This window comes from Calypte anna, chromosome 1 (genome assembly GCF_003957555.1).
Source record: "Calypte anna isolate BGI_N300 chromosome 1, bCalAnn1_v1.p, whole genome shotgun sequence".
NCBI lineage: Eukaryota > Metazoa > Chordata > Aves > Apodiformes > Trochilidae > Calypte > Calypte anna.
In genome coordinates this window covers 79,550,026-79,613,654 of record NC_044244.1, presented here as the reverse complement: position 1 = coordinate 79,613,654, position 63,629 = coordinate 79,550,026, and the positions used below count along the sequence as shown (strand labels likewise).

The following is a 63,629-nucleotide window of genomic DNA, read 5'->3' as shown; positions in this document are numbered from 1 at the left end:
ACCCCTAAAAATCAGACCAAGATATCTCTGAAGGGAGTAAGAGTTCCTAGAGCTGGGGCCTCATAACGCTATATAACACAAGAATCACCGAGAAGTTGTGTCATTTAGGGTCATAAGCTTAAGTGATTGCAGCCCCTGAGGCTACGCAGAAAAATCAATCATTCAAAATCCAGCACATGAGGCATCAAGTGTGCACACAAGGGGTGGGAAAGGAGCCCTTTACAAATGTAGGGCGGTCATGTGGGGAAAAGATCAAAGCAGAGAGCTCACACAGATCTGCTACTTACACACACCTTGTCCAAGTCTGACTATGCTAGTTTTCCTTTGTGAAAATAAGCAGTTTGGTTAGCGAAATCCTTTAAGAATTCTCCTCCCTTAAGACTGCTTCATTCTCCTCCCTTAAGTTTTATCCACCCTAAAAGCACAGCTGTGCAGCTTTTGCACCCTGAAGGCAGTCAATCCACCTTGTGAATCTTTTCCCTACCTGCTTCCTAGCCAGACACATCAGGAGTGCCCCCCCCCCCATGCCTATCCTACCCCATCACTCAGCACTTCTCAAACCCTGCCTCCTCAGTTGTCTCAAAAGCTTCTTGGACCCTTTATGTGGCTGCATTCTCATTGAGAAGGGGGTAGCTGCACCCAGGAGTGAAGAAGACAAGGAGAAGTGTCCATTGTACCAGTGCAGAAATGACTAAGCAACAGGAAAAAGCTAAGTTGGTGCCTGTGAGAAAACTGGCTACCATCTAACCAGCCTAAGTTAACCTCTACATTTCCTAGTATCAAACTTCGGCACTCTTCTATCAGAGGACTGGATTAATATGTTTACTAATTTAAACCCAGTTTAACTGATTTTTTTTTTCTGGAAAAACAAGACTAACTAATTATGAGGAGCAATGCCTGACCTGCTCTTACCAGGCAGCAAAACTCCTGACTTCCACATGGGCTGGGATTTGATTGATGAGGGATGGTTCAGTGGGGTGGAAAAAAAATCACATGAGGATTCAGGGGACATAGCCCCAGTGTCTTTCCAGGTTTGTCAGGTGCCTGTTGCATATCCTCAGACATCAAACTTAACAATGTGGGCAGTCTCATAGGTTTAGTGCTCTTGCAAATCACCCTACACTCCAGCCTTGCCACAGGCAGGCAGAGTAAGAGAGAGTTTTGCTCCATTAAGGAGCCAGCTCTTGGCAAAGGCTCAAGCAGCTGAAGCATGACACTTCAGAAGAGCACTGAAGGGAGAGTCATAGCCCAGCTGTTTCCCTCATTCTCTGGCAATATGAGGACTGATGTTTCCTCAGACTGCTTCTCTTTTCTTCAGCTGGGCTTCTGTATTTTTCAGCTAGAAAAAGGGCAGAGCAACATTATGTTCTTACAGATCAGCAACAGCTCCAGGAAACAGCAATCCTTGTGGATACATCCAGTGATTGGATGGAGGAATCCAGGGGTATGTCTACACACTTAACTGCAACGAAATCCCACAACTGTTTTTTGCCAAACATAACCTTCTTCACCAAAGTCAAGGGCAGAGAGTATGGAGCACATTGAGCTGTGGCCTGCCACTACCCTAACTCTGTCAGATACAAAGACAAATCAAGTAAAACCAAGAAAAAAAATGTATGTTCTCCCTAGGACTGCCGCACTGCTTTTCTCATCTGCCAAGGATTGGAAGCTCTCTTGACCTAATGAAAATAAGTGTGTTTTAATATAAGGACATGCTGCATTTGGCAAATACCATCCCGAATCGCCTTGGACTGTTCCTTGCATCCTGCTGTGCATCAGCTGGCAGGTAAACAGCAAAGATCAGTTCTCCCAGTACAGTGGCTGAATTAATGTCCTTCCTAAAGAGCACAGTGAGCATAATGGGAATCAACAGCCTGGTGGTCAGAGAAAACCCTTCTGCTCAGGATGGACCCAAATGATTCCCTTCTGATCCAAGCTGGTAGGAACAGGGAGCATTTTAATCCCCTTTAATATCTGGTCACCACAGCAGATGCTGTTATACCTGCATAACACAGTGACACAGCAAGTGACTTTAGCTGCTTCTTGCAGCAATTGCAAGAACAATCTGTGGCCAGGCTCCAGAAGGATGGAGCAGCCACAGGGAATAATAATCTTCAGATGCACCAGTCAGTCCACTCACCCTGGCTCCCCCTGCACCTTACCACCGGTTCCAAAAATAGCTTGCAGATTGTACAAAAAGGACATGGACGAGGAGATACTGTTCCTGGAACTCTGCATCTCTACTTGAGTTGCCCTTGAGCCTTACCCAAAATATTAGGTTTATGCCAACCATTTATTCTATGAGTGCAGCACATTTTAGCTGTTGGGATGCTAGAGCTATAAACAGATGTAGCCTATTTTCCCAACAGTGAGTGTCTATGCCTCTTCCTTGGCACTGATGGAATAGCACATCGTGGATAGAGGAGGCATGTTTGCAATATCCAAAGCATCAGATGCTGGCAGATGACCACTTCAGGACTCAGTTCTGTTATTTTGCCCACAAGAGCAGACGGGGGATCCTTAAACTTAATGGTCAAGATATTTGCCAAGACTTTACATGTTAGGTTGGTCAAGGACAGAAAGAGAAAAAGGAAACCACTCCCACCTGCTTTTTCTTCTGAAAGAATTATGATAAGTAATGCATTTCTCATGTCTCGGGGAAAAAACATCTTACTGAATCAAAGTTGAAAAGAAGGTTTTTTTTCCAGGACAATGCTTTTTTAATTTCCTTTTCCCTGAACATGGCTCTTAAAAAAAAAACAAAAACCAAAAAACCAAAAAAAAAAAAAAAAACAAACAGTGGGGATGGCGTTGGGTTAAGGAGCTCCAATAGATGCCAAGTCTTACATCATCTTTGCTGTCTCCCAGCTTGTTACTGGGTTATCTATCTTCAGATGGGAATTTATTGAAGGTGACATTGCTTACAAATTGATCAAAATCAGCTTCAGTGAAGTGTCCTTCCAAGATATAAAGACATGGATAAAATTTACTCAGTTGATCATTAATAACTTCAGCCTGTGGAATTGGTTATCTCCTTTTGACAGAGGAAATAGAGTTTGCAGATTGAACTGTTTTAATCCTATCTGAGAAGAAATATGACAGACCTTCAGAGATACACACAATTAACTACCTCCATACCTTTTCAATAAAATAGGAAAATAGAACCCCATATTTATTTTTCTGAGTAGCTGTGTATACAAAACAGATGTCACTAACCAGAGGAAGAAACAGAGATACTTCTGTCAACTCATCTATCCCAAGAGATTTTTTTTCTCCTGGCAACAGGATTGGTTACATGGGAATACAAACCTAAGTACTGAAGTTTTCAAAAGGCAGTGTGCTGGAATTAGCAGAAGCCCCAAGTCTGGGAGAGATAAGTATTGACCAGTTTACTCCTATCTGGCCTCTCTGACCAGAGTCAGGTACAGCCCAGTGCCGGCACAAGTCCAACGTGCTGCCAACATAAGCTTTTGGGCAAGCACTCCCATACTCTGGTCAGGATAACACCATTCCTGTCACGTGAAGGATCTCTGCCAGCATGTTGGCCATGTAGCAAGACCTCAGGAATATCTGAGCAAAACCAGCCCTGGAATAGCAGACAATTCCGCACTCCTTCCATGCCAGATGGCAGGAGCGGATGTGTCCATGGAAACCGGGCGGATTAGGCATACTTTCAAACTTCTCTGTGCTGAAGTAGGCCACCACGCTGTTTCTTTCTCCAAAGCCACTTTGTCCCACTCCTTGAGAGCACTTATGTCTCTGCCTGTCCCCACTTCATGACGAGGAAGCCATGCGGCCATGCTTTGCACTCAGGTTTCTTCCCCTAGACTTTTTTACCCTCACAGGCATAAGGGGTGGTCTGGTTTCTTCATTGCAGGCAACCAACTTCTTTTCAAACACTGCAAGGTGCTCCTTTCCTAAGTAGCACAGGAAATAAATGCATTTCTATGCACCCCAGCTCTCCAATTTCTGGCTGCCCTGGAGCACCACATTGTGCTTTTTGCTAATTCACAGCCTTGTCAAGCCTCTCCATCTTTTCTACATCATCTGAGTTTTCCCTGGCTGCTCCCACAGTAAAAACAAACCTCCTCATCTACAAAATCCTCTTCCCTCTCCTCCTGCCTGGAGACTCCCTGTGCTTCAGTGTACATCTATAATACCAAAGTATTTTATTCAATATTTTGAAATCCTTCACCTCTTTCTCACTCCACACCCCTCAACCCACTCCATGCAGACATTTTTGAAACAAATTGTTCCCCACGGCTTCAACTAAATCTTTTCCTTGGACATGCTGTTCTAACTGTGGTTAACAACCATCCATTGCAGCCTGTCAGACACACGTTGCCACCCCTGTTTGCAAACAGTGAAGTTGCTGCATCCACATAAAAGCATTTCACAATGCTTCCACATTTACATAACAACTTTCTAAATTGTACATCGACAGATTTCCCCAAATCATTACAGTAGGTGAATTAAATCTTCCTGTAAACACCAGCAAACAGTGGTAACAACAAGCTTTCTAAGTAGCACACCCCATAAAGCTTAGAAAATGGAAATCAATCACTCCTCCATATTTTTTCCAGAACTGCTGAAAGAATTTATTACTTGCAGCTCTGACAGAAAATAAATAGATGGCAAAATTGAGAAGAAATACACTAAAGTTAAGACCCATATGGACATATTCGCGCAGTTGGGATATAAAATGGGTCTTCAAGAATCTTGTTTGTTAGCAGCCTACCGTTGCTGTGGATGTGATGGTCTAAAAGATATGTGAGGTATAATAACTTTGACAGAGAAGCAGTAACTTTTACTAGACCAGCTGATGTAGCTGAAAAACACCAACAATTTTTTGGGTACATTGACCTGAAGAAGGGCTTTCATGCTTGAAAACTCATCTGCTTTTCCTTTATTACATCCACTGGTCTAATAAAAGATATTGCAGCTTTCTGCATTTCTTAACTGTTTGAGTTTATTGGCAACTAGTAACCACACAATGTTTTTCAGCCACTTGCTTTTTCCTGTGAAGACTAAAAATGAACCAGAGTTCAGGAAAACAAGCAGCTAAAATCCTCGTGCCAGTGGGCATAACAGCCTCCTTGCTTAATCTTGGTATCACTTATGGTTCCCATATCAATAAATTGCAAAAATAACTTTTAAGGGCCAGAGATATCCAGGTAATGCGAAAACCCTGGGGATATACAGGGAAGTCTCAAGAACACAGGGCAGACTTCATATTCATCAAACACCAACTTTGCCAACACAAGTAGAGCAACACACTATCTCAGTAGCATAATCATGGCTGCTCTCAGTTTAGGAGGGATACCTGGCTCAGGGATCACAGTTTTACACTACTCTGAGCAAAGTATTTCTGTTGGACTGAGAAAGGACAGAGAACAGATCTTTGGTATTCACAGTGCAATGTATCCATAGATGAGACAGGTTGCCCATGCAATGATAGGGATAGGAGTTACATATTGCATATTATTATTAAAGGTCAAATTAGGCATGGTTTCCCACCTATAAAGCATAATGTTACTTATTACAACCATACCAAAGTGTCTTAGATTTTGGAAAGAATGCACTTCACCCCTGTCTGTCAGTGCTTTCATGGGACTAGTGCTCAGCATCTTCTGGATCTGACTTGAACCTTCAACATAGGGAGCCAATGCATCCCAAGGATGACTCCTCCAAAATCTACAGAGCCATGTGGCAACAAAGCCTTCCGGTTAGAAGCAATGTAAGAATAAAGTAATACAAGAACAACAATATAAAAAACCCCAAAACTTGCCCTTTTATACAACCTGCTGGTTAACATTTCTAGTTGCCCATACTCCAATTCAGAGTCAACCTTTTCCATTTAGCAGCATTTGTTCTGGTGCTGGGAAGCTGCCCTGAGCCCATGCCAGCTGATCTTTCTTTCACCTGTTCTGGAAGGAGTCTGAACGATTCCATAATCACTGCTGAGAGGAATGCAAGTTTCCAAGCTATTATTGACTATTGCCTGCTGTTGCTTAGTGTGAGCTGTGAGCCACATGGTGCTTGTCAAAGTACATGGCACCTGAGGAGTTAATAGTGTCTTAGATGTGCATAAATTTAGCTCTGCTAAACATACTACTCTGGCACAATATGCCATGGCTTCCTGTGCAGGGCAGGGGGTGCAAAATTCACATTAACCCAGGCCAGAAGGGTTGGGTTTTTTTTTTTCAGCAGAGACAGAGCAGAACTGTCTTGTCTTAAGATACCTTACTGTGATTACTACATAACTGAGCAGTTGTCAGGAGAGTCCACCAGGACCAGAATTTAAGCCAAAGGAAGAAGTCATCAGGACTGACTAGAGGAAGTAGGAAAGGCTCAACTCTGCTCTCAAACTCCAAAGTCAGGAGGTCCTAAGAGCCTGAACCTACAGATGCTGTTGGGTAGCAGAGGAATAGTTCCATGTATCATAGAATCGGCTGGGTTGGAAGGGACCTCTGAGATCATCACTCCAACCCTTGATCCACTACCAATGCCTTGTATAAGACAAGGCAGGTTCACGTCTCCCAGTACAGTCACACAATGACAAAAGGTGAATCTTCAAAACATTCACCAGTGCTCTTTCAAATGCCCACTTAGGACTTGTAATTCCAGGGTCCATGTCAATGAACTAACATGGGGCAGAATACAGCCTCTCTCCATTTTGCACTAGGGCTTTTAAATAAGCTAGCAAGTAGGATTTGCAAGCATCATTTTGATGCTAACATAGACAACCCAGACATTGTAGGCTCAAAGACTAAATTCCGGAAGGTTCTGCTGCTGAACCTACTCCCAATGAATTTTTTCTTCCCTTTATGTAGATAGGAAGGCATTTTCTTCTCCCCTGTTGCACAAAATGATCACCATGGCTGGCAATTGCAGCACCAACGCTAATAACACAAGAGGCTTATAGAAGGTAATGTCCTCTAAGTCCAAACCATGTTTTCTTCAAGTGAACACAGGAATGCAAATGCAGTCCCTCTATTTGTCTTTAACCGTGAACACAGGACTTGAGTTTACAAAGTAGAGTTGTCAACTCTATACCTTCCCTCATCTCTGCCTTTATTTAGCAGTGCTTGGAAATGTATGCTTAGAAAGCAAAGATGAGCTAAGTGCAATGGAAAGCCTCTTAAATCACTTCACGCTTTTTCTTTATTCCCCTCCTACTTGACTTGAGTACTAATTAACATTTTCAAGTTAGTTTCCTGGATGTTTTCCTGCCTCCCTCCACCTCTTTTTTTTTTTTTCTTTCTTTCTTTCTGAATCTACCAAGACAACAGTCCCTTTGGGCCAGTAGGACTGAAGAGCACCATCTATAAAGCACTACATTGGGACTGCCAGTTCATTTCACCCTGATGGCACTGATTTATACCAACGTCTGCTCAAGGATTAAGTCTTCTATCAAATTTAACAGCTCCTTGTCCCTTTAACAGTCCAGTTTCAAGCAGGAACCCTTCTTAGGCCCTGGATGTCTCTATGGTAACACAACAAAATCGTTTTGTTCTAGCTTACAGGACTGTGTGCATATTGAAAAGCACAGTTAAGATATTTTGAAGTGGAGACTCTAGATCAGCCAATTCTAAAGCCTTGCAAGAAAAATAATTATGCAAATTAAACTCCTAAAGGTGAATGGCAATGAATGCCTTCAACAGCAATACGGTTACGGTACAAGAAATGAGAGCAGCAGTCTCAGCAAGGTGCCTCACTCAGCAGTACAAAACCCCCTACACCAGTTGCCTTTTTGCTTACCTTAGCAAAACTGCCTGGGATGATGTGGCTCACACCAAAAGCATTTGGGGGTTTTGTAGCTGTTGCTGCAACTCAACTAAGACTGAGTATAACCACTGCATGCAGAAGTTAAGCCTCCAGGAATTGTAACAGGGTCCCTCTCACATTAAGAGAAAGGAAATTAAGATGCAGCAAGTAGAGCCCTGAATTCAGGATTGGACTAGCAGAGGAAGAAATTTTAATGCCTGCTTGCCCCCCAGCCTTAGAAGAAAACTGCATCTCACATATTCCCTTAGTGCCACCAGACTTGCATTTGGCAGTAGTCTGTGGTATCCCTCACATGCTCAATTCTTCAGAAAACATCACAAGAGGAGTTTGGGTCTGCAGACTACTGTACACTGGAAGGGCAGAAGAATATCCTGTGTCAGAGGACACAAAACCGAGCCCAGTTTTCCAGCAAACAGAAGGGTTTTTTCCCCACACTCTGTGTCCAGAGAGGGGCAGCCAAGCTGGTAAAGTGTCTAGAGAAAACGTCCTATGAGGAGGGGCTGAGGGAACTGGGATTGTTTGGTGTGGGGGAGGCTGAACAGAAACCTTATTGCTCTCTACAACTACCTGAAAGGAGGTTGTACTGAGGTGGGTGTTGGCTTCTTCTTCCAAGTGAATAATGATAGGACTAGAGGAAATGGCCAGAAGCTGCATCAGGGGAGGTTTACACTAGATATTAGGAAGAATTTCTTTACCAAAAGAGTAGCCAGGCACCAGAACAGGTTGCCTAGGAATGTGGTGGAGTTACTGTCCCTGGAGGTATTTAAAAAAATGTACAGACATGGCACTTCAAGACAAGGTCTAGTGGGCATGGAATTTTTTCCTGGGTTGACAGTTGGACTGTGTGACCTTTGAGGTCGTTTCCAACCAAAATTATTCTAGGATTCTATGAAACACCCCATCTTTCTCTTTGCAGGGAAGAGCACAATGATGTCCTTTCCATCTAAGGTCCACACAGATCTGGGTTCATACATTTTCTAGCAGCATTTTACAGATCACGCCTCCTTCCTTGGTCTGCAAGTCCACATTGTATCCAGATTTACTATATAAGGAGAACTCTAAGGCATAGTGGATTTTTTTTTCTCTTTAGTACTGGTTTTTCCCAGCTCTCACGTCCACATTTGTTCACTTGATCATAATTGAGCTGTTCATAGGAAGGGTCTACGTAGATATCCTGCACCTCTTTTGTAATCACCCCACACCTCTTCTGTACACCCACATCCTCTGCTCCTTTTTTCAAGGCCTCTATCACAATGTGCCTGCATTTCTCTATGCTTTATCAGTATGAGGAGTAGAGGGAAGGAGTAGAGCCCTCCACTGAGGCTGTCCTTTTGAAAACAGAGGGCTTCCAAAAAGATATGAGGTTGTCAGCCAGAGAGAGCACCCAGAGGCTTCTGCTGGGGGAAAACAGTTCTTCAAACACAGCTGGAGAACTAGAGGATCAGACTTTTAGGAAACCAATGGTTTTTAGTTTGGTAGCACAGACTCAATTCAATTTAGCCCCTAATAATAAATTCACTTTTTTCTTCATCTGCGTGTTCTTCAAAGGCGTTCACTGGACCAGCCTATGGGAAGCTTCATTACCAGTGGGCCCTTGGGTGCAAGTGGAATATTAAAGAATTCTGAGAAGCCCTAGTTACTTTCCCCAGTGTTATTCACTCTGTCTAGACACATCTAAAACTAGGCATAGATGAGATCCAAGCTTTTCAACAGGATTCTTAAAAGAAGTGTTTTTCTTTTTTGCATCTTTTTGTCAAGATGTTCCGGTTGGAGCTTCTCAATTACAGAAAGGGTTTGAAAGTTTTTTCTTAAAGCTTCAAATTCAGTGCTGCCTATGAGGCCACTAAACTGAACAAAAAAAGCATTTTTTTAAGAAATATTTTTTACATAATTAAATTAATGGTTTCAGCACAGCCAACCTTGCTCTCATGTTGGTTCGGATGAGGTTGCTCTAGGCTTTGACCATTGAGTTCTTCAAAACCTCCAAGGACACAGACTCCACAACTTCTCTGAACTACCTATTCCAGTGATTTATTACCCTCAGCAAAAAGGGCTTACCTCCATCTTCTTGATGGCTTCCACATGTGTATTGGAAGACAGGTGGTTCCCCTGAGCCTGGTTTTCTCCAAGATGAAGCTCAGCTTCTCCTTTTCATTACCATATGGTAATGAATTAAAGCCTCTACATCAATGCAACAATACCTGATCTCAATCTGATTCAGCCAGTAGAGAATGACAGCAATCTTGTACTGATAACAGCAAGTTAACCAACTCAGCTTTTCTCAGAGTGGTATCTGCACTAAGATAGTTTAACAATTTAAAATGTATATAGGACATGAAAGGTCTAAGTGACTCCCTGAAGGTACCACCATTTAGTTCACAGCTCTAGTGAATTTGGAGTGGGTTTATATTGGTGTGCAAGGTTATGTTTGTTGTGCAAGAGAAAATATGACTTGGAGAAGACTGTATAGCAGCCTTGCAATACCCAAAGGGGCTACAAAAAAGCTGAGGGTGGAGAGAGCACAAACCTTTTACAAGGGCATGTACCAACAAGATGAGGGGTGATGACTTTAAGTTGAAAGAGATCAGGTTAGACATTTTGGAGAAACATTTAGACATTTGGAGGTAGTGAGATGCTGGCACAGGTTGCCCAGGAAAGTTGTGGCTGCCCCACCTCTGGAAGTGTTCAAAGCCAGGTTGGATGGGGCTTGGAGCAACCTGGTCTGGTGGGAGGTGTCCCTGCCCATGGCAGGGGGGTTGGAACTTAATGGTCTTTAGGGTCCCTTCCAACCCAAACCATTCTGTGATCCTATGTCACCTCATATGGACTGTGAACACACACCAGTGGCTCAGAGCAACTGTTTCTGATGTTGTTCTCCCCCACCCATTCAAGTCCCAACTTAATATGGCACAGATTTCTTCTGAGTAAAGAAATATCAGCTCCAGTTACCAAGGATACTATGTTCTATAATGGTTTCCTGGAGGTGTCATCTCCAAGGAAGAATCCTTTTCCTGCAAGAGGAGCAGCTGGTTTTCTCCAGGAAGGCAAAGGCAAGCAGCTACAAAACAGCCTTTCCAGAAACATTTCATAAAATGGATCTTCATGTTGTGAAAATACAGGAGTCAGTCCTGATTTTACCTGTATCAGAAGAAGCTCAGAGCCACAAAGCAACACTGTTGATTCTTTCCTCCTTGACCTCAATACTCACATGTTGCTAGTACAAAAATCAGAGGACTGAGCAATGATGCATTCATCCCATTGCATTGAAAAATTAAAACCTTCCCTATTAGATTAAGTAAATGCAGCAAGCAGCATGCAATCAAGGGCCAGAATACGCCTTGGCTTGCAGCCCAATAAATGAATCCTCAAGGAGCTGGCATCTCACTTCCCCACAAATATAGCTCTGCTCATTACCAATCCATTCGGAAATACTGGGGAAGGCTACAGGAAAACAGACACCTGGCAGAGATGCTAAGTTATTTTCCTGCATACTAATTTATGCAGTGATACTTCCTAAATTGTTAACAAAGGGAGCAGAAGCTGTGCAGTAAGAGTAACCCCAAGGTGTGACATGAAGTTGCACAGCAGAGCTTCTACAGCAGCCTCACAAGTCCTACAGGTAGAGGTATAACAGCAACATATTCACTGCAGCAACAGCAGCATGGGGTTTTGATTGACATCCACTTTACAATCATCTGGTAAGGGGTCCTTCACCACAAAACAAAGCTCAGTTCAAGCCTGCCTTCCCTAGACTGCTTGATGGTGAGAGGTGGGCCCACAGCAAGGGCAGCAAATGGTGGTACCAGGAGTCCCAGCCTGGCTGTCTTTCTTCATCACCTTGGTAATGCTTAACATGAGGCACAGTGACCTGTTCCTCCCTGAGACCAACTGCTTCCTTTACAGGCAAATCTTTCCTTTCTATCATTCTGTGCAACAGTTTAAGCCCACCAGAAGGTAGGAACCTACACATCCCTCACAAGCAGCACTTCAGCCTCTGGTAATCCTGGCACCCAAACCCCACATCATCTACAGCAACATCAGATATCCACCTTTTAAACACTTCTCCTGCCCTCTTAAGTAACCTTCCTTGCCTTATATCTCCTTGGAATCAAACTTGACCACCATGAGGCAATGGGTCCAAAGACAGAGTCTGGGACATTTATGGAAATAGTCCAGAATTCATTAATCATGGAAGCTTCAATAGTCTAATATTTCACCACTTAGCAGTTTTGCCTTTCAAAATAGTCCCAATATTTTCCACGTGCATGCTCTCTCTCTCATTGTAACTTTATTTCTGTTTGTACAGCACCAGGCACGCTACAGCTGACATTTGGGTATGGTATTCCTAGGCTCTACAGCTCTAGAATAAAGAATGGGATATGGCTAATTGGAGGTGTGATCCACACTATAAATTATACAGTCTTGTCAAAACTGAATTAATCATCTACCCTTCACCAGCTCTGCTTTATTCTTCACATTAATCCATCTTCAGAGATGTATTTGAGTGTTACAAAAAACCTCATCAGTTTCAAAGACATGTCTCCCCAAACTATCCACACTCAGGACAGACAAGATTCAGATTCAGCCTTGGGCAAGTGATGCTTTTCTAGGCATAAAAACCCTGCACAACAAAAAATCATCTCATCTTTAATGCCTGATGGTCATGAAGGGATAGAAATGGGAGCTTCATGCTATTAGGGAAGGGCAATTTCCAGCTACACAAAGGGGACATGTGTCCTGAAAAGACTTGAAATTCTAATGCTATGACTTTTTGTGCATAGAAATGTATTTCAGTCATTTTTAAATGGCTGCACAGCTAATTTGCTTTGAGATCTGCACAGCTGGATTCATTGAAATGGAAGCAACTTTGTTCACAGTAGTAGTATTGTTGTAGTTGTGAAGGCTTTAAGCTGCAGCTAAGACAAAGTTGGTAAGGAAAGGAATTATTTTTTATTAGATCAGCTAAGAAACAGAAAAAGTCAGAAAAACTTATGCACACAAAGCCTTCAAGAAAAAAAAAAAACCAAAAACCACACCAACCCAACTCTATGGATCCAAAGAATGAGGAGACAAGGAGGAGAAGTTTCTTCTAATAAGCATGTCAAGCTCACTAAATTATTCTAGTGAGGGTTTTTTTTTGTGGGGTTTATTTTGTGGTTTTGTTTTGGTTTTTTTTTTTTTTTTTTGGAATAGCAGTCAGCATATAACAGACAAGAATGTTATCAGGACTCCTTCAGGATTAGCCACATCAAAAAGTTGTACTTCAGGACACAAGGAATAACTCCATCCCCACCTCATTCCAGAGCAAGTTTCTCTGGCACACAACTTGTTCCCTTCCACATTTCACACCACAGCAAAGTCTTTCCCTCTCCAGCTGACAGCAAGCACCTGTAGGTCACTCTTAGCTGAGAAAACAAATGCTTATACCCACAGAAAACCAGTGCTGATGGACCTCAATGAGTTGGTTCTGTTGGATTTTTTTGTTGTTTGTCTTTTTCTGTTGTTTGGGTTTTGTTGTAGTTTGTGGGTTGCTGGTGTTTTTATTTTTTTCAAAAAGAAATGCAATGAGTAATGACATGAAGAGAAGTATTATGTACTGAAGAATTTAGAAAAGAATCCAAAATAGCAGAATGGCAGCAAGGCAAGATTGCCAGACCTAACTTTTACAGTCGTTGGAGAGTACATAACACACACAGTTTAGTGTTTCCCAAAGAGGGCAAGCTCAGCACTCCCTAACCACTTGTGAGAAGCAAAAATCAGCGGCTTCTTGGGGTCAGTAATGACAGGAAGGGCCACTCTTGTTATAGAAATAGTATGCCTTTAGGAGAAGTCAGGAGGAGTTAACTTGGAAAGCTCATGTCACAAACATCCTGAGTCAAAAGCTTTTGGCCTTTTCCAAATTTAAGATTTTGTCAGTCCCTACTAACTTCCAATCCCTTGAGCTTTTCAGGCCTCTTATACCACAAAGAGAGGAGAGAAATCTCTCCTTCAACACTACCTCTGAGATGAGTGAAACTCTAAGAAGCTCACTGGAGATGGACAAAAGCAGAGGAACAAAAAAATCTTCTCACTGCTCTAGACACCACAAAATATTTTCAGACTAATTGGGAAAGCATTGCCCCAGCTTGGTAACAGGGTGGTTCAGGTCAGTCACCAGCAAATACCAAACAGGTACAGTGAAAGAGGGCAGAGTTCTCACCAACTAATCCAGAGAGAAAGCACTTACCTTCCCTTTCCAGTGCCAGACTGTAGAGTGAAGCTTGGTTGGGATAGAACAACAAGAAGAACCCCACCCAGAGAACCAGGGCCAGCCTTTTCTTACTGCTATTTAAGCAGACACACTTGCACCAGGGAATGACCCAACCCACTTTCATGGCTGCCCCTGTTTATGTAATAACAACCATCATAAAAACAGCAAAGGAAGACTTTTCAGGCCCCCTCACTTGGCTCTATTAACAGCATTTCCTCATTTAGCTCTCAGAAGTTTCCTAGCAACATTGTTACATGTGCACTAACATATATATTAGATTTTGCACTGGCACCTGTAGAACAGCCAGGGCTGGAAACTTTTGCTTTCATGATGACTGAGGGGAAATCAATTTGCTTCAAGAAGCAAGCCCCCTCAAGGCAGCAAAGGCTACCAACGTGCTATGTCACATTCATGAAATTGTGGACCTCTTTGTGAAGGGCAACCCTGCTGCATTTGATTTCATTATTGGCATTTTCTATATAAGGAGGCAGTGGTTTATCCTCTCCCTGCAGCTTTGAAAGAAGGCAAATGTCAATACTCAGAATAATGCTCTGAATAATAATACATACGAAGTCCAAGTAGCCAGAAAGGCAGACACTGGACAAAGGGTCAAAAAGAGCAATAATTCAGCTCTACAGAATCCATGTAACCCCTCCATGTGTCTAGTATCTTCCTGTTCAGGCAGGTGAATGCTACCCTTATTTCTCATTGACTGAGACACTGTTTTTCTTGCTCAAGCCAGCTAGTGGATAAGTTCACCTTCCCCAGCACCATCTCAGGAAACCTGTTGTGGAGTCTGCTGGCTGTGTTCAAACTTCCTGCTTCATGCACCAACAGTGCCTGCACACCAGGGAGACAAGGATTCAACAAGACCCCAGAGCAAAATCTCAGTAACCAGGAGGAACGAGAAATTCCTCTTTGTTAAATCTCTTGCAGCAGTGACACAGGGATAAATAACACCTCTGGGTGGGGCAGGGCCAAAATAGTGCCAAGTTCCTCATACCACTAATGTATACCAGCACCTCCCAGGAGCAGCAGATCAGCAGCATTTACCTACCACATTTGCTGTGCGAATAACATCGATCTGCATAACTGGCTTGGATTGACATCACATGGAGGCTCCGAGTCAAAAAAAGGAGCATCTGGGGCATCCCTCGAGGTGATCAAAGCAGTCTTGAGGGCTTGGAAGTCACAATGCCCCTAGTCCCCCTCATCCTATGCTCCATTTCCCATCTCTGCAGGAATGATTTGAACTGCAATTTTTCAATTGTCTGGAAAATAATCTGGAGCCTGCCTTGAAGCCTGAGCATACCCCACAGCAGTAGAGGCATGTGTAGTGTGAGAAAATTGCCTTGGGCTGATGTGCGTGCTTCAGGGGGAGTGCCTTGCTTTTGAGGCAAAGACAGCCTTGTCTTGCCTCTTGCTTAAAAAGGGGGCAATGAGAAACACTGCGATTCAATGCAGCCTTTCAAAGAAGGTTTCCAGCCCTAAGAAAAGCTAATGCTGATGTGCAGAGATCCTCCAGACTTGGGGGGAAACTGGTGCCTTGCAGGGTGGTGGCCAGCAGCGGGGAGCTGGAGCAAAGCCACCGCCGGGAAGCGTGCAGCGCTGATTAATGCTCTGAGGCTGCCTGCTAACAAAAGAAGCAAGAGGATTTGTAATGCCTCGGCTTATCATCATCACACTGTGAGTAAATCCCTCTCCAAGAAACAGTGTAAATAAGTAAAGTTTTACAAGTTGGTGGACTCTCCTAATTGAGTAACCCTTGTAAATTAATAACACTGAAGCAAATGTGCAAAGACTCCGCTGACTTTCTGGGAGATGTCTAATACGGTCCAGGTTTACTAAAGTGCCCAGAGGAACTGGTCCCCCAACCTTACCATAATTTGTTGAGACACTAATGATAGCTAACTCCTGGTGATTTATTCAAGAGCGAGGGTGTAAGGACAAGAGAAACATCAATAGGTCTTTCCTCCCAACCCAGACAGGTGCTAGTCCTTCCATTCCTACTACCAGGCAGTCCCACAGTGAAGGGTTCAGGGCTCTCTCCTTCCTTGGAGGAGGTCCAGTAAAAGCCATCCCTGGAGCACCCTCAAAGTCAGTTATGAAAATCTCAGGGGTATTTCCATGTGTCACATGTTCCTGCCTGAGGGCTCTGCCTCTCACAGAGACCCCAGCTTCCTACTCAGAGAAAATGTTCAAGTTTAGTCCCAATAGGTGAAGCATGAAAAAATGCTTAGTTTCTATTGACATTTCTGTTGCACATTTTGCTTTGCCTTCCGCTTTTTCAGCCATTATAACAGGTTGGTTTCCCTGAGGAGAAGCTGTGTTTGGGTGAGTAATGCAGAGAGAATATACTTTTCTTTTTCTTTGAATAAACTTTTTCTTTCTTTGCTCATGAACACTGACAGCAGTTCCTGCAACTGCATTCACTGTGTGAATCTATTCGGCCATCCGCACTGTATTTATTTTGACTTTAATAGCTGTGAATATTCACACACCTTCAGTCACATTGCTCGGAGCTTGCCCACCCATAAAATTCTGCTGGAATTACATGCATTTAGCTGAAGTCCCCCACTTTTGCTTGCACTCTATAGGATTGGAAGCAGCTTATGATGATCCAAGTTAAGTCTGTAAGGAAATTATGAATTAAAAAGCAGATTAAGCCACTTTTATACTGACATGAGAGAGCTCGGGGAGGAGATCATGCTGCTTTAACTAGCTCAGGGCAAGGCCATGAGCAAGAAAGGCCTCAGGTGATGGGGAGAAGCTTTCTCTCAGGTTCAGCCATGCCAGTGGGAGAGCAGATGTACCTCAGCTTGCTGTCACTGTCCCTATGAGGGAGGAGGGGCTGAACAGTAATGCTGGGACAACAGCTCACAGGAACCATCCCAAATCCAAGACATGGAAAAAACAAACAGATTAATTGAAGCCATCAAAATGGTTGACTTGATCTAAGCTTGAGGATTTTGCACAACTTGGATGAGGGAATCAAAGTTGCACAGCTTTCCTGGAAGACTGTGACATTCTGGTGACTTCCAGCAGGGCAGAAATACCCGTGAGCTGGGGCTGCCATCTTCTCCACCAGTACAGCTATCTCCACTCACCTGTGGAGTTTACCTGGGGTAAAGGCAACTTGGCATCACTCCTCAGTCAAAACCCATTCAGGTGCCAATGTGGAAGTGGCCTGCTGTGCTTAACTCGGATCTGTGAAGGGAAGGAAAAAGGGCTTCCATCAGCTGCAGCCCCCCGCTCTTGAGCTGAATAGGCTTGGACCACGTGGTGCTGAGTGTGGAACAATGACCCCACTACCTGTTTCACCTAAGCCAAGTCATTGAGCCAGGCTGGCTACAGCTGTGGTCAAGCAGGACACGGACCTGCAGGACGTGGACTTGTAGACCTGAAGGGCATGAGAGCAGGAACACTTCAAAATGGCAGCCTCTCTTGAAAGTCCTGGCCTAGCCTCATTCCTTCATCCCCAAAGGAGCCAATGTTGCTGGCATAGCTGAGAAGACCTGAGATGGCTCCGAGTGCACAGAGAGGTCCCCAAGCTCCCAGGATTCCTGCATCTCACCTGCTCAGATGGCAGAGACTCCGGTACACAAGACAGAGTCCTGTCCAAGAGCATCATGAGGCTCTGTGTGTGCTTGTGCTTAAATGTCTTTAGCTGGAAGCTCTGGTCTAGCACAGCCCCTTTTTAAGTCATAGGCAGTTTGAGTTGGTGAAATACATGTGATTTATGCAATAAAACAGCAAAACAGGCACACTGTGAGGCAGCCCTGGTGTGTGCCCCTCTCCCAGGCTGAGCAGCAGAAGGCAGCCTCCAGTCAGGCAGTGGCCTAGTGGGTACAGAGAGACACAGGCAGAGGTACATTCCCACTCTGTCCTGGTTTGGGCCAGGATAAAGGTGATTTTCTGTCTTGTACTTTTGCTTTTAGCTAAGTTTCTCAGATAGTGTGTGCTTCTAGGATTGATAACACTTGATGTTTATAGTTACTGCTAGAGACTGGTAGGCAGAGCCAAGGACACTGCTCAGCTCTGAGGAAAACATTTTACCGTCCAGAAGGAGTAAAGAGGTCCCACCTGAACCCTCCTTTGGGGAGGAACAGACAAGATAGATACCAGAATTGACCAAACAGAGTATTCCATCCCATATACGTCACACTCAGTATAAATTTGAGGCATCACAAGGGCCGAGCCAGATCTTTTTCCTGCTTCCCTTCCTTCACCTGGCATCCTGGAAGGATCCTGTCTGTTCATCTGCCTGTGGTCCTGATCCGTGCCAGCCCATATCTGTGTGTTCCTGCCTCCAGTTCCCGACTGCTGCCGACTCCAGGAGTCCAGCCTGGACTTTCCCAGGGCTGCCCTACAGCCTCGGTGGTGACGTGAGAGTTATTGGGGGAGAGGAGGGAGGAATGTGGTATCCATTTTCCTGTATATTTGTATATATTTAGTAATTTTACCTATTTATCATTACTGTTTCATTAAAGTTGTGTAGTTTAGTTTCCAACCCATAAGTCTCTCTCCCTTATTCTCTCTCCTTTCTCTATCAAGGAGAGAGAGATTAATAGAGAGCGTCTGTTATTCGGTTTAATCGCCGGGCCAGTGTTAAACCGTGACACACTCACACAGCATGATTGGCCCCATACCAACTCACACACCCCGTCACACAGGGCTGCAAGGCTATTCCTCAGGCTCTCAGCTCCTGCTGCTCTCCCAGCAAGAAAACAGACATCAGGATCCATGGAGCAGTGGTACTTACCAGGTTTGGGTCACCTACTATAAATTCATTGGAAACTCATCACCCAGAGGATGGGCAGACCTGCCGTGACCACGGACAGATTTGTGCAGCCTAGTGGAGCAGCACCTCTGGAAGAGAGAAGAGTGAAGTGGGAAATGAATGACTCTGGAACTGGGGACTGGTATCTGAGCAGTGTTTCTCATAGACCCCATATCCCATTCTCTTCTCCCTCTTACACCTTAGATGTGTTCAGTGAGGTTCAAACCAAGCCCAAAGGGAGAGAGGAGGGGTTTTCCCCACAAACCAGGTTTTCTACAGCACAACAGAGCATGCCTCATTGCTCTGACCTCAGCAGAGGGCAAACAAGTGATGCTGTGATCTTCAGAGGAACATGGAGCGGCATGAGGATGAAGGCCACAAAGCACAAGACCATGAGAACTGCTCTCCAAGTGGAGAGCTGATCTTTGGCTGACATACAGAAACCAGGATGCATTGATTGCTGCAGATTAGAGGGGCTGTCACTGGTCAAAAATAGCCCAGCTTTTCTCTGCACACATAAGTATTGCAGGCAAGAAACCATTACTGCCTTCCTAACTCCTATAAACTCCTGTCCTGGGTAACCCTGTGCCTGGACTGACCCCTCAACAGCCCAGGGCCTGGAGCTCACTGGTGCAGTGCAGAAGCCTGAGAGTGCAGGGCACCCACTGCCACCACAGCTACCAAAGCCAGTGGGTGCCTCTGCTGCAGATAGCCCTCTGCACCCTGTGGAGTGGCATGGCACTCTCAAAACCATCCTTCTTTTTCTTCCTCTCCATGCTCCTCTCTGAGTCCCTGGACTCTCCTCCACTTCTTGGTGCAACAGAGCTCACAAACTGCACTGCTGAGGAGTCCCAGAGAAGCACTCCTGCACAGAGCCCAGCACAAACATCAGGAGAAAAACCTCCAGTGCTTGCAACAGGATGTGCAGTCTGTGTGTTCAGGAGAAATATATTGTACACTACTAGAAGCCAAACTTACTTCCGAGCTTGGCAAGCCAGAGATACCATGCCATGACAAGGTCTTTTTCTTAATATTTAAATGAGTAAAATCCCTTTGGCAAGTAAGTGCCTGTCTGTAGTAGAACAAAGAGACTTTTCTGCCAATTTTACTTGCTTGAATCCCCAAGACAACAACACAAAATAATGCACTTCTGAACTTTGGGCAATATTTAAGTGTCAAAGACAGTTCTCTGTAAGTGAAATTCTTTTCCAGACTTGTGGCATCTGCAGACTTAGAAGCTAGACATCCCATGGGAGAGATGTTCATATAGGGGGAAATATGTATTTACAATGCACCCACATTGTGCAGCTGTACTGTGTACTATTGCACTAGCTTCTCATTTTATTATATTAGACCACTACAGAAACAAAAGGGCTCAGATGCAGCCGTCTAATGGAACATCAAAATATGAAGGTTGTTTGTTTTAAGAAAAAAAAGCAAGAAACCTGCTGATAAATCCAACAGAATTGATTGCTGTATGAAATAATTCAAGTCAATAGATATAAAGGTGAAGAAAGTGGTGAGAAACAGCAGCTCAGAGTGCTCATAGATAGAATAAAGAAGATAAAGCAGCAGCTCAGCGGTGCTTCTCTCCTCCCAGAGGAGCTCAGCTAAGACTCAGAGCTCCTCACAACCTTATGCTTCAGGGAACTGGGACTCTAAGTCAAGCCAAATCCCAGGGCTGTTCTAGCTCTCACAAAAACCCAGCCACACCACTTGCAGTTGGCTGTATCTCCTTCTGGGTTTGTTTGGGGAATGGTTTCTTGCAGTCCCCTTGGTGGACCTCAGTGTGGGGGGACTGTACCAAAAGCGGGTGGCACAGGCAAGGCTTTTCTGCTCATAGCCATCCAGTCTCCCACCACCCCTGCTGGGAAAGCAAATCAAAGTTCTCCAGGAAAGTAAGACATCGTGCTGTCCTGGCTTCCCTAGTTTTCATGCTACCAGCTGGTCTAATTTCTCTTGACATTTCTTCCATAATAGCAACTGCAACGTGTCAGGATTAATTAAGCCAAACAGTGGGCGAGTCTCAAAGGAGAATACACATCTGCTGTGATCTGCCCCCACCTAAAAGCCAAGGAGCCTTTCCTGGCTTGGGGAGGGAAAAAGAGAGAAGGACACAGGAATAATGAGGCATCTTCCAGCGGAAGGAGCACAGTGAGCAGCCTCAAGCTGGCAGGGTTCGGATGAACACCAGCACTGTGTTGTTTAGCCCTTCAGATAGTCTCCAGTAGTTTTTGGAAGACATGCATAAGAGTTCTAGCAGGCAATTAAGGCCAGTTCTCCCCAAATCTAAACGAGGGAGAGAATTTCTGAGAAGATCCCCAGTGAGAGGGCCAGAGGTCAATGCATCCCTGTTCTCTGGAGACAGGGATGACTCTCCATGCACAGTCCAAACAGTAGCCTAGAGCTGAGGAGTACAGCTATGCTTCCCAGTCTCAGTCTAGGAAGGAAAGTGGATCCCCAATATAACTAAAAACCAACACAATACACATTGATGACAGTGAAGGTACCTAGTTGTTGGTTTTTGTGAAGTCAGCTCTTCCTTCCTGACTGTGGCCAGGAGATGGGTTTGCACACAAGAGTGTGCAGCAGTACAGGATGCTCATGCCTCCTGGTAGCTACAACAGCCAAGGGGTGGAACACTATCCAGCCCTTTCCCTGAGGCCCCTTTCTCAGCTAGATGGTGACATGTGGATCAGCCCTTCATCTTAGTGAGTCTTGGTGGCACTCAGTTTGGTCACTAACACCAGAAGATGACCTCTTGGGTTGCCTGTGATGTTCTCTCTTTCCCCTTGCTTTTAGTAACTTCTCTCAATTCCAGTCCTGCTGCCAAACCTTTCATCCTTCCAGCAGACTGCAGGCCACCTCCTCTGGGCTTCCAGCTCAGCATAGATTCACACAAGTTGAGTAGTATCACGTTCACCAAGGCAGCAGGTGGCTTAGTATTAAGAGAAATTCTCTCAATCATCCTAATGTTTCAAGGCAGGAAAGGTATATTTTAGTAATAAAAATGAGCTGTCTCAGTAACTGGTACTTCGTGTAGGAGGGGCATGTCATAACACCCTGTACAGATGTAATTACCTAAATACTAGTGTTGGTTGGTTATAAAAAATCCTGATCCATCAGTCAGCCTTCTGCTTGACTCACTCTGTGTGATGTCATTGAATGTCAGCATCTGGATAACCACGGAAATGCTAGGCTGAATGTCTTCTAATTTTAGCAAAGATTTACATTTGTCCAAAAGACTTCACCAACATTATATTTATTATCATGCTCTTAAAATTAATCCTCTCATCAGAGATCACAGAGAGAGATTGCTGCATTGTGAAGGAGGCCAACTCCTACAGATAGAAAGACAAAGAATTAACTGCAAAACTTGTAAGTTATAGTCAAAATTGTTTATTAATAACTTTTGAGAAAATCTACTGGGAGAAAACCAGGATTGAGACACAATTCATGTACAGAAAAAAGAGTGTTACATAAGCACTGAGCTATTGAGCCCACTTTACTAGGTAGTAATACTAGAACAACAATCTCTAAGCTGTCTTGTACAGATGTTACAATACAGGATGTTAAGGGGTTTGACCTTATTTGTCATACTTTGCATTCTTCAAGTGCCAAGAAAAGCTCTCAGATGGGATACTCAGACGTACTTCTGCTCCCATTCTACCAAAATAAGCATAGCTATGTGCCAGAAAGTACAACAATCGATCCAGGATGGGTATAGAAGAGGATGGAGAATGCTTATAGGTCTGTATTTTTTTCTATACTTGATGTTCTTGCAAACACTCAGAGCTGGCACAATCCTAATGTATACTGGTCCATGTATTCTGTGTACAGATATTCTAATGCTGTATACAACTAATTCCAGGAAATGTCTTCTGCTCAGACATCTCTAGGTATGCCTGGATCACAAAATTCAAGCCTGACTCCAAATCCAAGTCCTTTCTTACCCCACCACTGATGAACAGGTCTCTCTCTGTCAGGTTCCATGAAGATGATGAAGTCCTACATCTCCAGACATGGCATAAAATTCTCAAGGTCACTATATGTCCTTAGGCATATTCCATCTGCATCCACATTCCACAGCTTATTGCACTTTAAGCTTGTCTACATGGTAAGTGGTTTTCTAATACCAGCCATAATTTTGCACCCAGTTGGCATGTGGAAGGCTATATTAAGCCCAGACGATTAATGCTGTCTTTGCTGAGAAGCAAGAAAATAGTTTCTGTGCTATTATATTCTGTCAGCTTCCCCAAACACTTCAGGCAACTAATTCTGAGGACTTTTTGACTGAATTGACATAAAATGCATCCTTCCTCTCTTGTTGCTTTTTAAGTGTTTTAAGTTATTTTTAAACTGCAGTCTCAGAGGTCATTGGTAAGAGCATGTCCTGCTTCCCACCAGGCACTTGAAGAAATTTATGAAGACAGTCAGGTTGTATTTGTTCTGGTCGTCCTTGGTGGGTTTACATGTCAGTATAACATGAATGAGGATCAAATTATTGTTTGTCATCAGAAGCCCCCTGGGTCTGTCCCCAGGGAGGTGCTTTGGAACAAATACAGTGGTTACTGCTTTCAAAAGATACAGGAAGAAAGTGTGGTCATTGGTAGATTTGAAGCTGGAGAGAAGCCCCCTGGAAATTATTAAGGAACCCCTAGGAAATCTATCACAGCAAAATGAGAAGTTGCCATCTGTAAGACAGACAAGGTGGGTGAAAGGTTTGAGAGAAATACTTACTTATATATTCTTGACTTCTGGGACACAACATTTTGTGAACGCACCATTCAGAAGACATATCAGCTCAGGGCTCAGTTTCCAGGCACCTTCTACACCTTCATTGTGTGAAATGAAGTGGAAGGACTGCTCTTAAATACTAGGCTGATATTCACAGAAATTATGCTTTGGAAATCAGTCTTTACAGGAGTTTGCTATTGTTATCGACTGACAAGGTGAACACCAAGGTGAGGTTGGAAGCTCTGGATTAAGTTAAACTGTGTGCATGAACAGCCAGTGTTAGATGTAAGTGTGGAGACTGTAGGTAGCTATATGTGACCTAGGAGCCAAACACCTGCTTGCACACTATGAATTCTGGAAAGCCTGAATTCTGTGTGATTGCTTCAGCAAAAGCAGCACAGCTCTCCAAACTGCACCTCCTGCACTGTCTGCTTCTCTGCTGTCATTGCTTTCCACACACCCACATTTAGCAGTGGAGTTGGAGCTAAATCCTGCAGTCAGTAAGAAGTTTTGGAACTTCACTCACTGCCAGAGGCCAAGGAGAAATTCATTCCCTGTATGTCCAGTTGGCCTTACCTTAACATTGTGTCTTGGTTTTTTTGTAGCTTGCACTGACTAACAATAGGTATCTGCCTTCAAATCATCAAATGCAAACAGAGCATGTCCTGATTTCAAATATGTAGGTTATTCTTTTGCAGACTGAGGTTGCTTTATAACATCATAATCAGTGAGACTTTAATTTCTCTGACTCGAGTCAACCAGGTAACGGGGGCCTCAGAAAGTTTGCACAAATATCAGTCTGAGGGCAATCAATCAGACCATTGATTCGTATGCACAAAATGAGATGTTACCCAACAGCAACATTTTGACATCTGCTAAAGGAGAAATGAAGTAGTATGGAAGTGAAAAGTGGATGCTTAAACTCCCTACTGTAGATAAATTTTCTCTGCAACACTTCTTCTGTCCATGGAGTTGCCATCTCTGACTCAATAAGCACTTTACGTATGGACACTGGCTTTTGCTGGCTGTCTTCCCACAAGCTTTGTCACTAGGCAGTTCCAGTGGTACAAGCTCTTTGCTTGGAACAGAGAGGGTGCTGAAGAAAGCTGCTTTCAAGTCAGTACAATCCTTCTTGGATCAAATTATGCTTTGGAGACAGAAGACCTTCTGTTGCAGTAGTTAGAACAGTTACTTGTTTTACTGTGACTTATGATGTCAGCACTGTCATGTGCAGAACACATCCAACAAAAGGGCCTGTACATTGCTGTTGTGCACAGCATTTCAGCAGGAATTCTAGGATCTGGGTTAGTTCCTTGGTGCCTGACCTTCAAAAAGGCCAACAAATAAGGTGTTTAAATCCAATGCATCTGTGTCTGCTCTTAAGATTTTTTCCCTATGGAGTGAGCTAGTAGCATCCAAGGAGATATATTTTCCTGTCCTGGACAAGGAAGTTTCTGATAAAGCTAGGTTTCCCATGCAGAAAACAAGAAAAGAGTAGTTAAGATATTATTCTCTTGGTGCCCAAGATGTCCTAAGATTGGAGGCAATAATGTACTCAGTCTTTCTCACTCCTGACAAATTCTGAATCGGCAAAGAAGTCCAGGGCCCCATCCTCCACTCTTGCTGGATTGCAAGGCCACTATCTCAGCTCAAGAACTTACTGGTAGAAGCTCCTAGGCAATCAGGTATTTTATGTCTGAAGACTATTGCTTATAGCATTCTCGTAAATAACACAATAGAAACTCCAATATAATAGATTGCAAAATTTTTTCAGGCAGAAGATCACACCCAGTGTTATGATTTATACAAATTCAGAGTAGGCATTTGCCTTGTAAGACAGGCAAACATTATGAAGATCTTCTCTCACATGTTGTTGGAAAGCTGAAAGGCAGTCTATTACAAAATCGATATGAAGGCTTTGGCAAAGAGGGAGAAAATAATCTGTCTGGATCTGTCCTGTTCTCTTTGGTGGATAATACAATGAAAGACTGAAATCATTGCTCAGTTTAGGGGGTGCAGAGCCACTACCACTTGGATGCTTTGGGAACAGGTTATACAGCTGGCAGAAAGGACACCTGCCTTTTGGAGGGGGGTTGATTAGGATAAGTTTTCAAAATCTCCTATGGCCTACAGTTCAGTAAAAACTACAGGACCTGGTTAGGATCAAAGGCCCACAAGCAAGTAAAGTATTCAGTAAGCCAGGCCAGACTGGACTGTGAATGCATTAGTATGAGACCCATAGCCCACGCTGCACTGACTTGTGCATTCCAAAACATCTCATGTCACATCAGCCAGTTAGCTCAGTTGGTTAGAGCGTGGTGCTATTAATGTCAAGGTCATGGGTTCGATCCCCGTACAGGCCACTCTTTTACCTCCCAGACTGTAGGAAAGACAACTTCTACTGAACATTACTTTGTTTGTGTGCCCAGGTGGCCAAGAAGGCCAATGGCATCCTGGCCTGTATCAGGCACAGCGTGGCCAGCAGGTCCAGGGAAGGGATTCTGCCCCTGTACTCAGCGCTGGTGAGGCCACACCTCGAGTCCTGTGTCCAGTTCTGGGCCCCTCAGTTTAGGAAGGATATCGAGGTCCTGGAGCAGGTCCAAAGGAGGGCAACCAGTCTGGTGAAGGGACTCGAGCACAGACCCTATGAGGAGAGGCTGAGAGACCTGGGGCTGTTCAGCCTGGAGAAGAGGAGGCTCAGGGGAGACCTCATCACTCTCTACAACTACCTGAAAGGAGGGTGTAGCCAGGTGGGGGTTGGTCTCTTTTCCCAGACGACTTTCAACAAGACAAGAGGGCACGGTCTTAAGTTGTGTCAGGGGAAGTTTAGGTTAGATATTAGAAAGAATTTCTTTACCAAGAGGGTGATCAAGCATTGGAATGGACTGCCCACTGAAGTAGTGAATTCTCCATCCCTGGAGATATTTAAAAAGAGACTGGATGTGGCACATGGTCTAGCAACCGCAATGGTGGTTCAAGGGTTGGACTCGATGATCTCTGAGATCCCTTCCAACCCAGCCGATTCTATGATTCTATGATCTTCTGGAGACAGCAGGAGTTGGGATGTGCAGGAAAGCAGGACTGGTCCTTGATATTCAAATAATGAGAAGCTCCAAGAACTTGGGCTGAAAAGAGCTCTCTGCCTCATGCAAAGACATTGCAAACCCCTTCACTTGAGTTACTTGATGCAAAATATCTCTGCTCATTGGTGCTGGAGCTGCTAAATTAAGTGTGTTACTTTTTATAAATCCTTCCTGTTGTCAGTGAGTTACCTCTTACTTATGGCCATTGTCCCTTTTGTTGTTATCAAGGAAAGAAAGATAGCAGAGAGGTTTTGTTTAATGAGCCATCACATTTAAACATCATTTGTCTCAGTTGTTTTCCTTTTCTCATCTACCTTTGCTCATTAAACTCCACCCTGCTTGGATGTTAACAGCATAATCATGGAGAGCAACAGCATCACGAGGTACCTTTTACCAGTGTGATGATGCTACTCCCACTGCTTTCCCCCTATTCACCAGCTCTAATGGGTCTGTGCACGCCTAGCATGAAAGCCATGGTAGCAGCAGATTCAGAGACAGCTTACACTGAAAACTGAACAGCTGGAACTATGCTTCCCCATATGGAGCAGGGTTTCAGATGGATTTTCTTGGTGCTGCCTGTGACGTTCACCTTGTCCTTTTGCATGTCTGTTGCAGACAGGCACAGCCCTTTGCTGCTGCGGAGGGCATGAGGTGAGGGAAAGAGCTGTCAGTCTGTTCTGTACAGATAGCACATCAGCTGTGGCAACACTTCACAGGAACAGGGGACAAAACCACAAGTGAAGTAGAGGTCACAGTGCTTGTGACCCTCTGCAGTGATGCTGCAGGAGGTCCCCCAACATAAGGGTTCTCCTGTGCTTCCTTCCTCAGCTGGGAACTGCAGCAGTCCTGTCAGGCAACTGGGGGGAGCAGAACAGACTGACAGCCTCTTCCATAGTGCAGCACCACTCCTGTCTTACAGAGGAGTGGAAGGGCTGCAACTCTCCAATACGTAGTAGATGTTCCTGATTTTCCTCTCCCCTTTTCCATCCACCTAGATTGAAAACACTCTTCCTGCCTTGTTAGCCATTCTGTGTACCTTTCCTTCAAAAGGAAAGAAGGCACCTTCATAGCATCAAGTCTGACATCAGAACAGCAGAGCTGATTCCTCTTTTATGAAGGGCTTGGTGCAGAGCCAGGGAAGCCTCTCGTGGTCCCCTTTGATTCTTGTTGTACAGATCCAACTTATTCTTTTTAAGCTACTCTGTTTATTCAGCAATAAGCTCCAAATGTTGTCAGTGTGGGGAAATGTTACCGGTGTAAACCAAGTTATGACATTAAAAACTAAGGAGTTTTACTGGTGAATATACGGATAGAAATTCCTTTCCTATTTTGTTTTAGTGATGTCTTGGAAGAGGCTTAAATTAAACCAAAAAGTCATATATTTTAAAATAATGCCTGCAGGGGACATAAACCAATAGCATCTTAATTATGCTTGTACACTCATTTTCATTGCTTTAATGTTTCTAATTACAGTGGTAACACTTCTTCCATTTGACGAGTCAGAAAGAAAATTTGGCTCAACCAAGGAAGCTGGAGCATGGGTTATGGGAGATGTACATCACCTTCCAAAATGGCTTTCTCTTGCCAGCTTGGAAAGAAAAGATGCTCTCACTGGCATGCTGTTATTTTAGCCTGTTCCTTTTGTTCACGGATGGGGTGGTGTTCTCAATGACAGTGTAGTGCCAATGAAAATGCTGCTAGTGCCATTTCTGGCAAGAAAACTTTGCGGGCATAAGAGAAAACATAGACAATAATGTTGAAAGAAACAGCAAAGAATAATTTCTGCTTTCCTTCTGGGAGAAGACAAGATCATTTCAGTGTGTTCATCCAAACTTTTCTACAGGCATAAGGCCCTGAGCTATTAATTCCTGTGCTTTATTACTGCACCATTAGGAAAGTCTTCTTAATGTCTAACCAGATCTTCCTTCTGTTTAAGCCAATTCCATACTGTCCTATGCCCCAGGAGAGACAGCACCAATCATTACTCAAAGTATGTCAAGGCCAACACAAATTTGACAGTAAATATAGGACTGTGAGTGAGGTATCTAAAGGCTGATACTTATGTATAGTTGGACAGAAGCCACAACTTGGACAATTTTTAAGGGCTGTCCATAGACAGTATAAAGAGCTAAAAAACTTAATCCAATTTGCTTAGATGGAAGCAAAAAGAAGCACGGGAGCTTTTTCCTAATGCCTGCAAAGATGTTTCCCTTCCATCCAGAAGAGCGTTAATTCAGATCCTTTAATAACATATTCTGAACAACAATTTAATTAGTAAGAAACAGATTATATTTATATCTAAGTAATGTTAATCCTGACTCCATTTGAATGCTAGAAAGCTTTGAGTTCAGTGCTACCTAGCAGCCTCTAGAGATTCTGAGTAGCAGAATGACCTCTGTGGGTGCTCTTTTCCAGCATATTTTAAACTGTACCTCCAAACACAAGGCAAATGGTCAATGGGAAGAGGTTATGCCGAGAGCTAACAGCACACCAAGCTAAAATCTACTCCTAATTCAAGAGCTGAGCCAGGGCTAAAAAACTAGCGTGTACTACTCCAAGTCTCCAAGATTTAGGCCCATTCTCATGGCTGGGCAAAGGTTTTGTCACCATGCTAATCACTGCTGAGCCAAGACAGCTCCTCTAAAACAGCAACAAGGGCAAGGGAAGGGAAAAAAAACAGAAGTCAACATAGTAAGGTTTCAGGCAAGGGAATAACTTTTTCTAATTAGCTCAACCCCATTTTTACTCTTAGACCCAAACTCTGTGTGTGCTCAGATCCAAGCATACCAACCTCTTTATTTCCCTCTGAAAACACTGAACCCTGGTCTTTAAAGGTGAGTGGGCAAACTCCTCTGGAATCAGTGCTGTTTTCCTGGTTCATTCTGTAATTCTGTCTTTGACCACATTCCAAAAAACTTGCCAGTGTCCATTCCACCCCTTTCGACTCATCATCTTAGAAGATCACCCCTTCCTAGCCACTGGACCCCTTCCTTCCCTCCAGTCCCAGGAAAGCACATTGGGTCCTATTCTGCAGGCACTAGACCACTTCTGGTTCTGCAGAGAAGAGCAATTATTCAGAGTCAAGTGGAGAATGCATTTGTCCAAGTCCAACATTCATGAAAATTAAGGTAAATTAACCAAATATGAAAAATGAATGCACATGAATTAAAGCATATTAAACCCTTCATGGACATTCAGGGATAAAGTGACCTGGCTTTGTTTTTATTTGTCATCCTAGTGAGCTGAGGCCATTTTCCTTCTGTATCAGAGCACCCACACAAAGGTTTAATGCACTGCAACTTCTGCACATTAACTCACACCTCACACTAATTTGTCTTAACTCTCCATGTAAACAAGTTCTCAGAGGATTCTGGGGTTTTTTCACTCTCTCATGTGATAGTTCACTTTATCACAATGTGAAATGTGTTGGAGAAAACGATTTGCAGTGAATTTTCCCTCAGTTGCACCTGCGGTGACATCTTTGTTGTGAACTGCTGCAGAAATTCTTTCTCTGCCTAAGCTTGTCTGCTTTTTTCCCCTCATTAAAACACCTATATTGGAACAGTTTATAATTAATACAGCAGCATCCCTCTACCAGGCAGATAGGGAGCTTCTGGCCTCGTCTACAAGTGGGATATGGAGGTGATCCTGGGAGATTAGGTACTGGGCTCTAGGTCACACAGGATGTTGGCAGCTGAGCATAGGAATTTTCTAAACTCAGGACCTCTTTTGCTCCTGAAAATGTCTCTTCTCCTCTCCTCCCCTCAGTGGATTTTTCCACATTAGAAATAGCCAAGGAGTTTATTCAAGCCCTGTGATCACACCAGATGTGTGGGAAAGAAAAAAGAGAAAAATGACTGCCATCTGCATTACTCCTGTGCAGGGACAAATCCCTCCCTCTCCCCCTTTTCCTCTATCCACCCTTTTACTTAAGAGCAATAGGAGACCTTCACATTAAGATACTGAACCCATCACAGTTGGAACAGAGAAAGCCAGAGTGAGGAGGGAGGTGATGGAGGCAGAAGCAATGTATTTTTAGTCATTTGGATGAATTATGGAGACGTGAAGTTGATAATTTATTGAAGAAGGTAAACGGGGGACTCTATGTAAATGTTTTCAGATGAATAATTAATGTGGCTTTCTAGCATCAGGGGGTCTTTAATTAAAGCCTCTGTTAAACAAGGCAAGGCAGGCGGGCCTGGCTCCTTGCAGCAGCTAATTGCACCTTTCCCATGTATAAGTACAATTCAGAGATAAAGCATCATTTGCATCAATAAAAAGGACAGATCCTACCTAGCATGAGTGGTGGGAGGCTGTGGAGACCCCAGGGCTGAGGTGCTTTGCATCACATTTTAAATAAACTTGGCACACAGGCCAAATGAGGAGGTGTGGGGAAGGAAGGATGAAGGGGGCACTCAGGCCACAAGGCTCTGGGGTGCAGGAGGCCACTCACCACTGTTTGGGGATTACAGCCTCTTCACTTCAAGAGGGACCTACAGAGAGGGCTACCTGGTGTCTTACTGTCCCTGTCTACCTTCCAAAAGCCTGTCCCATACCATGCCTGCCACCCTGCCTCATGGCAAAAGCTGGGTTCACAACAGAGTGGAGCACATCAAATAAGGCACCATTCACACAGTGGATTGAAGAGGAAAAACCTTTGCCTCCCCACTACCCAGCTGCTATTCTCATCCCCAGCATCCTCCATAATCCCCACTCCCTCAGGTGAACATCTGGACTCTCTCTTCATTTAGGGATTTCACAGTTGACAGGGAGAGAATGGGGTGAAGGCTCACCGTGGACTTCAGTCAAAACAGTGCATCCCCTCCCTCCGATACCAAGTGATGGTGAGACCAAACTGAAGCCTTCTCCCTCAAAGATTTTAGCATTCCAGGTCTGTGAGCATTTCCCAAGGGAAACTATAAAACCATGATACCTTCAAGAATTATTATGGGACAGATAAGGAATGACAGAAACTGCCCCAGCTTATATCACTGAGGACCTTCTAGTATAAATCCAAATGTGGCTTTTTTAAACCCCCAAGGAAGAGCAGTAAGCTTCCAAGCAGGTGAAAAAGTCTTGTTTTCCTGTAGAACATTCTCTAAATTAGACACAGATGAATTAGTTTGACACCCTAGCAAAGCAGCAGCATCTTACATTTTTCACACTTTTTTCATCACCAGTAATATTCATATAACATTCTGAAGTGAGGAGGGAACAGTAAGGAAATATCTAAAACTATATTTTTAACAGAAAGGGTTAAACCTAAGGCAGTCTAAACAGGTTCCCAAAGCAAGTATTTCCAAGCACAGAAGCTATTATCATGTTTCTCTCCTTCATTGCCAAAGATGGGGCTGATGAAGACCTCAAGGGATTACCTAGTCCATGCCAGTCACCTATGAAAGAGGTTTGCTTCACCTTCTACAGGTGCCTCACCACTTTGTGAAGCTGTATTTGAGATGCTCCCACTTGGCACTGAGCACAAAGACAACATGGAGAGCGCTTCCCAATAGTTTCTCTGTTATCCTCAGTTTTCAGGAAAGCACCAAATCCTCGATATTGTGAGCACGCGTTTTCTGCTTGCCTGCACCCAATGCTCTCGACAGGTCTGACTTGCGCTTGCGAACCCAAGTAGAAGGTTTGCTGCTGGGTTTTGTGGAGGCAGGCACTGCAAGAAGGTCTTGGAGCATTCACTGCCCGAGCAAGCTGCTACGAGGCTCTGCTGCTCTCTGCCGGGAAATGCGGGCAGAGCACTAGCAAGAGCCCGCACCGGAGAGGAAAGCTGCAATCGTTAGCGTGCTCCAGCTTGATCCCGGCACACGGTCTCTCAGAGCTGCCTGTAGGAAAGCAGACAGCGTGGTCCAGTCTCCTCCTCAATGCCACTGCGGGAAGCTGGTCCGCATCCAAAGGCTGCCTATGCGGGAGCATCCTGACAGCGAGTCAGCATCCCTAGCTGCCTCTTCCCCTCCTGTGCCAGCCCTCTCAACCTCACAGAGGAGCCAGCTTCGTCCACACAGCTCTGCTGCACTGACACCTCCTCTCCTCACAGATTTTAAGGCGTTTGCTTTCTCACCAGCCCCCTGGGCGGAGGGCAGAGCAATTATCCCATCCTTCAGTTCGGGGCAAGCCACCCCGAGTCACAAGCCAGCCCCTGGATCTGCAGAGATGTCTCTCCAAGGATCACAGCCACTTACCCGCAGCCTGGCTTTTTTTAATCATTGCTCCTCACCACAAACCTGCTCTTTGCTCCCCAGACCGCCAGAAAGCTTTAACTACATCTGGCTGCAGCCAGAGAGTCTCAGAGCCACACCAATGCAAGATCATGGCCTCAGGTACCAGCTGGGCTGTGGCAACCCCATGAATTGTGTAGCAGCCTGGCTGGGAGAAAGCCCCAGCCCTGAGAGCAGCTCCGGCCCAAAGGAGGGGGATGGATTCCCCAGCCCGGTGCCCACCCAGGGCCCTCTGCCCCTCTAAGCAATGATGTTTAATTTTCCAATGTGTTTCATCTCATGTAACTTATTGATTTCCAAGTACCAGATGAAATGACAGGAGTTTCAGATGGGCATTTTCAGTATTTGGCTATTTTATATATGTGTATATATCCATATACATATTTTTTACAGCTCAATAAAAGAAGGAGAAATATTCAGATCACTGTAGAAAGTGATTTGTTCCGACTCTTCACTGCAGAATTGCAAGAAACCAATCAAAGAGGCTCAGGAGTGGTTTGAACATAATTTATTAACCCAAAAGGAGCTGCATTGTTAACCAACATTATTTATAGTGAACAGCTCAACCACTGCTACTGAACAACTGTGTGATACTGCAGGGACGAATGCAATGAGTTACTGCACAGACAGGACAAAACCAGCAGCAGATCTTCGTTACAGCTGTTAGAAAAAGTGTCCCCAGGAGACAGGCACTGAATCTCTAATGGCTATCTTATTTCTCTGACAATTTATTTAAGTTTTAACTTAACTGCAGGAATGATAGCCACAGTTACACAGTGACTCCCAATAAAGGAGCGTATTGCTGATCTGCAGCTGGTGTTTTCTTATTTATTTCAAGTCTTTAAGTTCCAGACCTAGCATATGGTGCCATATAAATAATGATATAATAATACGTTTTTGCTATCCGTGTGCCAGGATAGAAAAAAAGCCACGTGATTTATGTTACATGAGCATTGTATTTAAGGCATTATTTTGCTCAGAATTTTAAATGCATTTAAAATGCATCTTCTGCTCTTTGTAATCTGTTCTTTTGAAAGAATAAACAGAGCAGTGATGTTTATTTAATGGAGTCATTCATCTTACTTCCTTGCACAAAATTCTAACTTTCTAGCCCTAGCAGCCAGATCCCTGCAGCAGGCAGTGGGGTTGGAAACAGAGAGATCTGCAGTTTACCAATGAGGCACAGATGAAAGGAAGACATGGAGCTTGAGATTTACCCACAGCAGGATGCTATTTGAAGCCAGCAGGCAGCTGAGAACTGCTCAGTCCCATCCAGTAAAGTATGGAGAGGAGAAACCCATGAGAGAATTTCCAGAGTCATGCTGTGGAAAAAAAACCGTACTGGGATGGCTCAGGACAGCTACACACACACAGACAAGTGAAAGCAGGTGCCTACTTCACTAAAACTGTGCCTGCAGTTACCAGAGCAAACACTGCCCCCCCAAAGTATGGCAGGGATGTTAACAGTTTACAGCTTTCCTTTCAGACCCAAGATAAGCTAGTTCTGTGAGCATTATATCTGTGCAGAATCATACCTCAACTGATTCTGGACATTGCTGTCTTAGTTTCCAGATCAGCTGGCAGCAAGACCTCATCAAGCTAAAGCTTCATAGCTGCAAGGGTTGCAAATGTGAGTTTAAACATTCACAGATCACTGCAGAATAAACAGTATATCTAAAGGAGGCACAGGACAAAGTCTTCTCCATTGGTCCACAACTCCTGGAGAAAATATGTCAGGGTCCACAAATTGAAGTGAACAATCCTGAGCACCAGGCTGTATACTGTACCCTTTCCCATTCTGTGAGGATGGGATAATCCGTGGAGATCGAAGAAGTCAGATCCTGATATCTCCCCGAGAGTTCTCCCCACCAACTGCGTAAGACCCTTCAACAATTTAAACACATTTTACTCAGCATCTTTCAAGATCTGTCCAAGTGGACACAGATGGAAAAAGAAAAAAAAAAAAACACACTCAAGAAGCCATCAGTCTCATGCAGTCTGGGACCATCACAGTCACAAGGGAAAGTGGGAGAGGCAAGATAGGCTCAAAGTAGTCAAGTAATGACCTGGCATACAAGAAGTGCAGACAACAGTGCTCCAGTGCAAGACCATCTGAGCTGTCAGCATGGCTGAGGATACAGACAACACTGCCAAGAGGCTTAATGCGGGAGCAGTGAGGAAGCTGTTTCTCTTAAAAGGTCAGCAGCATAACCTGAAAAACACATACAAATTGATATGCTCTGAATGGAAATGACATCTGTTAGTTTAGCACAGTTTTGAAGTCCTGTATCTCCCCCCCTATCAACTCCCATGGCAGATTCAGCCACGCACGCTTCAGCCCTGACTCTCATCACAATAGGGCGTGAACCAGAGTATTTCAGAAGCTGGTTACTGTGGTAACCCAGCATAACTTTTATCCTTATGCTTTTTATCTCCTCTTTGGGGGAAACTGGCAATCTGTTCACTTGCTCTTTCTGACAGCATCCATCACGCAGCACACTGACTGACAGGATCTGTGTAAAACTGAGGAGAAAGTACCTCTCACAAGAACACACATGTAAACATTTCTCTCACTGCTCTACTCTTGCTTCCCTGCTTCTCTCTACAGGCTATTTCCCATGTCCTCTTCTATCTCATCCTCCGTGCACAGCTTCTTTCTCCCTTTCTCCTCCAGGCCTCCTCATCACCACAGGAGGATCATCACTAACAGGATCAACAAGGGCAAATGGCTACCCCGGGCTTTCCTGCACCCTTCCCAGGAGCGTGGCAAGGCTAAAAGGCCGAAGGGACACGGGAATTCCCAGCGGAGCAACCCAGCTCCCTCCAAAACCACCCGCACGCCCTTCCCTCTGCCAGGGCATCCCTCGCTCCCACCAGCCCGCAGACGCCCAGGCAGAGAGAACCCCCGCAGAACAACTCCTGTGACGAGGAGCCCGGCGGAACCGGAACCGGGCCGAAGGGTCGCCGCCACAGCCCCTCACCCGCCGCCCGGCGCTTCCGCCCTGACCCAAGATGGCAGCGCGGCACTCCCTGCCCGCGTGACCCGGGCGGAACCGCCCGGCGAGACCGGGGCGGCGGTTTCCCCGGCAACAGGCCCGGCGTCTCCCGTCCTCTCTCCCTCCCGCCCACGGCGAGGGACGAGCGGCAGAAGGGGCCGGCGCCGGTGGGAGGCGAAGCACAACCCTGCCCTGCCATGGTGACTCGGGGGTTGGGGAGGGGGGGCCCCGGCCACCTCTTCGCCTGCACACACCCACCCAGGGGAGGGGGTCGTCCCCGCACCCCCTCTGGCTGCACCGCAGGCTCTCTGACCCCCGCGGGCTGTTCTCCACGCCCAGCTCCCCACGCACAACACCTTCCCTCACCAATTACACGGGTGGGTGCAGGTCACCCCTGCTCTCAGGCCTCCGCCCAGCACCTCCCTTCAGGAAACACAGCTGCAACCCGACACCTGTGAGGAACCATCATGGCTCCTGCCTCCTCTGGCCCAGGCGCTGTGGGGATGAGGGGGAAAAACGGAGCAGGATCCCTCCTGAGCTCCGTCACAGGACTGCGGGGTGTGGATACAGCATAGCCCACAGTCAGCTGCTCAAGGGGGAGATAGGGTAAAGCCTATGCAAATTTAAGCTGCTTGCTGTCCCTGATAAAGACCAGGACAGTGCCAAGTAGGAACACGGAACACCAAGCAGGAGATGAGGGCAACCTCAGGGCAGTGCCTTTAACCATCAGGGCACAGGCCCACAGCACTTGGGCAGGGTGCTCATAAGAGGACTCACCAACAGTCCAATTATTCAGGTGAAGAGTTTGGTTTGCGATCCATCCAATGGTTTCCATCCAGAGACAGAAGTACCTACAATACACACTGAGAAAACCAGCCAATAACCAGGATCAGGCACGGGTTTTCCATAGCTTCCACCAGGTCTGAAAGCTTGACCCTGAGCTGAAATGGAGTTCCTGGGCTCACAGGTAGAAGGTATGGGTGGAACTAGTCACAGAAACTAAAGCTTCTTAGTGTGTTCTCTAAGAGGGGCTGCAGCGTATTTGCTGAAGGATGCAGTAGTGTGATGGATCTGGTCTATAGGGCTAAATGCTGAAAATATTCTTTTCCTTTTTTACAGGCTCATATACCTATAGTTGAATTCCCACCACCACTGAATGACTTATCTAGTGTTGAAACACCAGGATCTGCAGACCAGCCATCCACCAGCAATCCAGGGGGATTGCCAGTGTCTGCACACCAGATGGTTGTTAAGAACCCACCAGGTTCTGAGGACCAGTTACCTGTCACTGGATTTCCCTCATCCAGGGAAACCCCACAGAATAGCAGATCACCTGTGGGTCAGATGCCAGATTTCAAAGTCAGGATGTACGTGTCTAGCTCCACACAGGCTGGAGGCATAGCACTTGAGGCTGTGTCATCAGCACCTGCAGTCAGCCCAACAAATACTACATGTGGAGTACTGGAGCAGCCAGTGGTGTATGAAGACCCCTTTGAAGTCTGCATTAAGTATGTGGAGAAGCATAATATTCTGCAGATATTTCAGGTGAAATATCTCTTACCTTCTCCCTCCAGATGCTTGCTTGTGAAGTTGGGTCTAAAGCTGGTTTGGACCAAATTATTCCTTTCCTGTTATTATGTCTTGTCCTGTGCTTTCCTAAGTGTAAACTTAAGAAAAGTAGTAGCAATGGACCTTTGATCATCTTTGGGGACTGAAAGAGATGCTTGCTTTTTAAAATGCAGCTAGTGTTGGAGCAGAAAGTGCAGCCACCCATCTACCCAAGGATCAATACTTCTTTCCTTCTGTCCGTCTCTGTCTCAGGAGATCACGGAAAAACTGGTGTATGAGAAGCCCGATGACCCCTTGCAGTTCATGTTGCAGCAGGTATGGCATCTTCTTGGGGCACAGTGGGGACTGTTGGGCCCACAGCAGAAAGCTAGCTTTGCTGAGCACACTAGAAACAGGACAAGCCATGAGTGTTTCTCTCACTGTGTGTCTGCTCACTTGGGAAGAGGAGAAGGATGGGCTGTAGCAGCATGCCCTGGGTTACAGGTGTCCACATGTACTCTAAAAGGAGAGAGGGGAGAGCTATGGGAGGGTGGGTGTGTGGAAGAGACAGGTATGGAGAGAGAATGGGATGTGTGTGCCCCGAAGGAGTTATCTGAGAAGTGGGGGAAGCTTAGGGACAGAGATAAGGCCCCCATGTGTCCCTGCCCCACCCTCTGAGGGAACACTTTTCCTGCCCACACCACCCTGTCTAGGAGAGCTGTTGCTGATGATCCTTGAGGGTATTAAAGCACAGGAAATTCGAAGTCAGTGGAATGAAGCAGAGTGGGTAGCTCCTTGGGGAAAGTAGGAGGTTAGAAGGAAGAAAGGAGATAGAAAAAGAGAGTCTTCTCCTTCACTGCCCTCTAGTCAGTCTGGGGAAGAACCACCTTTGTGATTTGTTGCTGAGTTTATGCTGTATCGAATGCAGAATTTGCAGGGTCAGTTCTTGGCACCAGTGGTAAGGAAATAGGCTTCCAAACTACCCTTTCCTTTTTGCTCAGGTGCAGTCTATGATAAAGACCAGGCAAGACAAAATAGAGGGAATATTGGACGAGAATGCAGATCCGGACGTGTTTCTGGAAGACATCCTGTGCAAGTCTTTTGCCCCCTACTAACCATGTGGTATTGTATGGGGCCTTCACAGCATCATGCTTTTGTAGTCACTGGCATGAATTTGGAACAGGTCTGCTTGTATCTCCATTTCCTGATTTTTCTGTTCTGTATTATGCATCCCCTTGAGTTTAAATTCTGTACCCAAGTATTGGTTTGGATGCACAAACTCAAGTCAAAGTGTTCATGGACCTGCATGCACATATGGCACATCTTGGAGAGGCATCTCTGCTGAACTCCTATGCAGTCTCTGCATACAAATGCATAGGTCCCACATTTAGGCCATGCCTAGACTCTGTAACTCTGCTTTTCTATGCAGATCAGCCTCATAGCTCAGGTAATGCAAGCACAAAAACAAGTAGAATTCAAAAGCAGCTCTGGACGACCCCACAGTCCTCTCTTCTTTCATGCTACTTTGGTGGCTTACTGTCTCCAGGCGTGCAGCAGCACCAGTGCCTTGAGAGGCTGGATCTGTGGCATTCCCACTGCAACCAGAGCTCCTCTGATTCAAGGAGCTGCCTCTCTGCCTCTTCCACACATGGGAAGCAGCTATCCCACCTTTAATCATCGCTACTGGCTTCTGATCACTCTGCTTTTTGGGGGTTGCCCTGCTTGTATCATTGCAAGTACAGCATGTATTTTGATAAACAGAACAGTAAAGCAACAAGTTGCACGCACCCTCTGTGGCATGGGAAGATATTACCACTCAAGAATGTGGAAGGTAAATAAAACTAAACAAATCAAAATCAAGCATTGGTAGCCCAGGAAATTCTGACTCAAGGTGCACTTTGCAAACACGTAATTTGAACTGCTTTTTGTTTTTTTAAATACTCTTTTTCATACTATCCAAGTGCCTGTTTGCACCCTTTTAAGAAAGACTGTCTTTCTTTTTATTGTCTCTTGCCTGAAGATAGTTGAAAATACGCAACAGAGCATACTGTTATTTTGGCTTCGTTTCATGTATATGTGCAGTAGATGCCAGAAAGTTTTTTGTCTCTACAGACTTTTCTCTTTTTTTAGGCAAGCGGTCTAATTTCCTGATGGATGGTAGTGTATTCCCAAATGACTGTATGGTTATGAAAAAGCACCACAGAAACTTATCTTCCATCTATTTTCAGCTAAAAGTCTGATAATTATGTTGTGTGATACTCCTAAGCAGAGCTTAGGCCCAAAAAGTCTGGGAATAACAAAGGCAAGTGTTTGGCATACAAAATCTGTGTCTGAGAAAAGTTGCCCTTCTATTCAAGACTCTCAGAGAAGATCACAGGTTTCCAGGCTAAAGGCAGGTGAGCACCCCTGTCACTCGTGGAGCAGGAAAGTTTTCAAGGTATTGTGAGCCTAAAGACAGCTCAAGATTCAGATGAAGTCTTCATGGGTATTAAAAGAGGTCTGATTTATACTTTAGGCTTTTAGGTCCCACTGAAGCACTGAGATGCTTTTGAAAACCCTATTTATCTTCAGCAACTAGAAGAATTAGACTATTAAACAGAGCACAATTGTTTTTCAGCCTGATAAAATTTTGATCAATATTTTTTAAATGGCCCTGTACATACGCACCTTGTGAATGTAAGGGAAGTGCTGAATGCACCTCTATGAAAAAGGCAATAAGTGGAAGATGAAAATACTAGTTGAAGCCTCTTCATCTCACTGTGCAGCATGTTTTCTCAAGAGATGGGGATGAATGTTGTTGCATAACAGAATTAGAGTGCTTTTGGGTAAAGCTTTACTTTTGAATTTCCTAGATTTCTATGATGTCTATAATTTGCTGTTCTCTTGTAGTTATCAAGTAGGTATGTAGTTTTGAGGTGTTCTCAGGGTATAGGTGTATGGGCTCAACGTCATGTCAGCGTTAAGGGAGCTATGCAAGGAGTGCTCTTCACTTTCTCTTTCAGATAAGTTGAAGCGAGCTGAAATGTGTTATTTTTACAACTTACAAAAGTTTTGCAAGTGAGGCTCTACCTCGTGTTCCTCAGCAATATCAGAGCTAAAATTTACTTTGGTGGCCTGGCCACATTCTGTCATGCTACCAAAGTTGCTTTGTGATAGCAAGAAGTCCTCTTCAGTGCATGTGAGAGAGAGCAGCTGTCTTTCCTCTTTCTTAGGATCAAGGTTCCTCTCCTTTGAGGAGCATAGAAATGAATGCAGCTGCACTCAGGACAGCTGTGTGGATCTCCCATTGGCAAGTGCATTACCTGGAGTATTGCATCCAGTTTTGGTCCCTGCTGTGCAAAAAGGGTGCAGACAGATGGGAGAGGGTCCAGAGAAGAGCCACAAGGACGATCAGAGGACTAGAGCACCTGCCATATGAGGAGAGGCCGGGAAAACTGGATCTGCTCTGCTTTGAGAAGAGGAGACTTAAGGGAGACCTTATTACAACGTTCCAGTGCTTAAAGGGGGGCTACAAAGACGATGGAGGACGATCCCTGTTTACGATAAGTCACATGGACAAGACAAGGAGCAATGGGCACAAGTTGCTCACGGGGAGATTCTGTTTGAATACAAGAGGAAAATTTTTCACTATGAGGACAGTCAGACAATTGAATTTTCTCCCAGGCGAAGTGGTAGATTCCCCCACTTTGAAAAGTTTTAAGTCTCAGCTTGACAGGGTGCTGAGACATATCATATAAACAAAAATATTAGAAGGGTTGGATCAGATGATCCTTGAGGTCCCTCCCAACCTGACATTCTATGATTCTATGACTCTACTGTAGATAGTGAGAGACTGTGAGAGGTAGTAGGCCAGGCACAGCCCTTCAGCTTTCATGATCAAAGGGGGGAGTTGCTCTGAGCTTTGACCGGAATCTTGGGAAACCCATCATGAGCTGTCTGAGGAGTAATGTCCTTTACTTCTCCTCAAGCCTCTCATATGATTGAATTGTGTTTTGAACTGCATTTTTTCAGGGAAAAAAGTTGCAGGACTTAGTTTTGTGAAAACACAAAAGCATCCTTCAGAAGATGCGCAGATTATGTGTTTAAACTAGTGCAATGCCTCTGTTCTTTTTGCTTTGCTTCAGTGTTTTGCTGAAAAATACACCTTAGGTCTAGAAAAATTCTTCCTCTCATTAAGGGACTCATGCACCATCTCTGCTTGTGTGTGTGAAGGCTTTTTTGTGGGAAAGAAAAGGAGAAAAGTTAGATTTAAAATGGAAACATTTATTATAGTCCTGATTCCATAGTGGCTGTCCCTTTTCCATAATTTCTTTCCCAAACCATTGGAACCAAGTTTCTTCTTCATAAGTGGACATTTATCAACATGACATTAAACTGTCATTAAATTTCTTGCCTTGGGTGCACAGAAGGAATTGGCAGTTCATTGTGTGGAACTGAAACTATTCCATATAAGTCCTTATAGCACACTAAGTCATTGTATACTTGAACACCCTCCAGTAGTGTGCTAAGCAACGTGACTAACATCTGTTGTTTGTTCTTTCTCCTCTCCACAAGGGAGATGTCTGCGCACTGAAGTGTGTTCTTTTTTTTTAGAAGGGTGTTCTGTTTTTTTTTACTTACACCTGTGTATTGCTATGTGCTTCTAATGGGTTGGGATAGGCTATGGAGTGGAAGGTAGGGAGATAATTTGTAGATCCCAAAGGGTGTATCTTCAGTCATTTGGGCTGGGCACTGAGAAAGCACAGTATTTTCATGGGTAAGATTTGTTATTGATCCATGGACTGTCAGAGAAGCAGGACAGGCAGTTCAGCTGCCAAATAGCGTGGTCTTATGGTGTGCAGACCATTTTTGTTGTGGCCCTTGTAATCACCCAGAAGCAGGATGCAGAGGGGCCAACGGGAAAGAAACTCTCACCTTGAAATAGATGTATTCGATCAAAATATCAGATTCTTTTTCTGCCATCTTTGTATAGAACTTAAAATTACTTAGATGCCCCAAAAAATATTAAAGTTTCCTGTGTATTGCCTGTAACCAATTAAAAATAAAATTGTTGTGACTACTGATTAAAGATCCTTCAAAAAGTTCACACAGACTTTGCTCCAATTCTTAGTTAGGCAGAGGACACAAGCTGAATGCCTCTTCAATGGTCAGCTACTTACAGCATGAGACATTTCATTGTGACTCACTGGATATGAATCATTCCTACGTAACACCAACTTGAAGCTACTTTAATGCCATTGATTTCAAAGTTTCACAATAGTGTGAAACTCTAAGTAGGCAGCAACAACTATTTGGGGCTTGCCTTTCTGAAATGGAATAAATTAACCTCTGGGTAATGCCTGACAAAGAGCTTAGCTCAAGCTGAAGACTGGAGGATGTGGGAGTGCTTAGAAAGGGAATATACCAGGGAAAATTGATCAAACCCTGTCTGACATGCATTCAGGTTGTATTCAAGGGAAAGCTTCTCTTGACCATTCTTTCAGCCAGATGAAATGCAGAAGAAAAGGAAGAAACACTCCCTTAGTATCAGGCATCAATATCCATGGCTGCGTTCTTTTTTGGGACAGCCTTCATGGACAACTTTGATGAAGCAGCATGACCAAAAGTTTATGGCCATGCCTCGACATACGCAAATGAAAAGGGAAACTTTTAGATTTTGAGGTGAAACGAGTTGAGTGAACAGTCACTTGCCATCTTCTCCTGGGGAAACGAGGTGGGCTGGAATGTTATTGCAGAACAGCTGAAGTTAGGCAAAGCAATCCCAAGAGATTCCTAGACTACGTAGTTCAAGACTGGAAACTGCAGACACTGCAGTAGTTGGTCTGTATTAGAAATGCCTGGTCCTAATGAATGGAGTGACTCAAGGCTATTATCCCGGTTCCCCATGCAACTACTCTCCCAGGTAGGAAGAGCTCACCCTCCTTTGCTGGTGGTGTTACATAAGCTGCAGTGAAATAATTCCAAGGAGGGAACAAACTGTGAGATAGACTCTATTTGGTTTTACTTGCTTTGAGCCCCAAATTAACCTTTTGTTCATGGTCATTCATTAGAGTGGCAAGAAAGGGGGGGACATGGGGCTACACAGAGCCAGATACGATGGTGCACAGCTATCTAGCACAGTTCTAGAAAGTGAAAAGGTAGGCATTGTAGCTGAGAGAGTGCACCACACAGCTTACACTGACTATAAAAACTTCACCATAAACTAACAAGCCTTTAAGACAAATGTCTTACTTGGAATCACTTGGTACAACACTTGAAAATTCTTCTTACAAACTAGTAGCCAAGATCCATATTAGGATTAGGGAGTCTGTAAGGACAAGAGATGACCTCTGTCCTCCCTCCTTCCCATCATCTTCTTTTTTAAAACAGGAAACAGAGGTGAATAAAGATGTCAAATTGCACACTTGTTTGTTAATGGAAAAAAATGCATGTCATACCAACCACTGAAGAAAAATAGTTCCCACCTTGAGGAGCTGTTGGTATTAGGACAGATGAGTAGGCATTGGGAAGAAGGCTATATTAAAATGTAGGCAAATGGTCAGAGAGAGGAATATTTTTGCAGTGGCTCAGAGTTGCACAAACACTAAGAACATCACAGGAGACCATTTTGAAGAGCAGAACGATGCGTGCTCTATCCCACTATTGTGTAAGCATCCCCTTGGCAGAATATCCTGCCTGTCTGCAAGGAGACTGAGGGAAGGGCAGTGTTGCCAGGTTGCTGAAAACACAGTATTGAAAGTGAGTACCACCTCTTGGAGAACCCAGATTTTGGCCCTGTTGTTTGAGTCATAGAATCATAGAATGGCTTGAGTTGGAAGGGACCTTAAAGATCATTTAGTTCCAACTCCCCTGTCATGGGCAGGGACACCTCCCACTAGACCAGGCTGATCAAAGTCACATTCAACCTGGCCTTGAACACTACAAGGGATGGGGAATCCTTGGTAGCAAACCAGAGCTATCTTGAGAGACTCCTTGAACATGGCATGATGCCAGGATGCTAATATAAGTTTGACATGGCAGAGAGGAGTGCATATGGAAAAAGCTCAGACTGTAGGGAGTAGCAGCTCCCTACTTTTTGCCCAATGATATGTCTAATTGTTTCCAAATTAAGAGTAAAGCTCTTTAGAAAGGTAAGAGCTGCTCAGGGGCCAGCACAACTATGGATAGAATTACTTGTAACTACCTTTCATAGACCTTTCAGCAGCTGTTCGTAAACCTTCCTGGCTTTGGATAAATAGTGTGATGAAACCCGGAGTTTGAGTTAAAAAGAAGACATTGAAGAAAGCGGTGAAACTTAACCTTTCCTTCATGTGCCCATGAGAGGGCAGCACAGACCGGCTGAGCCTTTGATAAAGGCTATGAAGAGACAGGGAGACTCAAGAGTTACCTCCAGCTGTGGAGCAGCTACAGTTAGAGGAGAAAAGCTCCATATAAAAGGTCTTGATGGCCCAAAACATAGATGAAGTCCACCAAAGCCCACCTGAGACTGAAGCCCAGGTACATCTGGGTAGGGGGCTGATCAGGTCAAACCCCAGGCACACACAACACAGCCTGAGCCCCAAGAACTTTGTTTAGTTACTGAAACCTTAAAAGAGAGTTTCAGAGGAGGAATATTAGGCAGTGCCTACAGCTCTGTGGAAGCAATGAGTCGGCATGAGACATCAACCACACCCTTGCCAAGGCAGAAGCTGTCAGCCCAGGAGCACTAGGGGCTTGCCTAAGGCGTGCATGCTATTTAGTTCCATCCCAGTGCTCCTAAGCACTGCACCAGGCAACACCCCTCTGCTATTCATTCCCCTTCTCTGCTGCTGCAGAGACTCTTATGATGCAGCTTTAGCACGACTGTTCTCCTTCTGTCTCTGTTCCAGCCCCCTGGCAAGGTGGATGGTGGTGATGCTGAGGTTAAGTCAGATCTATGCTTGCAGCATTTGCCTTGCAGCAAATGTTGGAAACTGGATAGTGTCAGGCAACCATGTATAGATGGCAGTGCTCCACTGCCAGCCCATTACAGCCTCACAGATCAGAAGCAGCTAATGCAGAGGAGGCAAACAGGATTGATTTGGGAGGAACGAGGTATCCTCAAACACCCTTCAATAATGAGCTGGAACAATCAATGTGAACAAATTTCTTTGGCCCTTTGCAAACAAGCAGTAAAGGTCTTCAAGACCTTTCTACCATGTTGTGGCCCAGGAATGACAAACAGATTTTGGAGGAGAGGTCTTTAACCATCAGCAAGAGCAATCTCTGGGTCCAGGCATAACAGCTTGATCCCAGTTTGTTAGATGAAACTCAACAGGCACCACAGGACCATCACAGTGCCAAGGCCATTTGGGAGGTGGGACCACATTCTAATAGATAGTGGCACTGGCATCAGCAGTCATCCAGAGGCCCAAAAACCCTCAAGTTCACAACGAAGAGCAATACAGAGACACTTTCTAGCTACCTCCCCTGAATGTTGTCAGGTTTTTTACAGGAGCTATCTAAAAAAACCAAACAAACTCCCCCCCCAGAAAATTTCCATGTTCTCACAACTCTTTTCTTCTGCTGTACATTTTGCCAGATCACAGGCAAAAGCAATTATCTCTGCCCAGGCACAGTGAGATTACTGGCCTGTGAACCTTCCCTGTGGTCTGGCTCCTGTTTAGAGCTAGCTGGCCTGCCCCCTTCTGAAGATGAAATTCAAGAGGAAGCCACATCCCATTTGCTAACCCTTTTATGCCATCACTGGTGTTGGCTGGGGATCAATCCTCTTGCAGGGTTTGGTTGCCCTTTCTTGACAGGAGAAACAGGGGTGCTGCAGGCTTCTCCATGCTTGGCTTATCTGCTGGTCTCTGTGTGTATAAAAATATGACCTGCAGGTTGCTTAAGACAGACCAGCAGCTCTAAGACGCTGATATTTTGGTCTGGGTTCTTCTTTGCAGAAATGGATGGTAGGTCTCCTACAAGTTTCCCTAGTAAAACAGGCATCCTTAGGAGGAGATTTAGAACCCGAAGTCTCTCTCAATGTGTACAAGAAAGCACCCTAAGGGTCTTCTACCCTAACAGTAGAAGCAGCCAATAGAGATTAGCCTTAACAAACATCCACTATTTCTTTAAGCTTTCAGGGTGAGACCAATGTGGAAGGGAGCCACAGCAGCTGGCCTAATTGTTAGCAGTAGGGTACAGAGGTTTAATTTACTGCCTTTTCCCACATGTGCAAATTTCACTGTGAGCACTAGATCAGACCTCCCTGGGGAAAAGTTCACTATCTGAACCCAGTTCTTTACCAGACAGAGCAGCTTCTTCCAAGTTGTTTGTCCTTTCTGCTTGCCTGCTTGTCAGCAGGAGAAAAAACAGACTCTTCTGAAAGGCTCTGAAATACAGATCTTCACGCAATCACATGATTATGGTAGCTTGGGCTTTATGCAAACACCCAAGATTGCAAGCCTTAGCAGCACCAAAATACAGCTGTGGTTTAAGGTATTGATTAAAACTATCATACAAAATTAGAAAAATAAGGCATATTCTCCTCCTTCTCCAAAATATTAATAAACCCTAGTCCTTGAGGGTGTGCTTTATACTTCTCTTCTTAGGGATGAAGAGTGCACTGCCATATTCCTGGATGGATTCTGCATTACTAAATACAAAATACCAGGATTACTGGTGTCATAAAGATGCCTGTATCTGGGTTTTCTGTAACTCTCTTCACCAAGGTATCTGAGGCTTTAGAAAGAAGTTACTTACTGAATTCCACATTATACTAAATATATACATACAGTTCTGCTTTTCAGCCTATATGTTTGTAGGCTTAGGTGGAGTGGCTAGCCCCAAGCCCCAGTGGTTTATCCTAACCCACTATAATTAGCCCACGATCGTTGCTAATGGTATGTCATTTGTCTCCCCTCACTCAGCACTGTTTGGTAAACATTTTCAGGGACAGAACTGCTCTCCCCTGATCTCCCTAGGTGGTGTTCACTTATTTATTCTCCACGCCCTGCAGTTATTCCTCTCTCCTGACTGTGAGTGGTGGAGAAGCTGCAAAAAGAGGGAAAAAAAAAAAAAAAAAAGTTGCAGAAAGAAAGGGGCAGCTGCAGCATAAGCCATGAGCATAAGCCATGATCTGGCTGGGGAGCCAGGAGGCAAGGCTGGAGTGGGGCCAGGCCAGCTGCAAACCCGAGGGGTGCAAAGGACATCTGTCCCCTGTGGCCCACATCCTCACCCCTTGTGCGGATGTGCCGAGACGGGAGAGGAGGGGGCAGTGAGGAATCCCCTCCTTCTCTGGGAAGGAGCTGGCTCCTGGCCACGGCACGTGGAGGGTTTGGGTGGCAGGCGCAAGTCTCAAACAGAAATCTGTAGGAGGGAAGGAAGGTCAAACTGCGGACTGGGAAGCAGCTGTTCCCAGCCCTCCCGAGAATGTGGGAGCATAGCTGGGCAACAGGAATTGGAGCTGGGACCACTGTCAGAGGTGCCCTCAGGGAGGTTCTTTGACCTGCCTGGTGGGGTGGGGGCTCTGCTGGGAAAGATGGCAGCCCCTATGCTCCTCCATGCTGCACACTGCAGCAGGGATGCTAAACCTACCCCCCCTGGAAGTGGCTGCCGTACCCTAATGCCCTGTGCTGGAAGGACAATCATCAAAAAAGGTCCCTCTCCCTGGGAATAAACCATGTGTGTCAAGCTGAACCTGTACCCAGGTGCATGGGCATGGCCAACACTGCAGGCACACTGTGAGGGATGTGGGATTTCCTGAGCCCTCTCCCTTCACTGTGAGATCTGATCCTCCCATGCAACATTGCAACTGAAGTTAGGAGCCTCCTTGTTTGTGATGGGAGTGGTTCCTTTACAATGCTGGCATGAGGTGGTAACAGAAATTGCTCTTGGGACTCTGATGTTTTGGCCATAACCACCTTTTCCTCTCTCCCTCCCTAATTCCTCCCTCTCATACTCTGTTAGTCTTAAATAACTAATTTCATGCTATAAAGAAAGGAAATTCAAAGGATCTAGGAAGGTGAAAGACTATTCTTAGAGGTTAGGAGAAGGGCTAGCCTGCTGGAATTACCCACAGCATCTAATCAGCTCTTTTCATCATCTTTGTTCAGCATGTTTCAGCATCACATTGGGTATCCTCCAACATCTCCTATACCTTTAAAAAGCTACAGCACACTTAGTGACCACAGTCAAGTGATAAATCTCCTGCAAAATTTTATTTTCCACATCGATCTGAAAATCACCCATACTGTGTCCTCAGCATCTGACTGTGCCTCCAGATGAAACCCGAAACTTCAGTGTGTCTTTACTCCCAAGCCAACACTTTGCCATGAACCCACAGACATCAGAGGTGAGTACATCTGTGGCCCTACACCTGGATAAAAGTGGGGAAAGCACATGTATGCGTGGATTTGTTTGTATGCATATACATGCATGCATATGTATGGCTCTGTGAGGGTTCTGTGTACTGGTGAGTCTGTGGCATTCACAAGTGCAAGAGCTTTCAGGAAATTATGGTTTTGGCAATATAGGTGCTACCTTCTCATCTGAAGTAGGCCATTGAAGACACAGAGCTATAGGGGACACTTAAGCAGCTGTAGGCACCTCGCTGAAAATACCCATGGCAGTAACTGGGCTTCCCACATGCCTGGCTTGTCAGCTCTACTGCACACCCTTGCTCAGGCAAGGTCTCTGTTTCACCCTCTGCTGTGCACAGGCATTCAGGCAAACTCATAGCCTGACCTTCTCAACACACCCCCCAAAAAAAGTGCAAGCAAACAAGCAAAACCTCCATCCCAACTTTCTCCTTCGCAATACCAGATGTCCCTCCAAATATCACAACAAATATTCTTACCCACTGAACCAGATTATCATCAAACTGTTACCAGCCAAATGGTGATGGCATCTCAGGACTGACCACCACGATCCCTGGCCATCCAGCCCAAAGAAGGATTCATGCTAACACCTGTTCGCAGCTTCCTGGATTGGGTTATGGAGCAGCAAGAGCACAGCCACACCAGGGCATCTCCCAACAGTGGATCTCAGTGCTGGTGACTGGCAAGGCCACAGAATTTACTACCAGCTTCCTCTCACCTCTGTCCTCTTTCCTCATTTTCTTTTCCCAAAACAGCATTTCTACACTTGCTCCCTCTTCTGTCTTCCTGTCTGAAATGGAGCAGGGTATCTAGCCACAGCACACTCGTGCCTAACCACTGCCCCATGAGACCTGCTGGGCTGTGATGAGCAGGAGATGCACTGCTTGTCCCATTGCTGGCTGCTCTTATTACCTACCAACAATGATGGGAGTCTCTTTTCCTAGCACCCAGCACACCAGCTGGGGTGAAATTCATGGTTCCAGCACTAGCAAAGATGGGGTGGCAACTGCACCAAAATAGATTTCACATGTTGTAGGGAACACAAATAGCAGGCAAACAGGTATGAGTTATTTAGGTCTAGATAAATCTTAATTCCTATTTTTAAGCACCTAGGTGACAATTTTTTTGTCTCTTTTTGCTTGATCAGGCTGGCCACAAGGGCTGGGCCTTCTTTTGCTTATCACTGTGATACCTCATGGAGATGGGAATGCCAAAAGTACCTCAGGATGAAACTCATGGCAGACCTCTCTTCAGTTGTCCCCGAGTACCAAAGGGGCCCATAAAACATTAAAGTTCTGACTTGCAGTTCTGACTAATTTCCTACAAGATACTTGCAAGGATGGCTGCCAAGCAGATATATATATAGTCTTTTGATGTTTGCTCTTGACTTGTGAAGAGTTCTAAAAACAGGAAGTTCCCATCACCCTACGCAAGCCCATTATTGACTTGGCTAGTTTTTGCACCAGCAGATGAAGAACACCAAACACAAGCACCTGTGCTTTTGCCAGAGACTTACTCAAGGCACTGGTAACAGGAATCATGACTTTTGGCAGACTTCTACCAGAATGGGTGAGGGAAAGGAAGGTGAGAGACATTCTTTTTCCTCTGTGCTCCTCAGCCTCAATCCATCTCAGTTCATCACAAGCCAATAAATATATATATATAAATATATATATATGTCTGTGCTTGACTGTACTCAGTCTTAATAACACTGAATGTGTTAAAAAATCCAGAAGGCCAAAGGAAATGCAGTCATCTCCCTATGTTTCATATTATCCAGAGTCTTACAGAGCAGCCAACGCTCACACTCCTGTTTCCAAAAAAAATCCCAAGCTAAGGAAAATTAAAATAGATCCAACTCTAACCACTGGATTTTCCCCTCGCAGTGTAATTATATGAGAACATTAAAATTCATTTACTCCCTTTTTCTTGACAATGCATTCTTCTTATACCTATGTGCAAACAACAGCCCAGCAATAGTTGATACAAACATTTATACTTACGTCCTTCCAACTTGCCCATCCCCTTTAAAGTTCAAGTATCTCCTACTGGTGAGTCATTTGTCCACCCTTTTGAGAGTATAATAATAGAAATTCTTTGAAGCTTTGTATTTTCAGCACAACTGCATTCCAATATGATCTAAGAATCACAGAGACACCCTCTGGTCCCAGGAGGACTGGGAAACAGGTTTGGCTAGAAAAAAAAGTTTTCCTCATGTGATGGGCACCCTACCAATCACACAGCACTTTCCTCAAGCGACCTGGGCTCTTTAAAGCCCAGTGGAGGTGGGAGAAAGGGGCTTTTTCGGCTCTACAGGTGGGTCAGGATTCTGCTGGGAAGCATCAGGAGAAAGGAGGGGTGAGTGTCTTGCTTTGGCCATCATCTTCCTCTTAATGAAGCATGTGAACAATACGTGTCTGTGAGGAGATAAGGAGGCTTTTATGTTTAATGGTTTTAATTTAGTCTCTGAGCTGTGTTTAGTATGTGGGAGTCTGGTACCTGGATAAGGTTAACTGTAGAAGATTATTAAGTATTTCATTTTTCTTACCTTAGGCTGTGACTTCTCTATGACTGTTTTAATTTCTTTCATATTTTTCCTTCTAAAGACTGGGGAGGAGGGAATGGGAAAATTAAAGCTGTTGCAAATACATTTGAGTGCAAAATAAAAATGTTGCAGAGGAAGATGAATCTTATAATTCTCCCTCACTTGTAAAAAGAGGAAAGGTGAAAAAAAAATCCTCTTGTTTTGGCTGCACTGAACTAATGAGGGAGAGAGGAAAAACTTACCTCCCAGCTCTGTTTCCAAGGTAATTATGCCTGATGATGATTTACCAGTCACTCCATTCTTCACACAGGCTTTATTTCATAGCAATCTCTCAAAAGCAAACTTAATTAGTCTCTGAACCATGCTTGATGCTGAGCTTTGTTTTTGCTTTATTTTTTTCTCTTTTGGTAGCACAAAATAACTGGCTGGCTTTTCCTTTTCTGAGCCTGGTTGGCTGCTGGGGCACAAGCTGTTCTCTGTCAGAGGCAGCTGCATATTGGGGCAGGTGAAGTGATGGGGAAAGTTGAATGGGGCAGGAGGAGTGTGTGGTTTTGTGTGCTCTGGAGGTGTTTACTTTAAAGTAAGTAAACATATGATGAATTGTAAGGCACTTGGCTCCTTACACTAGAGTCTGAACTGTTTGTCAATAGCATATTTGATTTCATCTTAAAAACCCCATAACTGAAGATGTCCCACGCGCTTGGAAATTACTTGCTTTTAAAGCCTTTTAGGGGTTAAATTTTTTGCTAAACCAACTAAAAAAGAAAAAAAAAGAAAGAAATAAAGTAAAGGAAAAAGTGGGCTTATTACTCTCTGGCCCTTCAAGCCTGGATGGATCAGGGCTCAGGGTGTGGGCAGGTTTGTGCGCACAGAAGTTTCCCCCAGCATCAGTGCTGGCGCCTCCGTCAGCGGTTCCAGCCCACTGGCTTCCCTCTGCCAGTGCCCCAGCATCTCCCTTCTGCCTGTAGAGACATGCTCCCCAGCCAGCCCCAGGGTGGATGTGATAGGCAGGAGGTGTGGTGCCCGGGCTTCAGCCCCCGAGGGCTTTGCCAGCAGGACCCAGGTTTCTGCCGTTGTGCTTTGGGGTTTGTTTTAGTTGCGCTCGAGTGGCGCGGAGCCCGTCGGCCAAGGTGTGTGGAACCCATGAGTAATACAACAAATGTGTCCCTTCTCCCTTCCTCCTTACAGCAGGGGATGAGAGTGCAACGCCCTGCACAGGGATGCTGAAGCAAAGTGGGGCACCAATGGGGGAGGTAAAGCCCCTGTAAACCCTGCCACCCCATTGAGAGACCCCAAGGGCAAGGTATAGAAACAAAAGGTGGTCCCGGGGGGGCTTTTGGACATCTTTTGGTCACAGTGACGTGACTCCAGCGTGACAACTGGCACAAAGGGCAAGCCAATCAAAATGTGACCCGTGTCTGTGTGGGACAATGCCAAACCAATTCTTATCCATTGGCTTTTCTGGCTAGAGATGGAGTAGGACCAAGTTACTGAAATCCTGTCCCAGTGTGTAGAAAGAGGGTGTGGAGGCTTCAAAAGGTCAACCAGCCCAATGTGTGTGAGGGATGCATGGCAGAAACTGAATCCTGCCTGAATCCAGGAACTGCTGTGAGCAGGAGTTTCTTTTTAAAGCCTGTGTGGCACTGTCACCTAAAATACAAGGGTAGAAGCCAGCCTCTACAGAAAGAAGCTTCCTTTTCAGCTCCCAAAGTTGTCCTACACGTCTCACAGAGCCACTGTGAGTAGAGGAAGGGAAGAAAGGCCAAGAAAACTCCAAGAGCATGGAGATAACAGATCTGTCTGCAACTTGTGGAGGTGCATGGGGAGGCATGGATACCACTGCTCCTGAGCTCTGACAGGCTCAGCTGGACCCCATCAGTCACAGGAGCATTTTGGGGGTGTGAGAGGAGAAACTGCTGTTTGGGTTGGGACCAAGGCATAAGAAAAATGAAGAAGGGTGTGATTCAGAAGGGACTTGGGCTTTCATCATACAATGGAAGCAGAAGTCACCTTTCCAGAGCAGCTTGGAGCATGGAGCACAATCTGATAATTGAATATATAGGACCTAGACAGATCATGGCTAAATTGCAAAGTGGAACACCAGGAGGAACACCTGGGGAACACCAGGTCCACACAAGCTTAGGCATGAAATCCTAGGACCTGGCCATCTTTTCATGTGGAGGTTTTGGATAACAACCGCAGCTGAGACTCCAGTTTCCTCAGGGTTTTTCCTGAAGCCCCAGGAAAGAGAATTTGGGTCACTAAGTAATCTTAACCACCCCAAGAAAAAGGGACCTCTACATCCAAATAGATTTGTGTCCAGAGGCAGGAACTTCTGGTGCCTGCCTCTGGGGCCTGGGAGGAGGACAGCCTACCTGTGTCACACCCAAAGGTGACAGTGAGTCATACCTGTACACAGCTTGCTTCTAGCAAGCTGGCTAAGGCTTGCCTTATGCCCCTGTAGTCATGCGCCTGTGTCAAGTGCTGTGCAAGCTGAGGTGTGAGGAGTGGGCAGCAGGTGGAAAGCCCCAGACCTTCCCCAGCTTCTCTACTGGACCGTGTTGGAGGGACAGCTTTCCAGCTGCCTAGATGTTGTTACAGTCTTGGAGCAAGTTCCCCAGTCTCTCACCTGTGATGCTAATACCAGACTCTCCATGACAGAGAAGGGGACAGACTGCCACATGTGGCAGAGGGGAACAAAGTGGACACTGTGAAACAGACTCCCTCAGAGCTGGCCACTTGGAGGCAGAGGGAGAATTTGTTTCAATATGGTCACATAATGACACTTGTTTGTTTATAGAGCTATAGTAAAAGTTCTTCCTTCCCCTTTCCTCTTTCCTGGTCTCTCTGCTTTCCCCCTGCCCTGCAATCCCACTGGACTTGGGTGAAGTACTGAAGAGCCTTTAGTGGCCTAGAAGTTCGCCATTCTCCAGTTGGCTTCTGTGTGGTGGTGACCGTTTCCAGCTTTCCTCCCGGCTACAGTAGCCTAGGAGATGGGCTTGCCCTAGGAGAAGAGTCTTGCTTGCCTAGGCTGCAGTAACACCTGTCCAAGGAGAAGCAAAAGTAGCCTAGGTCCTGCCTGCCAGTGAGGAAGAGAAAGCCAGCTTGTGGGGAGGCCAGAGCATGGGCTGGGTGGACAGCCCTCATACAAGGTGTGAGTTCTGTCATTATACTGCAGGGAGGTCTGTAGGAGAGAAAGGGAAGGAGAAAGAGGGGCCTGCAATGCTAGTGAAAGGGTTATGACTTGGTTAATTATGCTATGGTGAGATCTGCCGTGCTAGCCATATGGCACACTCAGCCCTACTATCTATATGGCAGCTGGAGCAGAACTGCTTTTCCATGTAATAGTCAGAATTTGTGTGCCTGCCTTTAAGCAGGTGAGCTTTCCTCACTTTTTGGACTGCTCTCTGACTGATGATGTCTCTTAGCCAGCACTAATTAAAAGCTTTTTGAAAATCTTTGAAATTTGCAGCACAAAGATCCATGAACCAGGCAGTGGTTTCTACAGCCTCTCAGGTGAGTAGAGGACCTGTGTCTGCCTCAAGTCTGGCAGATTCTGTAGTGGTGTGTTTCAGACCACATGCAGCTAAGCACTGCACAGACCCAGATCTGACCTGCAAGGCAGTTTTGTTGTGTCCTTTGGGCATGCTTTTTGGTCAACAAGTTTGGTAGGGACAGAGCTTCAGGATGAGCTCATGAGCCTGCCAGTTCCAAGTACAGAGCTGTATAGCTTCAGGTGTCCTGTGGTAGCCTCCAGCACTGGCTGGGAATAAAAATGGCTTCTTACCTTGGAAATAATGACCATCCTGACTCATGATACCATTGAAAAATACTTAGGTGTTCTGCTGGTATAATGGAGATCTCTTCATGCCTAACCCTCAAACCACTGCAGAAAGGGTGGTAGGAAATTCTGGTTTTCCCTGTCACTGTTAGAAGTCTCTCCTACCCTAAAAGGGCTGCTGATGGCAAGGCTGAAGGAGGTATTTTTAAAAGACCACAATGCTCTGGTCCTCAAGAAATTCCCCTCATTGACAATTGTGTCTGCTTTTGTTTTCCAACAGCTTCTTTGAAGAATCCCAGTCAGTAACCTCAGCAAGAGAAGGCACTGGTGCAGATACTCTAGCAGAAGAGGTGTGTTCAAGCTGCTTTTCCTCTTGTCTGCTCAAGTTGAACCCCTTTCAGCCTTTCTTTCAAAGCTTGTATTTTCTTAACCCAGCAAACATAACTGGCTCAGGGTTGGGGTTTTTTTCCCTCCCTCTCTCCATGCACACACATGCTCTGCTCCTTTGAAAGAAGAGCTTGGTTGGCATTGGTACCTGGGCTTGTTTGTCCAAGAGGTCTGATTAGTGCCTTTATGCCACTCTTTCTGGAAGGGGATGAATTTGATATGGGGCACCTGGCCCCAGCTGGCAGGATATAGCCCTCTCTGGAATTTGGTGGGAATGCTACTTGGCCCTGATCCCATGAGCCAGCTGCAGGCTGAGCAGCCCCCTCCTTCCCTCACACCTGACCAGGAATGGGGAGCCTATCTCCATTTCCTGGCATGAGGGAAAGATGGGGTTACCCTTAGCGAGGTACTGCCAAGCTGTGAACCAGAAGTACATGTGAGGGATGCACTTATTGTACTGGTCTAACCAAAATCTTTGTTTTTTCCCCAGGTTGCATGAAGAATTAAAAATGGCAAAAAGTGAGGATGGCATACAAATCTTGCGGGGTCTATTAGTCTTTGGGAATGTGGTTATTGGGGTAAGTAAAATGAGACAAGTATGGGAGGAGGCTTCCTTTTAATAGATACTTCTTAAAAAAGCAGTTCCCAGACATGAAATCTCTCTTTATGTGTGCAGTTGACACAGATATAGACCAGTAAAGTGTGAGAGAAGGGTTAGACAACTGTGCTAGCTGCACTGGTGGGTGGAGAAGGGACAGCAAGGGCTAATCCACAAGACCAGCATGAGTCCTAGGGGAAGAGCCCTTGCTGCTGACCAACATCTTCCCAGCCACTTCCCTCCATATAGTGGTGAGAAATGTTCTGCTAATTATGTCTTAACATCATCACAGCCTAGACATGAGAATTCAGTTGAGTTTTGCTGGCAATTCTTCTGCAAAGGTACAAGACAAGAGATTGTAGAGCTGGAAGGAGGAGGAGTTGAGTACCCTCTGTTTGTCAGGAAACTGAATGAAAGAAAAGGGGTCTCTTTTTCTTTGGGGAAACTTGATCTAATGGATTTCCCAAACTTGTGCTCCTTAGCTGTGTGGCATTGCTCTGACAGCAGAGTGCATCTACTTTGTGTCCAAGCCCCAAGATTTCTACCCTCTTCTGGAAGCCACAGGAAACAATGACATCTATGCTGCTGCTTGGATTGGCATCTTTGTTGGCTTTGCACTCCTTGCTCTGTCTATTCTGGGAATCGTCGCAGTCATTAAAGCCAACAGGACCTTGCTGCAGGTGGTAAGTGTAGCAAAGTTTGCCCACTCATTGATGCCAAACTGAAAAAAACACCTGCCTTAGTTTTCCTTCTCACTTTGTTAGCAATCTACCAAGCAAAGACAGCTTTTATCAGTGATAAGGAGCCAAAGATTCTTCTCAAGCATGGCTGTGGTGTCCCATAAGGTGACTCATGTGAGGACACAGGCATGAGAAGCTCCAAAACCAGTCTCAGGGAATTAATGGTGATAGCCACAATGGAGGTTTCAGCTGAGTGGCTTGACCCTGACTTTGCCCTGAAGCAATACAGAAGCACTTGTGCAATCAAAAGTAGCTGGGATGTGGTTTATATTCTTGTTTCTCCCCTCCCCTTACTGCCTTTCAGCTGTCATATAGTATTCAGTTTAGGAGTTGATAAGTAATGACTTCTGTACAAGGCTTATGTATGTGTCAGTGTACCAAATATGGCTGCAATTGAGAACATTAGACATAAGCAGTCAGAAATTGCAGAGGTGTGGACAGAGAGTTTTGGATAAGTCAAGGACAATGTGAACAAATCTCTGTACAATTTCGTTCTTAGTCCTTTAAGCTGGTGGTAACAAAACTTAATTGGTGCTTCTATTAATGAAGAGAAGAGCTGAAAACTCTGGAACTGGCTATCTCTTGTAATAATGTGGAATGGCAGAATATCTGGCTTAAACACGAGACAGAGATCTGCACTCTTGTGTCAGGGAATTTGCCAGCAAAGAGCTGAGGAAGGAGAATTTCCTTACATTTTGGTGTCTTGGCAGAAACCCAAGGCTGTGGTATAGGAAAGAAGAGAGGGTACAAGAAGCAGAATCTGGGGTTAGAAGGAAACAAATGCCTTGAATCTGAGAACATTAGGAAGCATGGGAGGAGAAATAAAGACACAAGAATCCAAAGGGAATACGGGAAAGGTTAAAGGGATTGTGCTGAGAAGGGAAAAGAAACAGTGAAATGCACTATGAGAGGTGATTGTCAGGATCTGTTTTCATGAAGTATCTTCACTTGCAAAATATGAGTGCTGAAGAAATCTGACCATGCAAAATCAGGAGGATCTGAAGGACATCCTAAATTGCCCATTCTGTTTCCTCAAAGTACAAGGTCTCCTGCTGGGAGTGGACAGCTTATTGATGAAAAGCTTGTAGAAGGCAAGTGGGAGCGGAAGGAGGAGACAAGACAAAAGCATAAGTTGCCAATAAAGAAATGAGTTGCAATAAAGAAAAGGGAAGATGTTACTCCGGGATGTATAAGGCAAAGAATTTTCCTTAAAGGCAGGATGGTATTGATACCATGAGGTTCTGATAAAATCTTTTCTGTGAGGTGGAGAATAATTCCAATCATACACTTTCAAGAAAGCATAATGCAAACTGACACAAGCACAGGGAAATGCTATATTAATCTACAAGGCCATGGTGAGAATTGAAGAGCCTAGGATGGACTGGCCTCCCTTGCCTTGAACAGGGTTTCAGGCTTAATATTAAAAAAATCTGCTCAACTGTTTCTCCAAGAGCTAACTCTGCTGTTTTTCTTCCACAGTATATTATTCTCATGCTGATCACTTTTGCATTCGAAATGGCTTCGTGCATCACAGCAGTAGCTCATCGAGATGCTGTGAGTATTTCTTTCCCCACATGTTCTTTAACCCCCTCTAGGAAGCACTGCAGAAGGCTGTTCTGTTCAATGTAGTAAATGTCATGTGTGGCCTCAAAGGACTGCTGCTGAGTTAGAACAGGACCCTATAAGGAAAGTCTCTAACACCATTACTGTAACTCAGAAAATTACTTCACTTTTTTTTTTTTTAATGTGGTATTGTTATTTTTAGCATTAAAAAATGTTTACAACCTTGACGTTAAGGAAATCATCATCATTAGCTGATTCATCAATGCATCAATCTGAATTTCAGCTATGATTAATCTATCATACATGCAGAAGACTAGTGAGGGAAAGATCACATGGATTCTTTGAGATATTGGCAGGAGGGTAAATGACTTGTGGTGCTTTAGTTCCAAGCAACACATCAAATGTAACCTATAACTTCTGCACATCATCTGTGGTCTGACATATGGTAGAGCCTGATTAAGAGTCATGCTCACGATCTACATCTTTGTTGCTACTGCTCCTCAAATCCTGATCTTTATTGGCCTGTGTGTAAAACTTGGGGAGACCCAGCATTCCTGTTCCCTAGCAGGACATTGAAACACACAAACAAACCCACCCCAAATAACTCTATATTTGCTTTACATGACCACTTATTTACATAGTTTCTGCATTCTTCTGTGTTGTTTTTTAATTATTATTTTGGTGTTTTGACTTGTTTTTTGGCTTTTTTTCCTCTAGCTCACTCCAAATCTCTTCCTGAAGCAAATGCTGGAGAGGTATGGAACAACAGGGACAGGGATGACTGCTGATGTCACAAATGCATGGAATAAACTCATGGTTAAGGTAATAATAACATTGAAAACTCTCACTAATTACTAAATGCTGTGCAGCCCTGGAATTTCAAGTCCTCCTGGGGGTCACTCAGTAATAAGGAGAACGGCATCTGCCTTGAACCTTAGAGAAAGTCCTGCCACGCTCCCTGTTTTGCTCATTTATCAGATGGCAGACTGTCAAAGGCCGGCATTTCAAAAGTCTCTCCCACAAATCTCTGGTTAATGCCTAACCAGTCACCTGCAGGGCTGTGACCTGGGCCCATACAGATAATTCCCTTCTCTTGTCCCCCAGAACCACTGCTGTGGGGTGCAGGGTCCCAGTGACTGGCAGAACTACGCATCCAAATTCCGTGAAAACCACAGCGACGCCGACTTCCCTTGGCCACATCATTGCTGTGTTACAGATGCCAAAGGGTCTCCAACCAACCTTGATGCCTGCAAGCTTGGAATGCCTGGCTACTATTACAGAAATGTAAGATCTTCTCTGCTTTTCCCAGTTAACATATGCTGCTCAACAGCACCTTGCTGAAAAGGTGTTTTTGAGCAACTCTAAGCTACAGATATTCAGAAGCAATTCCTGCAGGGTCCTGGCTGTGTTGCTGAACACAGAATAGGTTGTAATAAAGACTTTCCTGATGGCGGGAGAAGTATTAAGAAAAGTCTCCTAATGCCACCAGCAGGAAGTAACATCTCCAACGTGTAAGTGGACCCTAGCTAAATCAAACTTAGTACAAAGATGAGCACATAGAATATGAGTAAGCAAGTCAGCAGTTCTCCTCAGTGTAGAACTTTGCTGTAGAGTAGCTTGTCCTTTCAAACAGATTGCTGGGCCATGAGCATCAACTTCTGCACTAGCAACCATTTCTAGATGTTTAAGCTTCCAGATTTTCCTTCTTGATTCTGGAGGCCACCTCTGTGTTGGTTATGTTTCATTATATATGTACACTTGGCAAGTGGATGACTCAGGAAGTTGTCTTTGAACTGCCTGAGATGGGTCTGTATTTGGTGCTAGAAACAGGTAGGATATTTGCAAGCTGTCAACAATCAGCATAGCTCTGTCTTGTCTTCTTGAGCTCTTGTGAGCTACCCAAATTGCAACAGGAGAGGAGCATGCCTCTCTCAGACATGGATAAGCTTGTTGACTTGATGTACCAGCTCAAAGTTGGTGTTGACTGACTCACGGTTGTCTTACAGGGTTGTTATGATGTTATTTCTGAGCCAATGAACAAACATGCCTGGGGTGTTGCCTGGTTTGGTTTTGCCATCCTCTGCTGGACTGTAAGTACTTAATCATAGAATCATAGAATCGTTAGTATTTGCCTTTATTTCCTCTTCTCTTTTCTTGTTATTCCACACCCAGTTGGGTGGAGGTGGATGACAGGACTAACACATCTAAAAGGTCTATAGATTATAGTTATCCACTCATTACCAACCTAGCCATAGCCTGCTCCACTAACAGGGCTAAAGTTACAAGCTTCACTCCATTCTGTCTTCCACAGAGAAGGAACTAGATGTCCTTCTAGTCTGCTGAGGCCTGGTGCCATCTCAGCAGTCCAGCTTGCAGAGACTTGTTTATGAATGGCATTGGACCACCTAAACAGTAATCACAACAGATAATTCTGTTTCTGGTTTGAAGACTTTGTAAGAGTGTTTTAAGTACACAGGGTTCAGAAGTTTTGTGACAGATAGTCCCCAGCAAGGAGTGACCCAGTCACATAGCCAGGTCTGCACATATCTTCTTCCTTTACTGCAGAGCTTCTGTGCAGATAAAAAGACTTAGACTTTCTCTGCCTGAAAGTCCTTTGCTTAAGAAGAGTTTCTGCTGCTCTCTCCTTCCAGTAGGACTAAATGGGGATGGGGTAGAATGGAACAGAGAGCAGAGAAACTTAGTGGTCTTGTTGTTTCAGTTCTGTGTCCTCCTTGGTACCATGTTCTACTGGAGCAGAATTGAATACTGAAGGCCCAACATCCTGAGCACTGTCCTGAAGCACCATCTGAAACTGCATCCATTTGTCTCCTACTCCATTCTCCTCATGCCATGGACGATTTGAAGCTTTCCCACCACCTCTCCCATATATACTTTTGCTACTCCAAAAACTTAACATACAGAGCTGATGACTTCAGGAAACAGTCTTCTTGTTCCTTCTTTGCCCCTTGTTCTTCAGCCTTAATGCCTCCTGGCTGAGGCACAATCCTTTTTTGGCTGTGCAAGACATCCTTGGACCACAGGATAAAAAGTGATCTGATTTCTTCTGTGATGACATCAGCAAGGAAAATGTCCATGTATGCTTGCTCCAGAAAAATCTCTCTCTAAAAGCAGGTTGAATGTAAGTTATAAAGGCTCCAGCAAGGGCTACAGGGGCAAAACTGTAACCTCCTGTGACCAATAAAAATGAATGATACGAGGAAGAAGACTGCAAACCTTTCTAATATATTGTATTGTTCAGCTTCTCTTCTTGGTCTCTGTCACTTCTTGCCTCAGAATAAGGCAGATTCTCTAAGAGTTTAAGTGTGTCAGCAGTAAGGACATGTCACAGATAAAAAGTCTGTTGCTAGTCAAGCCCAACAAAAGGCTAGCTCACTCCTCAGCAATGTGCTGCCTATACCCAGCCTACCTCCTGTCACTGAGGAAACTACTGCATTAGTTCCCACCTTCAGAAGTGCCAGCCCAGAAAACATTCCTCTTGCTAATAAGCGACTCCTCTAAAAAGCTATTAGGTACTTCAGACAAGATTTCACACATCTACAGGCTAGAACTTGTGCAGAATGAGGGGTCCTGTGTTGTAGTTGGCTTTTTTAAAGTGGCTGTCCCATGCCTCTAGACTAGTATGCTTCTTGCTTCAGCTGCCCACACGTATATAGTCACAGCTCCTGTGTACTCCCTTTCCACAGCCTCAGATCAGGTAGGACAAACAGCAAATACTGGCAATGAATAATTCCTGTGAAAAATGCCAGCAAGCAGCTAACTGAATCAAATCCAGTCCTTGCATCACCCGTTACAGTTCTCACCCACTTCAATAGAGGCTGTTTACTTTGGCCCAGACTGATCCGCTGTCTTTTCTTGTGAACACTTCAGCAGTTACGTGTGTTGTGAGAAACATGCTCCTATATATAGTCTTTTAAGGTGAAGTGTCTTCCAAAGGTGTACTGGTTCAGTTCCTGACAGTTTGTTTTTGTATATTCACCAAAATGCTAATTAAAAAGAATTGGAAGTGAAATTCAATGTGTGTGTGTGTGTGTGTGTGTTTTCAAGATTGTATGTTTGGGAAAGGGAAATGATAAAGGGTTCTGTCTGGGGCGTCGAAACAAGTGCAAGGGGAAGCTTTGAAGTCCTGTATCCCTGTCCTGAAGATCTGAGTGCAAAGCAAATGATTCATGGTACTACTGAAAGTGCAGATGAATAGCCCCTTGCTAATGTGCTTGGACAGAGAAGAGGCAGCTATGAGGGTGAACACCTTGAAGGATAAATGGGTCCCTGCAATGCGAAGGGGTTTTGCTTTATAAATGTGCCTTCAAAAAGAAAAATCTCCATGGAACATCCACACCATTGGTTCAGTTGGGTGGTGGCTGTCATGAAGAAGCTTAATTCTCAGCAGTTCCCATGAGGAAATTAGTCTTCAGCACTTCTTTTGTGAGACTTGAGAACACGAATAGATTGTTTAGATTGGATATTATGATGAATTTCTTTAGTGAAAGAGTGGTCAAGCATTGGAACAGGCTACCCAGGGAACTGGTAGAGCCACCATCCCTGGAGATGTTCAAAAAACATGTAGACATGGCACTTTGGGACATAGTTTAGTGGTGGTGTTGGTTTGATGGTTGGACTTGCTCTTAGATATCTTTTCCAACCTCAGTGTTTTTGTGGGGACTTTGTATAGAAGTGGTCTGGGTTTGTTTTATAATTATTTGTGTGTGTGTGCATACATTGCTGAAAGCTACAATAATGCCTAAATCTGAAAAAAATGTAAAGAGAATCAGTGTCTGCCTAAGTTAGGCAGCAATAGCAAAGATTGGGTTCTCTGCTACTTGCTGTGAACTGCAAATTCCTGCCAATTGCAACAGCAGAGAGGAGCGAAATGGGGGAAGTGTGACTTTGCAGGCACACAGCCCCTGTCCTTGCTTAGCCAAGTCCCTCCAATTAATCCTCAGCCATGGCAGCTTTCATGGATAGCTGCACACCAATGTAAAGATCTCTTGCTTGAGTTATTTCTGAAACTCAAGTAACCCAGAAAATGAGCGAAACAATTGGCTGTGGGACTTCCCAGAGACTGGCAATGCTTTCTGTATGCAGATCTAACTAGAGATAAGGCCTGTGGAAAACTTTACGACCAGAGAAGCAAGTACTTTTAAACATATTTTCTTCCTCTGATCTTCTGCTTCAGACCCAGAGGTATCTTCCTTCCTGCTACGCCTAAATGTGGTGTGATTATAGTACTGCGCTCAGCGTAGAGAATT

The 63,629-nt window shown here is 44.8% G+C and overlaps 1 protein-coding gene and 1 non-coding gene across 2 annotated transcripts; both read left to right on the top strand.

Annotated features, from left to right (window-relative positions):
- Positions 1 to 25,844: 25,844 nt before the first annotated feature.
- TRNAN-AUU lies at positions 25,845 to 25,918 on the top strand. Its single transcript has one exon. It is a non-coding gene; the product is annotated as a tRNA-Asn (tRNA).
- A 9,989-nt stretch (positions 25,919 to 35,907) lies between these two features.
- Positions 35,908 to 61,658, top strand: UPK1B (uroplakin 1B). Its single transcript, XM_030469363.1, has 10 exons — positions 35,908 to 36,061; positions 36,981 to 37,406; positions 55,355 to 55,424; positions 55,952 to 56,039; positions 56,542 to 56,742; positions 58,279 to 58,353; positions 59,080 to 59,184; positions 59,467 to 59,646; positions 60,369 to 60,452; positions 61,082 to 61,658. Exons 4-10 carry the CDS (start codon positions 55,971 to 55,973, stop codon positions 61,130 to 61,132), a joined length of 765 nt encoding a protein of 254 aa, XP_030325223.1. The 5' UTR covers positions 35,908 to 36,061; positions 36,981 to 37,406; positions 55,355 to 55,424; positions 55,952 to 55,970; the 3' UTR covers positions 61,133 to 61,658.
- Positions 61,659 to 63,629: the final 1,971 nt, after the last annotated feature.

Excerpts from the sequence above, each read along its gene's own strand:
- UPK1B (XM_030469363.1), top strand. The coding sequence starts at position 55,971 with ATGGCAAAAAGTGAGGATGGCATACAAATCTTGCGGGGTCTATTAGTC. Across the intron at positions 59,185-59,466 it reads GGAATAAACTCATGGTTAAG|AACCACTGCTGTGGGGTGCA; the intron begins GTAATAATAACA and ends CTTGTCCCCCAG. Across the intron at positions 59,647-60,368 it reads CTGGCTACTATTACAGAAAT|GGTTGTTATGATGTTATTTC; the intron begins GTAAGATCTTCT and ends GTTGTCTTACAG.